Genomic DNA, 72089 nt, shown 5'->3' with positions numbered 1-72089 from the left:
CACTGCCTTAACCAACCTCTGCAGCAATTCCGCCGATATCGGCCTCCTCTTATCCTTGTCCCTCTTACTCTCCCTTGCCCATCCTTCCAACATCCTACTCGCCATTTCCCCCCCACTCGGCTGAAAACCCCAGAACCATTTCCCGTAGAAAACAATTCCTGCTAACTTCCCTGCTAAAGTCGCTCTTGACCAGCCCCTGTCCATACACCTCAGGAGTAAATTCACGACATCGTCCCTCCTCCGCTTTTCCGCATCCCATCTACCCTTCCAACTACACGCTCCCCCTCCAATAAAATCCTCCCAGGCCCTCCTGTATGACTCCTTAGACGCCCCGGCCAATGAACCCTCCACCAAAGCAAGCGCTCTCAGCTTCCTATCTTCCACAGCTCTTCCGGAATCTGCTGCCCCTCCTGATCTGCCTCTGGAGCCAATCCATGGAATCTCTGCCATTGAAGACGAGATAATGCATCAGCGATGCCATTATCCTTCCCTGACACATGTGTTGCCTTAAACACCACATTCCATTCCATGCAGCGCAGCACAAACTCTCGCATGAGTCTTGCCACCCTCTGATCCCTTGCTGATTCCCTCTTTACCACATGGACCACGCATTCATTGTCAACATTGAAATTCACCTTCCTATCCTGCAAATCCTTCCCCCACAACTCCAATGCCACCAGCAATGGGAAACACTCCTCCTCCTTCAACCACAGATCTGGCCATTTCTCCGCACACCATTTTCCCCCCCAAAATACTCCGAAACCTCCTGCTCCTGCTGCGTCAGAAAATATCTGTACTTCCCATGTCACCAGGTCTCCCTGCAACCACATTGACACCCCGTTAAATTCTCCAAAAAACGCAGCCAAATTCTGCAGTCCTCCCTCACTGCCCCCGATACTCTTATCCGATGATGTGGGCACTTTGCTCCCGCCATAGCCCTCGCCATGTTCCTACAAAACGTCAGTCCTGGGGCCACCACCCTGCATGCAAAATTCAAATGCCCTGCCAATCTCTGCATGTCAACCAGCGTCATTTTCTTGGCCCCCACCGCTCTCTCCAGCAGCACCACCAGTTTGCTCACCTTGTCGTGCGGCAAGCGTGAGGTCATGGCCACTGAATCCAGTTCAATTCCCAGAAATGTCAAAACCACTGCAGGCCCTTCTGTTTTGTCTTCCGCTAATGGCACACCCAACTCCTCCATTATCTCCTGAAACAACTTTAGCATTCCCTTGCACTCCCCCTCTCTTTCTGCCCCACTAATGAACAGAAAATCATCCAGATAGTGCAGCACACTCTCCCAACCCGAGTTAAATGAAAAAACCCACTGTAAGAAGGAGCTGAATCGTTCAAACAGCGCACAGGAAATTGCGCACCCCATTGGCAAGGCTTTGTCTATGTATATGCGGTCCTCAAACTGCAAACCTAACAACCAAAAATCCTCCGGGTGCACCAGCAATAACCTGAAAGCCGCCTTGATGTCACACTTGGCCATGAAGGCCCCTCGCCCTTCTTTCCTTACCAGCTCCACTGCCTGGTCAACACTTACATATACAACCCCACATTCTTCCGGGGCAATGAAATCATTGACTGACATGCCCTCCGGCCATGACAAATGGTGTATTAATCTAAACACCCCCGGAGCTTTCTTGGGCACCACCCCCACTGGGGATATAACGAAGTCACCCGGCAGGTCATCAAATGGCCCTACAATCCTTCCCGCCGCTATTTCTTTGTTCAATTTTTGTCTTACCACTTCAAAATTTTCTTTGGCTGACTTCAGATTTTCAGCACACCGGCGCACCCTTGGGCCCTGGTACCCCAATCTGAAACCTTGACTAAACCCCTCACTCAAAATTTTCACCCCTTCCCTGTCTGGATAAAATTGCAACCATTTCTGCAGCACCCCCACTTTAATTGGCGTAGAAGCTTTTCCCCACAACCCCTCTACCTGAACCTCTCCCCCTCCCCATGTCTCCCTGTTGGAAACACTGAGTAAGAGGGTGCTTTCCCCCACACTTGCTACACTCATGCCTGAACCTACACAGGATCCTTGTGCAGCCGTCCTTATTAAACGCCCAACATACTGCTGAGGACTGCCCTCTGCCTCCTCCCCGCGCCCCCTCATGGGCGGGGTGACCAAGAAAGGGCCGGAAAAGCACCGGCAGCCCACTTGCTGTGTGCAATGTCGGGGCAGGCCTCGTTGGGGCCATCCATTGCAGCCAAAGATCCATGTCTATCTCCCCCCAAGCCGCCTGGCTGTCTTCCGCCATTCTCGCTCTGAATTCCTCATCATACCTTACCCAGGCAAAGCCCCCAAAACTTGTGAAAGCCTTCCTAATTACGTCCATATATTTAAGCAGGGCCACACAACGCTCCGGGAATTTTTCACAATAAACACTGGCATAAATGATAAATGCTGACGTCCAATTCTCAATAGTCACCGGGACCCTTGGGCGCAAAGCCAATTCCCTCTCTTCTTCTTTAGACCCCTCCTTAGCTCTGACTTCCCTATGGAGCAATTTAAAAACATCTACAAATTCCCCCGCCTGAATCTTCTCCCTGGTTGCTGCCATCAAGTGCGCCCCCAACTGTTTTGTTATCCCCATGTATGGCATTTATTTCTCTTTTCCTTTCATTTCCAACTCCTTTTCTTTCCCAGCTTGCCCCTCGAGCACCAATGGCTCCACCAACTTGCCCGTTTGGACCTCCACTGAGCATATGCCCTTCTCAACCCCCAAGGCTCCAATGGCCTGTACCCCAACGTCTTTCCTTATCCCTTGCAATCCAGACCCTTCATTTCCTGTCCCCCCTCTTGTGACCCCTCTCTGCCATGCAGATGACCATTCCCTTTCCCGCTCACCTCTTTCCACGCCTGCCACCTGCGGTCTGGCGTCCACACCGATGCTCCTCATCTCTTTCCTTAGAGGGCTCCCACTGCGGTGACAAAACATGTCAGCAGACTCACCCAGCCAACAGTTCCCCTGCCCTCTTGCCCCCCAACCACCCTGCACCTGCCTTTCCAGATCCCACCACCAACTTCTTCTCTCCTCCCCCCTTTCCATTACCGCCCTATAACCTTCCACCTCCCATTGCCCCACATAATCCTCCAAACCAACTTCATCCCCCCTCAAATACCATTGTGGATGCGAGCTCGTGCCCCAGTCGAGTTGATTTTCCTCTTGCGAGCACGGGGTGTCCGTCCCGCCACTCCTTTGACGTCTTCTCAGCGGGGCCGCGGAAACCCCTGCCTGGTCCTCTTCTCTTGGGCGAGGCGTTCCGACCTCCACCCTGGAGTCCTCATTGCTAGGGGCCGTGCTGCACCCTCTAGGCTCTCCATGCGCTGACCGAGGAGGGGCCGCTCTCAAACCCTCTACCTCCACCTGACCAGCGGGGGCTGCGCAGCGCCCTCCGCCCTCACTCCTCCTACCCGGGGGGGGCGTTCCATTGATGGGGACCTCTCTCTCCTTCTCCCACCTGCACTCTTCTGCAGGTATTTACCCCCTCTTCCCCTCTGCCCTGCCACCCCCTTCTGCGCCCCATCACTGGCCCGCTGTGGTTCCCTTGAGCCACCTCCTTTTGAGCACTCCCAGCTTCCCTAGGGCTATCATTCACTCCCTCCCTCGATGGCTGCCCACCCGAAATCATTTCTCCCCCGGACGCCCTCCTGTCTATCTCCCTCCTCATCTTCCTGCCCCTGGATTCCCACACCGCCCCTCTCCCCGCCGCGGGGGTGCAAGCCACCAATGCCGCGAGAGCCCCATCAGCTTCAGCTCTGCGCTGCGGCCTACTCCCACTTATCTCCCCCTCACCCGTGACCTCTCCACCAGTGACCTCCCCCACTGCCCCCTCCAACTGGGCCCTAGATGCCCTACTAATTATTTCCAAGGTCTCCCTCAGAGCCTTAGCATCAACCAGACCCTTCTTGCTGGCTCCCTGCCCCACCATTGTGCACCACTAATCTGGATTGTGCACTAAACTTATGCCCCTGCCGCTAATTAGCTAAGCCCCCAAGCCAGAAAGTATCCGTGGTGAAAATCTTAGAAAATTGGTACACCCAGGACAAAGAACTGCCCCCTAGGCCAAAACTAATATCCTTGATAAACAAAAAATACCTATACACCCAAGGTATAAGATTAATAAATAACTAATCCCTTGACAAAGCACAATTTTTTAAAAAAATTTTTTAAATTAACCCCCTACCTAATAAATCACCACTTTTACCTTAAACAGCCCCTTACAGCACCTAAACTGCTGTGGGAGAAAATTACACCTTAAAACCCCAAGCTAATGGCCCAAAACTAACTTAATGACACTGCCCCCTGGCGGATTGAAAGCCTCACCGCACTTGGTGCCAAAAATCTATTTAATTCCCCTAAAAACTCACCTGCCCTGTGGACCCCTTCTTTAATTCAAATTGTCCCCCAACAGCGCCAAGAAACCCAAAAACTGAGCTCCCGGGCTCCAAATTATGTAACAGAAAGCCGTGGGATACACCGCCCTCTGGCGGCTTGCCGTGCGCACCGCACTGACCTACTCTGCAATAGAACGCGGGCTCTTTAAGGATCCCGCACTGCCCCCTTTGTCAGGAGACAGCCACCGTGCCCTCACGCTAGTAACGCTCACAGGCACACGGAGGGAAAACTCCAATTCCTCCCACCCTAGATCCTGTTAAACCACCGGGGGACCCTGCAATGCCCGCCCTGCCCACTCTTCCCAAAAATTAAACGCGGGCACGCAAAGCGGTAAAACGGAATCTCCCACCCGCAGAAGCGAGGACCCGGGACTGAGAAGGGCTCCTGCTCCACACAACTACTGCCCCCCGAACTCGCTAAAGAGGACAGAAAAAACCCCTGCACCCCCAGACGGGCTACCCCAATGAAGAAAAGACAAAAAACACTGGTAAGGGGGGGTACCTTATGTACGGTACCCCTGGCTAAAATCCCTTATTTAAACAAGAAAATAAAATGCAAAATGTCACAATTTCCTAACGTGCTATGCCTAACCTCTCCCACTACTACTAACCAATCCACCTCACCTATGCTACCTCAAAGCACCAAACAGCTAACAGGGAAGGCTCGGGAGCAGGCAACAGGACTTGACAATCGCCAAGTCCAACCGTCACCTGCCTCCCGAACCTTCCCTGGCCCCTTAAATACCCCGGGGAGGCGCTCTGCCCCCCACGGCCACTCGCTGGCAGTGTGCAGCGCCAAAAACCTCCCCGGGGAAACGCTTTGCGTTCCCCCCGGCGCCCCCCCTCTCTTCAAGAAACTTGTGTACAAGAAGACTTGAAAACGCGCAGAGATCAGAATGGAAATTCCAAACTCCGAATGGACACGAAGTTACAAAGTAACAAACACAGCAAGTCATGTGACCATAGCAGGCAGCTCACGTGCCCACACTCGAGGCGCCACCTTCGGCACACCAATAGCCTTCACCTGGCAACCATCATGTACGTCATTTCACCAAAATGCCAGGGGTAATGGAAGTGATATCACATGACCATTGACCTCTGATGACATCACAGGAAGTGATGCCATTTGGCCCATCCCAAAGTGACATCACAGGAAGCAATGGAACACGACCCCTTGACCAACCAGGAAGTGGCATCACATAGCATTGTTCCTAAGTAAACTATGAAAAATATGGTTACAATATCACTGTAATGTGATAAACATTTAATACAAGAATGAATCACCACATGTATCGGCAGAAAAAAACATGCTATGACTGCAACTTGCAAAAAGCAAAATACCTAGTGCGAAATGGATGCTTATTCTACTCTAAATGCTTTTTGGAGGATTTTGTCTGCATTGTGAATTTGAGGTGTTTAAGAACAGACTAAATCAGTGACTTGTTCCCTGAAGTGTGCCTGAAATAAACCTTCTAGAATTCCAGAAAGACAACTTATGTGTTATTCCTATTCGTTCTTATTTAGTGTCACTGCTCAAAGTGTGGAACCCTCTGTTTTTTTTAAGAAGCTTAAACAAGAAAGCCGACCACTCCAGAAACAGAGCCACATGGCGCTGGCCACAGCCCAATTTGTAAAAGAAAAAGAAGAAAACTGTTATTTTTTTGGGGGTAGCAAGGGAGAACACAGCCAGGGGTAGCAAGGGAGACCTCAGGGGTTGCAAGTGTGACCTTTGGCGACCCCTAAATGACGTCCCTGGCAACCACACACAGCAGCTCTTCAGTCTGTTGCTGTGAGTCGCACAGCACCCCAGCCTTGAACAGCCCAGTTCTCAAATCACCCTCTAGTGCCACCTAGCACCGGGCACATGTCTGCTCATATTCCTTTATTTTACAGTGCTGCAAAGTTTTACATTTTTATTTACATTGTGATAGTTTTTTTGGTCAATTAACATCTGCAGCACTTATGTATATACTGATGACAATACATCTAAACAAATAAAATAAAAATACAGTATTTGTCAGGAACCAGGAACCTGCTCAAAAGTCTCCAATTATTATCGAGTTGTTTGATATAGCGCAGCTATCACTGGGGATCCAGTTTGTGAGCACTTTGGACCTTTGGACAAATGATTTCATATATGAAGAAGGCGCAGCACACCTCAATAAGGAGTGGAGGGTAAGTTTATTGCATGAAAACCCGCTGAACAACCTTCTAGTATCAACCATCTCCACCAACTGACACCCCCCCTCCCAACATTCCATATTGCATGGTGACAGCCCCACGTTCTATTGGCATGTGTAGCAGCTACTACACATCTCCCCCCCCAAAAAAAAATATTTGAAATGAACGAAAGAAGTAAACATGCTAAACAATGAAGAAACAAGGAAGAAACTGCCACATGAACTCATGCAAGAAAAGTGAAACTGTAAACCATGAATGCAAACTGAAGGAATACGATACACACAAATATGAACTCTCCCAAAAGCCCCCCAAATACCTAGAATTGACAAAAGTTAAAAATAAAAGCAGAACCTAATTAAAGCAGAACCCATAGAATGCCACATGACATTTAAGTTCTCCCTATACCTTAAACATTAAGTCATTGAAGTTATCCGAAACACACAACTGTCACTTAAACTCAAAACAAAATCTGAATACCCAACCAAATTCACCTAGCCCTTCATCCACACTGGTTCTCTTCTCCTTCTCACCACACCATCACTGACACAATCCCTGCTAACCCACACAGCAGCAGATCCCTCTCCACCACCGTTGACACCAACTCCTACCCCACCATCGTCTCCTAAAACATCCTCCAACTCCACACGCTTTCCCCAAAAGCCCAATCCCAACACCCACACCATCCACTGCCACCACCCGATACAGATTCCAAAATCAGCCCATGATCCACCCTGACAGCATTTCCCAAACACTCAAGGGCCCTCATTACGATCCTGGCGGAAAGTGACTGACCTGACCGCCATAGCGTAAATAGCGTTTCCGCCATCGCACGACGGAGCAAAGTGCGGCCAATTCCGACCCATCGGGCACGAGCACTACGCCATCGCGGAAGTGCAAAGTCCGCGATGGCGGAAATGTCCCCAAAACGCGCCTCACCGCCGTCGTACGGCGCCCTAGGTGCAATTCCGCCACCCATCTTAGCGGTCACCGTAATGAGCGGCAACCGGAAAGTACGGTGACCGTAAACATACGGAAACGGAAGTAAAAACATGGGCCCGGAACGGGAAACAGCACGCCGTACACCTATAAAATCAGAATCCCAACACAACCATTAAAAATACTACCCTGAGACACATCCCAACCCGTCATCCACCCCAGTGAAAGCAATAGAAATGGGAAAAGTAGCGAAAAAAGCGTGCGACCGCAAGCGGCAGGTCCACTTCTCCCGTGAGGAACTCACCGTGCTTACAGAGACCCTCCAGGAGAATGCTGCCGTCGTCTTCTCCACGCAAATGACCAGGACGGCACTTGCGAACAAGAAGGCCATATGGGCCCTGGTGGCACAGCGGGTAAGTGCGGTGGGGACCGCACCCCGCAACCCACTGCAATGCAGAAAGCGATGGGACGACCTGCGGATACGCGTACGGAGCATACTATCCGCCAATCGCAACATTGCCACAGCTACCGGGGGAGGATCGGAATCACCCATCAAGTTGACCCCCTGGGAAGAAATCTGTGCCTCCACCATTGGAATGGAGAGTATAGAGGGAGTCGGAGGGATGGAGAAAGGAGTGCAGACATCCGAAGAATCAGGTAGGTGGGCCAACTAATACAATGCCAAATCCACAATGTCCAATCATGTGAAGTACCATGTGTCCACATAGTGCAACAGTAACACATGTCCAGGAGAACGTCCACATACATTGGCCTGACAGCGCACTTTAAAACTCACATTAAATACATAAATAATTAAAAACCCTAAAAACACCCTCTACACGTGCAGCAGGCACACCCTAACTGCAGGCTGCAAAACAACTGCATCCTCAATCCACACAAAAATGAAACCACCTCCAAGGCCCCGACCCAAATCACCCTCAGGTACCACCCCAATGCATGTGATACATTGCCATTCCAATTTCCACAGACCCATAAATAACGCTCGCCCTCCTTTACTCCACCACAGGGTCCGATTCAAATGACGAGCTTCAGGACACCCCTACCAGCACACCTGCAAAGAGGGCCAAGACCAACGGCCAAAGACCCTCCACCTCAGCTGCACGCATCAAGACACGGCAGCAGCACAAATCAAGTGGCAGCACACAGGAGGGAACATCAACAGGCACCCCAGCAGCCAGCATGCCCACAACAGCACCACCACAGGTCCCCCCAATGGATGCCACAGAAGGCACTGCCTCTGGTGGCAGCAGCACCATAGGTGACACCCCATTAATGGCAGCATGCTCCGACACAGAAGACGGGGATGTCGAAGTAAGATCCATCCATGACCTGTCTCAATCCCCCTGTTTGTTTCATCCCGTACACCATGAGGATACCACGCAGGGGCACCCACAAGACGACGACTGGCCATCCCCCACAAGCCCTGTGGCAAGGCAACATGAGGTGACCAGCCCCTCTGTGACACCACCGCAAATGGCCATGGCACAGCAGAGGCAACAGTCCCTCGACCAGGTGATCGTGCAACAGCAGCAACTGGCCACGCTCCTCAAGGACCATGCTGATGAATGTGGGGGTACTAAGGCAGCCATAGAAACATCAACTGAGACGCTTAGGGCAGAAATGGAGAGAAGCACCGAGAGCCTGAGAGTACAAATGGAGAGAAGCACCGAGAGCCTGAGGGGGGAACTGCATGCGACGTCCAAAGACGTATGTGCTGAACTTGCCGCTGTGCGCCGTGTGCTCACTGAGCTCTCACAAACCCTTAGGGACATGCATGGACGTGAGCAGGCAGAGACATCATCCGTTGCAAGTTCCGTCCAGGGCAGCCCCCAACGTAGATCTGGGAGGAACCTGCGCTCCACAGGCAGGGGTGCCCCTGATACCCGGAGAGGGGGCTTGCAATAGCGTCTGCCCACTGACAATGAGCATCTGCGGACACTGGTGTTCGGGGGGGAGGTAGGAGGGTGGAGGGGGTGTGTTGGGCTTACTTGGGTGGCGGGTCGATGGGGTGTGTAACATAATTTCACATATGCTATAAACATTTCACAATCATCCAATGAGATGTGTGGACATTGATCTTTGTGTACGAGGCCTTTATAGGCGTACAGTCCACATTGTGCATGTTCCCGACACACACAGTGCCACAAGTCCCGTGTCCATGTATCAGCCACCAGGCGTGAGTGCTAGAAGCATGAATCTATGATACTCTGACGAATTTCATAGGCCTCCTGTGCCTCGCGGACTCCTTGAGGTGCTGCCACATCCCCAGCCTCATCATGACCATCTTCAGGTGCTTGCAGTTCTGCGTCAGGGGGCATGGGCACATTTCTACGTACGCACATGTTGTGTAGCATGACACATGCCATCACTATCTTTGCAACCTTCTCATGGCGGTACAGGAGTGCCCCGCCAGACCTGCTGAGGCAGCGGAAACGAGCCTTCAGTAGGCCGAATGCCTGTTCTATGACTACACGGGTACGTGAGTGGGCATGGTTGTAGTCCTCCTCATGCTGGTTCTGTGGGTTCCGGAGTGGTGTAAGGAGCCATCTCTTCAGTGGATACCCGGCATCACCTGTATATGGACAATAAAGGATGTTTGTGGAATGACATTGCTACGTACGCACCCCCCCCCTTCCTGCCAGGTCATTGCCGCATCACATACCCCACATTATCATGCATGGAATGAGACTCACCGAGTAGCCAGGATCTGTTCCCTGCGTGTCGCTCCATGTAGCGTGGTATTGTAGAGTTCCTCAAGACCATAGAATCATGGGTTGATCCAGGAAATCGTGCATAACAATGTGTAATGATCCTGTTGGAGTCACACACCATTTGTACGTTAAGAGAATGAAATTGTTTTCGGTTGCGGTACTGGGCCTCCATGGCATGTGGGACGACCAGTTCCACATGGGTGCAGTCGATGGCACCAATGCAACCCGGTATGCCGCCAAGTGCATGGAATCCCACTTTTGTGTTCGTAATTTCCTGCTCCGAGCGTGGTAGAGAGATGTAGTCGTCTGCGTGCTTCAGGAGGGCATCGAGCACTTGCAATAGTGTCCGTGAGAACAGTGGCTGTGAAATGCCATGCAACTGTCCGACTGTGTGCTGGTAGGTGCCTGTGGCCAGGAAGTGGAGTACAGACACCACCTTCAGTAGGGGTGGGATGGCGGTTGGGCTATCTATCATGCAGACAAGGTCAGCCTGTGTCATGTCCACAATGGCGGTTATGGTGTCCCGGTCCAAACGGTAGAGGGTGTGGATCTGCTCATCCGTGAGGTTGAACGGATGTGCTCGGAGGCGTGGGATTGCGGGCTGCCTGCGTGGTGGTAGTGGCTGTGCTGGCGGGCCTTGCTGGCCCTGCCTTGCCCTCCTCCTCCTCCTGCGTCTCCTCTGTGCGGCCGGTTGTTGTAGTAGTTGGTGTTCGTCTTCTTCTTGAAGTTGGAGTACTTGCAGTGCTATCAGGTCCCCAAAGGCCAAGATCGCTAGTCCTGCCGGTAGCATTTTGGAGTGGGTGTGGTTGTGGGAGGGGGTTGGGTGTGCAATTTATGTGTTTTCAGGCTGTATGGCCTCCACCTGTGGTGATTCATTCCACCTGTGCCAGCTGCAATCCCCTTTGGGCGAGCACCGTACCGAGGTTCACTGACGGGCGGGGCGTCCCATTTGTGAGTGAAGCCAGTTGCCATTTACACACACTGCCGCACTACATGGATGAATTTGTGATTTCATGCGGTCACAGATGCCTTTTCGACGTGATGTTGCAAATGAGGAATTCGAAGGACAGCGCTTTCGGTTTTCAGCTAGCGGCGAGGAGACGCCCACAGGTCTGACTGCAAATATAACGTTCTATTGTTTAATGTCCTTGGGACAGGGGCCATGGCGAGTATGCTATGATTGATATGGATAGTATGGGATGCGCAATAGCGTAGTGGACAAAAAGGCAGGACGTTCCCAAATACATGTTACTTCACAACACTAGAATTCCGGGCTGGAGAACAGTGGATTTTGCAGACTGCATTACGCACAGACTCAATGGAAGTTTCAAATGTGATGTGAGTAAATAATCAGGCGTTTTCATACCGGGATGAGGGAATGATGTATGGATGCATGGACAGATGATTTGATGGAGAGTTTGCCATGTACAGGGCTTTTTGGAATCTATCCACCTCCCCTGCGCTATGTCATGCAGAGCTGCCATAGTGGGACCATCGTCTTTCTGCCCTTGTTGAACCCTCCCTGTCTCGACGCGCCTTCAGGCACTTGTGTCTATGCACGTTACTAATCCCATCTGATGGATTCTGTCTTCACAGACGCATGCACACAAACACTCGTTTGTAATGCTGTTTTCACCTCGATTTTCATGGTTGTGATTCGCAAGTGATTTTTGGGTGGGTATATTCCTTTTGAGTGGGCTAGCATGCATATGGCTGTAGATTTAGTGTGATCATTGAAGTGAGTTATACAATTGTAGTTCTGATGCCCATACTATTCTTTTTCTTTTCATTTGGGTGACAGGTATCTCCTCCCCTTTTGCCGCTGCCATCTGTACGCCACTCCTGCAGATGGCTTTTACTCCCGACACCTGCTGCTTCGTGTCAATCAGTGGAGCACCATTATGATCTTATGGGACGATCGCCAATTGGCCACATGCCCTTACGCAGTGCTAGTGGCTAGGAGCAACATATCGTCCTTTCTGCTGGACTAGTGCCTACCTGATGGGACGGCCCTGCGGTTCTAGGCGCTTCCGTGTTGCCTTTTTGGACGTGAATGTAGCCCCTGTGTACCATGATGGAACAGGGCGTCACACAAGCAGAAGCTGGTCATTTCTTGCGGATGCAGCCCACAATACTGGAATGTATTTAGGAGTTCATGACCTAATGGCTGTATGGCCCTTGGTGGTTTTGTGGTGCATTAAATGTCTATTCTGTTTTTGTTTCTCTCATTTTTCTGCTCATGTTGCTGTACTTGGACCTTCAAATGCCTGTGCTGCATCAGTGCGGCAATGGTGCCATGGCAGATATGGATGCCCACTCACAAGGCACTTGGAGCCCCTGGATTCATTTGTTTGTTGGCATGCATGGGTGACTTGTTCATTTCACTGGTTGCATAGTGTGACTTCATTGCACCTACGAGGAGTTGTGCAATGTGGGCAGGGAGTGGTGTACAGGCACTCAGTAGGGCCGTTTACGGTTGATTCGCGATGCCGTACTTCTCACCATGGCGGAATGGTACTTTCCGCCATGCTTGATGGCGTTAGGTACATGTCCGCTAGGGTCGGAATTCGCGTACCGTTGCGCCATGGTGGTAATTACGGTTTGGCATGGCGCGCGTGCGCGTACTTGGTGCAGTTAGCGTTGGCGTTCGCTACGGTGTCGCTAATGGCATCGTACTTTACGGTGACGGGTCGTAATCGCACCGAGCGCTATTCGATGGCGGTATTGCATTTCCGCCATCGTTTTTCAATTTCCGCCAGGGTCGTAATGAGGGCCAAGGACTTTTCTGGCCTCAGAAAACTACGACTTTCCTTTAGCCGTATGCACACCCTTCTTCACACGCACCCGGGATCCGACCGTCACCTCCATATTCGCCTTAGTCCTAAAACCCAACTTGGCATCATAGTATCAATTGTTTCTCCTTTTCGCCTCCTTCATTCTTTCCTTCAATCTGATATCAAACTCCACCCTTTCATGGGCACTCCTTGTCACATCACTACCCTTAGTCATCCTGTTCACCCACACAGAATTAAGACCTGTGTTGGCCTCTCTACCTCTCATAATCCTAAACAGTGACACCTGAGTAACCCCATTGAGAGAAACTCTCACATTCCACAAATATGTCTGAACCGCCCCCTTTAATTCTCTATTCCATTCCTCACTGCTTGTTCAATCACTCCCACCAACACCCTGTTTGACCACTCAACCATACCGTTAGATTGTGGCCTACACAAAGACGAAAACTTCTATTTGAAGTCCCTCTTCCGTACATACTCCACTATCTCTGCACTTATGAATTGGGTACCATTATCACTCCACATCTCCACTGGAAAACCCTCCCTCCTGAACGATTGTTCCAGAAACTTTATTAGCTCACCACTGGAAATTTTTTTTCCCCAATTTACCTCCGGCCACCTTGAAAAATGATCTACCAGGACAATCAGAAACCTATGCTCCTTCCCAAACATTTCATACGGACCTAGAATGTCAATGGCCACCCTTGACCATGCCCCATCCGGCAAAAGCGGCAACACCAATTCTTGTTTGTGAGTTTTCAAAGCCTTATCACAATTGTGACATGCGCTACAATGCCTAATCAACCTCTTCACCATCACATCCATCGCTGGCCACCAAAATCTCTCCCTCAGTCTTCTTTTTGTGCACGTTGTGCCAGAATGCCCCTCATGCGCTTTGTCGATAAGCTTCTCCCTAAAACACATCAGCACTACCAAGACCCCACCTCTCAATAACACTTCACCTTCCAAAGTCAACAGGTCCCGAATTTCCCAGTATACCTTTAAATAATCAAAAAATTCCCTTTTGCATGGCCAACATTGTTTTGTCCATAACATTACTCTACCAAGCACAGGATCCTCTGCCAAACCCTCCTTCCACTCCTCTTTTGTATTCACCACAAGTGCATCCACAAAAACCTCCTCAAGGAACACTACCATACCTCTTCCTCCTGCCCAACTTCTAATTTCTCTGTCCCTTCCAAGGGTGCCCTTGACAGAAAATCAGCTACCCTGTCCAAACCTCCAGATACATACTCCACTTTAAAATCATATTCCTGCACCCTCATGCACAAACTAGCTATTCTGGGTGTGGCCCTCATCATTCCTTTCACAGACAGAACCTCCACCAAAGGCTTATGATCTGTTCTCGCCAAAAACCTCTCGCCTCACACATAGTTCCTGAAATGTTCTATTCCCCACACGCATGCCAGTAATTCCCTCTCCATCACTGAATATCTACTTTCACATTCTGTAACAGCCCTAGAAGCATGGCACATTGTTCTCTCCTCTCTCCAACTCCTTGGGAAAGAACCGTTCCTAGCCCCTTCACACTGGCATCTACCGTAATGGTGCACTCATCCTCCGTTCTGAACCCTCCCAAATTCCGTGAATCACAAATCTAATATTTTATAGCCTCCAAAGCCCTTTGACACTCCTCCTGCCAAACAAATTCCACTCCCTTCTTCAAAAGTATACAAATGGGTTCTGTACCTACACCAAAATTCTTAACAAACTTGTAAAATTCAGTCCTAAAAATCCCTCACTTCAACCTTATTATTGGTTACTGGTGCTTCTCTCACTGCTGTCATGGCATCCACCTTGGGCCGATATCCCTTCCCACTCAGTACATGTCCTAGATACTCAACCTCTTCCACTCTGATATGACATTTACTCAGCTCTATCGACAGCCCTCTATCTCTGAGCCTGCTCAATACTTCAAACAAACTTTTATCATGTTCCAAAGCATTTTCCTATCTATCAAAATGTCATTTTAGTATACTAATGTACCTTCAATCCCCTTAAGTATCTTACTCATCACCCTTTGAAATAATGCTGCAGTGGATGCTAGTCTGAATTGCATACTATGGAAGCAAAACAAACCAAAATGTGTGGTAAATGTCATCAAACATTGACACTTCTCTGTCAATGGAAACTGGTGATACGCTGCCGACAAGTCTAAACTCGTAAACACCACTGCTTCTCCCATGTTGCTCAAAATTTCTGTGATCACCGACAATGGAAACTTGTCCACAAGAATGTTCTTATTGACATCCCTAAGATCCACACACATCCTGATCTTCCCATTCTTTATCCGCGCCACTACAATTGGACTGACCCATTCCACCGCCTCTACTCTCTTAATGATACCTCCTTCCAGGAGCCTTTTCGAGTTCTTTTTCCACCTCTCCCCTGATGGAAAGAAGGATGTGTCTTAACTTGTGAGCAACTGCTTTCACATCCGAATTCAAAACAATCTTGTGAGCAAACCCATGTAGACATCCCACCTTGCTGGTGAACACTTCTCAAAAGCGCTCTTCCTCAGTAGCAGTACCATACACTAACAAAACCGGCTCATCACTCCTGGGGTCCAACCTGAGGTCCAAAGCTGCCTGATCACACCAACCCAATATGTCCACACCCTTCGTTGTAACATATATATTGACCACCACCAGTCTTCCTTTGTACTGCATCACAGATTGGAACATCCCCTTCATCGTGATCCTTGAGCCTTCAAATCCACTTGTATCTTTGATGTTATATCTCTTGAGCACTTCACATAATCCTGCTTGCTGCAGCTTTTCCCTTCTGCTCTCTGACAATATTGTGTAAGGTGAACAACTGTACACCATTACCTTAACTTGGATACCATCTATCCCGATCTTACAGCTCGGTCACCTCATTTGGGAATAGTCCTCTTTATTCTCTTGCACCATCACAACTCGCTCTTCCTCATCCAAGCTGTTTTCTTCATCATCTTCCCGAACAGAGGAATTATTTTTCTTCCTTCTGCACATCACTGCAAAATGCCACTTGAGTCCGCAATTCGTGCACTTTTGATTAATAGCAGGACCGATGTTTTAACTGGCAAATTGTCCAAAACAGCCACATTTGAAACACTTCCCCCTATCGACATCCGAAGGTGGTAGCAATCCCTTTTTTTCTCCACCTTTACCTCACGTTCTCATTTTGGTTCTTCCTTCTTCACATTACCCTTTTTTACTTCTCTTGGTAATGACATTCACCAGGCACTGTTATTCTCCCAAATCACATTTCCCTGCCTCTGATAGGTCACTCTTCTTCTTCTCCTTTATGGCACGGGAACACAACAAGGTATTCTCCACATTTTTTGCAATCGCAATGGCTTCTTCAAGAGTGGGATTGCCAAGCATCCATAGGCGTTCCTCGATAACAGTATTGTTTGTGTGGATAACGATCTGGTCCTTTATCAACTCATCAGCGCCCATCCTTGCGGTGACTCACAAGTACTAGCCAACATCCTTAGCGCACTAACATACTCCTCTACTGATTCGAGCTCCTGCTGTTTACGAGTGTAGAAGTTAAAAACAATTTATTGCTGTGTTTCTCTTAGGTGCACAAAATATATCTAACTGTAGAAGGGCTATTTGATATTCATTCATATCATCCCCTATTTGGGCATCAGTCACCAACGGCAAATCTCCGTACTTCTTCTGCCCTTCTTGCCCTAAGGAATGCAGCAACAACATTCTCTTCTTTACTGGAATCACCCCTTCATATTCAGTGGCACCCAGGTTGTTCATCCAGTATTCTTTCCACTTATTCTATGGTATACGTAGCGTACCTGGACTTGATAAGAATGTTTTCTGGAGGATGTACAGTCACCGACATCTCCCCAATGTTATTCTTCGAGAGATTCCTTCAGCGTTCTTCTAAACTACTTTCTCCACTGTCCGTTGCTCCCCCTGCCCTCCCCCAGCACCTGTCCACTAGTGCAGACCAGCTAGGAGCAAACATCTTGAAAAATAAAATCTCTTTTTTTTTGTTGTCGAAACCACTCAGACGAAGAAGATCAAACCGGAGCAATGATGATCTCCATTCACTGTTTATTCCAGGTTTCCAGGACAACCAAAATGGCCCCCTCACGTTGCTCGATCCTCACTAGGCCTTTCCTCTAGCCCACGAGCACTCTAGTTCCTTGTACGCACTGCCAGGGATGAGGCCCTACCGCAACCAAAATTGCTGTGTCACGCTTTCTGGCACTCGTGGGTCCTTTCCTCTAACCCACAAGCACTCTGCCACATCAATCCCTACTCACAGGCCGCCCCGGCGTCTTTGATACTACAGGCCTCACCTCACACAGCTGCACTGCACGTCGGGATGGGCCTTCCTTCAGGACACTCCTACCGGTGCTCGCCACAGGGTTTCAGCAGCTGCTGATGCTGTTGCTCATTCTGCAGGCCCTCGCTGCACCTCACAGCCCACCGGAACCATCCACTATCCTCGTCGCCAATTTGAAGAAGGCACAGCACACCTGAATAATGATTGGGGGGTACGTTTATTGTATGAAAACCGCGCAGCAAAACCTCCAAGTATCAACCCTCTCCAGCGACCGACAACCACCACAACATTTCACATCCCATGGTGACAACCTCATGTTCTATTGGAATGTGTAGCAGCTACTACAATATATCAACATGGGGGAATGGGGGTGTGGAGTAAACCAGAATAGCAGGATATTTTGGCCCTGCCATTTCGTCGCAGGGCGATTAGCTGCAGATGTTTCACCGCAGGAGCCGGTTTGGTGCGACGAGTTCGGTGTGGTCAGTTCGGCACTATTTCCATTCCCATTTGTAATTTTAACATTGCAATAAAAATAGAACATTTAAAATAAACAATGAAGGCCATCTTGAACCCTGGTATGCAGGGCTAGGAGATTGCACAGTTAACCAGAAGGCCATCGAGATCTCATCCATGTTAGCTGCACCAATTACCTATAGATATCATAATCAGTGTAAATAATGGATCATGAGACCTACGTTCATATAAGTGGGTGGTGCATGTGAAAATGAAAAGATCTTGATAGACTAGTGGTTAGATCTCCCATAGACAGCATTAATTCTGTATTTTTGTTTTTTTTTAAGTAATGCTGTGCTGAAACTTGCTGGCGGCAAAAGATCCAGGCTGGACTACTGTAACAGCCTGTTGACCAGTAATACCTCCGCCAATATACAAGCACTTCAAGTCACACACAATAATGCTGTACGCACCATCTTTAAGGAATCTCGCCGCACCCACATCTCCTCTTTCAGGAAAAAGCTACACTGCCTTCCTGTAAGACAAAGAATAACACACAAAGCACTTACTTTAGCACACAAATGTGTGTCTCTTTCAAGTCCTGTATATCTATCAGATCGTATCAAGATCAAGCCTAATAATAGAAATCTTCGTTCTACTATAGCTACGGCACTTGTCTAGTCGGATCTAAACTCTGTCTCTGCTTCTCTTCCTCTGGCCTGCTTCATGTTTTGTGCATCCCCTCTCTGTTCTGTGTGTGCCCTGAGGCCTGCGGGCATGCGGCACGTTACAAGAATGAAAAAAACAAATAAATAAATAAAATACTCAAACCCATAAACTTGACTTGCCATCAACCAGTGTATAGTCATCAAAGGCGTCCCTTTTTTCTCTTATTTCCTTCTGTTAATCTACTCCTGACCTAATGGATTTGTTGACTCAATGAGCAGGATTTACCCCTCCGCTGGGTGCTCTTCGCAGACCCCTCCATGGCGTCCACTGCAGCACAGCTCTCTTACCTTTTCAATATCAGCAATAATGCTTATCAATGTATAAATAATGCATTCACACTGAATCCACAAACCTGGGGCTAAACAGAGGCCCACAGACACTATTGCACCCCCAGGGCAGCATGCATTATTTGTTAGGAATGCAATCGATGTCATTCTTTCTTCTGGAGGATGTCTCTCTGGCATTTTCAGAATCTCTACATCAATGATGTCCCCCCATAGAGGGCCCGCTAGCCAGGGGAAGACTGTTTGTGCCCCAACTAGAGTCCGCTATGAAAGGGCACATTTCTGGAATAATTAAACTAATGAACGTAAGGCCCTTTGGGTAGCGTGCATGCAGTGGACGGGAAGCAGAGTAACTCTTGCACCAAATAATCGAACTAACTCATGAAGATGGCAAGGGTTTCTGTTTTACTTTCAATTGTCTAAAACAGGGTGTTACAACGGACATCAACGGAAATTCGCATGAGCTCTCAATGAAAATCTCATAAAAACATTCTTATATACTACAAATGTGTCATACGTGACGTCATACGTGGCAAATAAGAAAAACCTACAAGTTGTGATATGTTCAAGGGGAACAGCTAAGTATACTTTCTATAAGGGGTTAGGTTGTGATTGGATATCAACTGTCAGGTAGACAACTTATGCCCACCTCTAGGGCAAGTCATCGTCAACTCTATTAGGTACACACTATATCACTGGCTCTCAAACTATAAGGCCCTTCGTTATAAAGCCCTCTACAATTGGTTGGCACGCTCGTGCCAGTCTGGAATATTCGGTTCACTTAGCAGCACGTAAATACAACCCACGGTGCCAGGAAGTGGACTTGACTGTACCTCCTCACCCAATTACCCCATCATCTCTCATTACCCATGGCTTCTGCCATGAAGATTGGCTTTGAACTTGGCCTTGCAAAGTATCCTTGTCTCTGGGAATATAAGGGAGTGCAGGCTGTCACTATTGTTGTTCTTGAACTCTTCGCCCTATTTCCATCCTTGGCTCACATGACAGGAGACCACGATTTGGTCTATTTTGCCGCATTTAATTGTCTTATATTAATAAACTTCACACTCACGGTGTTCTTTCTTTGCACCTTAACAAGGGATGATTCAGCTTCTCACGTTCACCGCCTTGAAGAATAGATAACCAGTCTTGGCTGCTTCAGCCTTGACACCAGGCCAGACAGCCCTTACAGACTCTTCCACGCTCTCAGCTAATTCTTTGCTGCGACACAGCTTTCGGCCCTTCTCTCCATGGGTTAGAACTTACTAAATTCATGACATCGATGTCCAGTTGTCAGCTTTGCCTTCAGTCTATTCACTACTCATAGCCAGCGTCTAAGATTACTTGATCTACTTGCATTACAGCACCTGTACAGTCATTGAACGGCTTGCATTTTCTGCAGTGCTTCTCACACATGCAATCTTCTTTTTTGCATATGAAAGTTTACTCGATCCTCAACTTGGTCATCAGTTTCTATGCAGTCCATACATTCTCTTCTTTAGCCAGTCTTCTCTGTGCACCACGCTCGTCTTTCCTGATGTCATCAGCTCCTCTTTCTCTCATTTTCATATTCCTTCGGGTAGCTCCTCCGCCAAATTGTCATCTCTTCGGGCATACATTTGATGGGGATTTCTCAGTGAATATATTTTCTCGAATATTCGCCGTGGAATAGTCTCAATTGCTGGCATCAAGCATGGCACAACTTCATGATTCCAACATAGAGATTTTGGAGGATAGGACTTCCTGTAGAGGCAATTAGCTGCTCCTCTACACTAACATCACGGTCTACGGTGTATTTGGATTTCCAATTATGTTTCAATTATTCTGCCAAAAAGTAAGGTTTGTGTAATATCTCGGATATAAGATACAATTGTCAAATACCCACTTTCTCCATGGTAGCTTGCTGCTACATGGCACAGGAGTGGTCAAGATGGCATCACGCCCCTCTCCTCACCCAGTTGCAGGTTTGTGTAAGCCATAATGTGTGTTTGTGTCATTGGAAAGCTCGAGTGCAGGCCACCCTCCGGTGCCGCCTGCCGCCACCCTCCCTGCTTTGTACACCAGCTTCTCCAACATGCTTTCTGACCAATCCCACAGCCAGGCCCGCTCCGGTGCTCTGTTATTGTAGCGCCACATACAGCTAAACACAGTGCTGCTGTACTTCTAGGAGCTGGCGCCTCTGTATATAGAAAGTCTAAATAAATAATTATCATAACAAATGAATTTTCAAACAAGTGCACGCAACAGTGTGTGTTAGGGACAGAATGGTAATCTTTGAGGGGTGCATTGCTTTTTCCTGCTCCAATCTTACAATACTCATAATTGTGGCCAGGACAAGGGTTGGTATGGAGAACACTACAGCCCTAACATCTCCATGAAGTCATCGGTGAAGTCACTCCAACTAGATTTTGGAGGTTCTCACATATCTCACAAGTGTAGAAGATTTCTGATGAACACAAATCGCAACATTGCCATAGAGCTGTTGTGAGCAAATGTGATTGTCCTCATCTCAAATGGACGTAAACTTTGGGACAAAAAGTACACTATGATATATTCAGTTAGGCCTTAAACTCGGGTGAACTAGTTCGGAGATATCTCAACCTATCCGGATTTCGAGAGCCTCGCGGTCCTGTAATTTTAATTTACTAGGTTCCTCCTAAAAAGTTCAAGGTACACCCAGAGTATTCATTTAAGGCCCTGTGAGTGAGGCCAGGCTGCTGGCACCCCCAAAGGGCCATTAAAGCAGTTTTCACTTCTGTGGGTGAAAATTAGGAAAGCCATCTCGTCCAATGGGGAACTCAGTAGCACATAGGATGGCTTTTGGGGTGGAAATGGCTTGCTTTCTCCCAGTCGACAGTGCCCTATCAATAATCTCGTGCCACTGATCCTCTGCATGGGTGCCCAGCGGGTATTCACATATCACTTTTTGTAAAGTTCTCCCGACACTGTTTGACAGCATATCAATTCTAATAGTAGTACCCGGCGAGCGACAATGAGCTTGTAACGGCGAGCTCATTGGCCCTCAGCGAGTCATTACCAGCCCGACACATCCTTTTCAAGGAGGCCCGTTCAATGTTCGAATGGCCACCATGGAAAGTGAGAAGGAACTACATGTCCCTTTGCTCAGGCCTGTAACTAAGGGCGCCGGGCATTACCTGAAGCTGTAATGGCCCCCCAGCCGGGGGCTTATTACTAAAATGATCCCTTTCAGAGTCACCATATCTCAGTATGTTCATAATCGCCTTAGCTCTGAAAGACGTAGTCTGAGAACTCAACATGAAATACGTTATAAAGTATAGAAAATAGGATGTTCATGTTCCACTGTCAGAGTCAGAAATTTGTTGCAAATACTTTGGCTGTTCACGAGGCTACAGAAAGAGAGGAAGGACTGATCTGTGTTTTATCTCGCCTACCATCTGGCCCTAGGTGGCATGTGGGTTGTGTTCATCTTGTGCTCAAGTAAATACAAACTTTTTGATATCTCAGTCTTGCTGTAGAAAATGTACGCCCTTGACTCCAAAATGGCGTCTCACTGCACCTCAAACTCATACCATCTATTTATCGATTCAGAAAAGAACTCGAGAGAGCCCTCAGCAGGTTGAAAGATGCTACTGTTACTACCATTCTCCCGACTAGCGCTAACTCGTGGAGCAACATGTACACACAAGAAAAAAAGGCATCTCAGAGGCTGTCATTATGAGTGTCTCATTGTGATTATGCTTTGAGAACTTCCTGTGCTGTAATATCAAAATGCGGACAATACCAGAAACTTGCATGCGATAATGGGAAAAGACGGTCACTTCCTGAAGGAACACTGTTATCTCATGTAAGTGGAATAGGAAGTGGCACGGCGGCCATTTTGAAAAACAGAATCCATTAAAAATATAAGGCATTAGTATTCCAGCAAAAATATTCAGTCAAGGCAGTACCGCAGATGACACGGGAGCTGCCGATGTTGATGGAATAGAGAGAAAAGTTAACCGGACAGAGCAGGAGGTCGAGATCATTGTCGACATAATGGCAAAGGTGCCACACTAATGTTTGGCCAACTCTTGAGCAACACACCTGCCTTGAAGGGCGGCCACCTCTGGGAAGTCATCTGTGATAGGCCGTTGCTTTCTCCACGCACACCTGCACTGTCTAGTAGTGTAGGAATCAGTGTAATGACCACCAGTGGCAGGTTGGACTCTTGAGGCCCAGCAATTATCAGGAGTCCATGCCTCCTGGAGGCGCGTCGTTCGACTGCTTGTCCTAAATGCCAAGAGACAGCGATGCCTCTGTCCTGGACGTGGTGGGCATCAAGGGTGTTGCCAGCCAGAAGGGCAGGCAAGGAACACCATGAGCAGGCCGTGACTGCATTTTCCCACACTAACTCTAATAACTTATCAGAGGTCATGCCATCTGCAGGGCCATACAGTAATTGCAGCCCTAAACTGGAAATGCATGCCCAACGCAACCACACCTGTTGATTATTCCATTCTGGGACATTCCCTAAACAGTCAATGAAAGGAAAACTGCAATTCCCAGAATGCCCACTAAAACATGGCACCTCTGCATGCATGCATGGCAAATGCATCCCTTGCAAATGAAGAAGCATGCCATTGTCTACACCTGAATTCCTGTGCCAGGCTCAGCTGTTTTGCTGTGGCCAGTGCAGACCGTCCTTATGGCCCCTCTTCATAAACCTCTTTGAGCACCAAAGTAAGTGGTGCCAGAACAAGAAGGAACCAACTGAGACAAAACAAAGCAAACTGCATTGGCAATGCCAACAGTTTTTGCTTTTGTGTAAAGCTTGAGAAATGCATTTGCCAGGCAGTGCCCTACTGGCATTAACCCGCCATCAATGGTAGCCGCTGCAAAATGGAGCGAGTATCTGAGGATATAACAGCAGTGCCTGGCAAATACCTAATACTTACACACAAGCCACAACTGTTGGCTTTGCCAATGTTTGTTTTTAACAGGAGTTCAGTTAAGGAAGAGTGCTTATAAATCCAGTGGTTGAAGGTAGACTTGGTTAAGAGATTTCTAGGGAGGGAAAATAGATCTGGGCAATGCGTTTGTCTTGGAAGCAAGACAACGCAGGGCAACAAAGGTTTGAATCCTGATCACGCGCTTAGAAACCACTCGTTGGTATTAAGCGTGTTATAAAAGAACAATTAACACCCATAGGACATTTACAGCTCTCATTGAGTCTGATAAACTCTCAACATTGTAAGACACTTCGCACATAAAGTTTGATGGTATGACTTGAAAAAGCAATATCAAAAAGATCGCAGGAGGATGTGCTTTGGGCGCGGAGGGGCAGGAAGTGAGGAATAACCAGGACCATTGGCAGTCAATGGGTGGGCAAATAACCAAAGAACACCTAGAAGCTGTGCCACCTCATATTTCATTTCTCCCCTGTACTATAATGGTTTATAGGTGGCCTAATAGCCACAAATAAAAATGAGCAAGGGATACACTTTCCAAAGCCTACTTACTGCTTACCATGGTAAGCCCTTCTTGTACGCTATGGCACGCAAACCCCAGATACGTCACCCTCTTTTACTTGTATATCATCACTTGACGTCAATCTCAACACAAGCTTCAGGTCATTGCGATAAATGCCTGGAAAATGGTTCACACCAGTAATGAGCTGTCGTGTTGTGCACAAGGTGCTGCCCCACATAATCTTTGTCCACAATTCACAACATAGTGGCAAGAAAAGGGGCATGTACACTCGACACGCAGGGTCAAGCACTCTCTTGGCGCGCCACACTGAAAGGCCTTCAACTTGCAGGCTGGCATGCTCAGGAGAACTGTGCATGCATGTACAATAACAAACTGTTTGCAATGTGCATGGCGTAGTGTCTCACGTGACAGCGATGTCTGTTCAGCACCCGGAGAGGGATCTCCGTCCACGACATCTTCAGCAGCAACCCCTGCTGCTCTGTAAAGCAAGTTCCAGAGCATCATTTAGTCCCATGATGTACCTTGCATCAAGGATACCAATCCTGCGGGAGACACCTAGGGTGGGCATGGATTAATAGCGGGACGGGCCAATAGTGATGGCACTAGAGCCCACTGGGGCCCCTGGTGTCGACTTGACTAATGGGCTACTGCTCTGGCTCATGCAAACCCCTATCATTTATGGTGCGAGAACATCAGGTGGCTGTGGACCTCATCAGTAGTTGCAGGTTGTGTAGTGCTGTGCATCTTATGGAAGGAGAGCACAACATCTACTCTCCAATCCTCCTGGCTGCCCCGCTCTCCTCCCAGGCATCCAGCCTCTGTGTGGCAGAGGTCCACATGACCAGGTCGCCTACCCCTGTAGCCTCCCAGGATGCCCTGGGCAAGAGAGGACGGGATGCTCCTCCTTCATCTAGCATCACCGGAGGGTTTCTTTTGTGGCTTGCCTTGGGAGGAGTGGCTTTTATGATAATGCTGGGGTTGGGAGAGGCTTCATGGCAGAATTTGTGAGGCTGTTGAGGTCCCTTTATGACAGTGTTGGGGTTAGGTGTTTGCGTTTTTATCTCCGGTGGTGGGCATGGTTGGCCTTTGGCATCCCTGTCTTCTGTCTCATCCACCTACTTGCTGCACTGCATGCTGCTGCAATATACACCTCACCCTACTTCGAGGCATCAGACGACGCCATACTTCAATATGTTACTTTACTTATTTTGTTTTGTTATTTTTCTGTCATTTTATGTTCATTCGTTATTAAATGATTCGTGATAAAGACGCAGCCTGGTGAAAGTGCGTGGCTATTCAGTAATGCAGTAGTGACACTAGTGACACGCCCACCTGCCAGCCCTGGTGACACACGTGCAGAGTTCTGAACTGGGACCTCTCAGGCAGATGTAGCCTGCTCGCCCAAGGCCTGGCTTTGTTCTCTGGAGATTGTAGGCCCTCATTCACGACTCATAAATAATACCTACAATTAACAGAATGGAAACAATGGCTAGGACAAGGGGGGGCTGCACCCACCGGTCACGGCACATCTTAATGCCACTGTCGTCACATGACACATGCCCTGTTATTGACAGCATATCTTTACATGCATATCACAACTCTGGACTACTACTCATGTCTTATAGCTGAGTGCTGAGTACCCATTGCTTCCTTGCCCGCTCTGGCATGACCGACAGGCAGCAGCCAATGGGGGGCACGGCAGTGGGTACATAAGGACACTCAACCCTATGGGAGAAGGTTACAAGTCTTTACAACGAATCATTTCATAGCGAACGAACATATAATGAAAGAAAAATAACGACAAAAAGAACTAAATTGTTTTTTGAACAATTTTGGGAGGTCCACCCCCCAAACCCCTGTTTCCCCCGGCTACAAACCCCAGCCCAACCATTTGCCCACATGATTAAACCATTTACCCCACCCCCAGATATATTTTTGCTATTTTTTCATTATTTATTTCTCGTTATAAATTCATTCGTGATTATTATTTTTTTTAGAAAGACTGTAACCCCATGAAGATGAGTAGGCTCTATTCCACAGGATCATGGAGTCATGAGTGGACCAGGGAAAATTAGATCAAAAATGTCCGATGACCAAGATGGCATTACAAGTTATCTGCATGTTCAATGTGTCCTGCGTTTTTCAGTATCGGAAAATGTGTTTGCCTTTGGCGAGGTAGAGAATATATGGGTGCAGTCCATTGTAGCCCATTATATTGGGAAATCCAGATGTGCTGGGAAGCTGCCTTCATTCCACTGATGTTCTGCTGCTCAGTGGGAAAGCATGGTGTTTATCACCTGGGTCAATACCCATGAGAATTATATCATATGATATGGTTTGGTATTTATAACGCGCCTGTACACAAGTGTTTCTAGGCGTCTGGGATATTACATGTGCTATCCACTTACATGTGCTATGCATTTAATGTGCCCATGGCAGAAAGGTAGAGCACAGACAGGCCTTGCAAATGATTAAAAATCTCACTAGACCTGCAGGGCGAGTTCCTTAGTTTACATACTCGACCTTAGAGAAATACACTCATTCCATGGTGGCGGGTGAACAAATATTTCCCAGTGCTTCCTGTAAAATGGGCGAAGTGCTGCCACAGTGTAGCAGTCGGCAGAGGAGGAGTTCGGGCTGCTCAGAGCACTGGTGATTTTGGGCAGTGTTGTATATCACCTTGGGCGCCCTCTCAACTGAACCCGCGGTGGCGCAGACGTAAACGCCCACAGGTGCGCGCAGCATGAGCACAGTACTGCCAAAGGGCCTCATTACACGGTAGGCGCTATGGATTTAATATTACCGGTAACAGAATACCGGTAACGTTAAATCCCCATGCGGATTACGACCCGGCTCACTGCTATTAGCGGCACCGCTAAGTACGGTGCCACTAATAGCGGGCAGGCCGCATGCACGCGACCCTCCATCCCTTAAATTACGCCATGCCGCTATTAGCACAGCATCACAAGGCTAGTGGACATGCCAATAGCGGCATGGTAAAGCCCCCCAAAACCCTTACCGCCATGGTGCTAATACCGGCATCGCGAACCACCCGTTAAGAGAACTGAGCAGTGTTCCCACCTGCCACAGGTGGACACAATCAGCACAGGTGGAGGCAATGGAGACTGTGGCAGCTCAAAAGGAGCACAACACACCCCTTCCAACACCCCTTCCCACACCGAGATGGTTCCAATACTGGCAGGCCTGGAGGACCTCATTGCAGCGCAGCTGCAACAACAACAGGCAGCACAAAGGAGACGCAGGAGGAGGAGGAGGAGGAGGGCAAGACAGGCACAGCAAGCACCACCACGGCACCTAATCATACCACAGAGACACCCACCAATCCCCAGGATCAGAGCCAGTCCATTCAACCTAACCCCTGAGCAGATACACACCCTGTACCGTCTGGACCGGGTTACCATCACCAGCATCGTGGACCTGATACACAACGACATTGTGAGCCTCATAGACATCAGAACTGCCCTCCCCCCGCTACTGAAGGTGGTGAGTGTGCTCCACTTCCTGGCCACAGGCACCTACTAGCATACAGTGGGACAGATGCATGGCATCTCACAACCAGTATTCTCCCGCACGCTGAACCAGGTACTCGATGCCCTCCTAAAGCATGCACCTGAACACATATACATGCCACGGACTGGCCAGGATATTGCAAACACAAAAGTTGGCTTCTATTCACTGGCAGGCATCTCAAGTTGCATCGGGGCCATCGACTGTACCCATGTGGAATTGGTGGTCCCACATCACAATGAAGTAGTTTACCGAAACAGGAAGCAATTCCACTCCATCAATGTCCAAATGGTATGTGACGCCAACAAGATAATCACACATTGCTGTGCCCGATTTCCCGGATCAACCCATGATTCCATGGTCCTGCGGAACTCAACTATCCCACGGTACATGGAGCGACAAAACACACAACGTTCGTGGCTACTTGGTGAGTAGCAGGGCAAGCACATGGCAGTGTGATTGGGGGGGGATACATACTCCAACTGGGTGTGATTGGGGGGGGGAGATACATACCAGAAATGGGTGTAGCTTGTCGGCTGTCAGCAAAATGCACATACAGATGTACACCAATGCCCATCTGGGAAGGCGGCAACGTACTTGAGATGAACCGAATTGCAAGTATAAGCTACACAACACAGATGACATTCCAGGTCTAGTAACATTAAACATCCATCCACATACACATTGCACAACATTCATGGCCACAAAATACAAACATTTCACACATGCCATCAAGATAGTCATCCTGAATTAGTCCAGCACAACATCAATATTGCAATGTGCCCTATAATGCATGCACAGGGATCACCACTAGCCATAGCATTTCCCCACGCACCTATAGCACCACTGAAGTAATGCCTCTCTGCATGGCAACATCAATGTTGGAATGGCAGTACACCAGCAGTGTTGAACCAAATCTCCCTGGGCCCAGGGACACCGAAGACCTCGCCTCACCCAGGACATGTCAATTACTGTTGAAGGCATCAATGTGGCATGTCTACTTGCAGGGTCAACCTCCCCCTTGCACGTTGCTGTCACACAGACCATCTGCATGTATGCTGTGAATTGTGTACTTGAATCACAATGCAATGTCAATTTGTGTGATATGAACAGGATGCTCTTGAGGTGAACAGTAACAGGACCCCGTTCATTCCCCATACAGGTGATGCGGGCTATCCCCTGAAGACCTGGCTCCTCACACCTGTACGGAACCCACAAAACAGGCACGAGGAGGAATACAATTGTGCACATACCCGTCCCCGCATCGTGATCGAGCAGACTTTTGGCCTTTTGAAGTCACGGTTTAGGTGCATTAGCAGGTCTGGGGGCGCTCTCCTGTATGGACATGAGAAGGTGGCCAAGATCACCATGGCATGTGTCATGCTGCACAATATGTGTATCAGACGGAATGTGCCACTGCCCCCTGAGGTTGAAATAGAAGCACCTGATGAGGATGATGATGGTGATGAGGACAGAGGTGAAGGGGATGCACGTCTTGCAAGAGGGGATGGGCAGGAGGGACGTGCTGTGAGACAGCATCTGATCAACCAAATATTCTGAGTAACATGTTTTCGTACTGTCACATGGATATGGGTAGTGATGCACTGGTGTATGTTTGGAAGCACGCAATGGACCCTGTCGCCAATAAAGTACACATACACAATGAAGATGTCCAAGCCTGTGTTTTGATCAGAAACCAGTGTATTGAGTAACGGAAAGGTGAAAAAGTGCAAGTCCCCAAACATCCCACCACCCTTCCCCCCACCCCCCACAACAGACCCATAACACCCTTCCCCCCACAAGAGACCCATAAAACCCTTCCCCCCACCCCCATAACAGACCCATAACACCCTTCCCCCCACCACCAACAGACCCATAACACCCTTCCCCCACCCCCCACAATAGACCCATAACACCCTTCCCCCAGCCCCCACAACAGACCCATAACACCCTTCCCCCCACCCCCCACAACAGACCCATAACACCCTTCCCCCCACCCCCAACAACAGACCCATAACACCCTTCCCCCCACTCTCCACAACAGACCCATAACACCCTTCCCCCACCCCCCACAACAGACCCATAACACCCTTCCCCTCACCCCCCACAACAGTCCCTCATGTGTCTGCCATGTTTGCGTTGGTCCATGCACGCAGAGAAATCTCCATTGACTCCCTATTTGCCATTGTCTGTAGCAGCATTTGGAGGATGGGCAGACGTGCGCCTGGTGGTGCGTGTTGAGCGCCGGAGGGGGCTTGTCTGTCTAGAGCTGGAAGATGACGATGGGGCAAACTGGCCTGGTTGTGAGAAGTGGCGGTCCATTGTGTCGGCCATGCGAGTAAGGACCTCCCTGAGCCTGGATATCTCGTTACACAGCCTGTCAGTGTTTGCGTCCATCCTCACAGTGGAGTGCCTCGCCATCTCCACAATATCCTCCCTGAGATGGGCAGCCTCCTCAACATGCTGGGCAACCAGCACAGTCAGTTCGTGTTGATGCTGCAGGATGGTGGTCAGTTGGAGGGCAGTGCTGGGTGATGTTGTACTGGATGCTGTGCCCTCAGATGCATCCATTGCAGCAGGTGAAGGTAACATGGGGGACATTATGGCTGGATTGTTGTCCTCAACAGTCACATCAGACCCAGGTGTCTGGAATGGTGCTGGCTCTGAGGTTCTAGGGGGGCTTGGGGTGTGCATCTCCTTTGGCCCACTAGGGTGTCCTCAGGATCAGATAGGGGGGCAGTGGCGGCTGCCTCACCAGTGGTGCTTGCCGCAGCTGATGGTGGGCCCTCAGTGGCTGGCATTGGTGCCATTGGGTTCACCAACGGTGGTGGGGCTGCAGTTTCTGGTGCAGCTACTACTACCCTGGCAGTGGCACTCTGACGATGTTTCCCGCTCGTCAGGTGTGACCTTCCCCCCTTGCCCCTGGATGCTGTTGGGGTGTCCTCCCGCTCCTGTGCCCTTGGCCTCTTACTCGTAGCTGGTGCCTGGGATGCATCAGCGGCATCCTCACCATCTGTATGTGAGCCTGTCAGGGACGAGAAGGGGGATGGCATTGGTTGCGTTTCAACGTACTTAATGCAGATTACATAAATGATGCAGTTGTGGCCATTGGGACTTAGTAGTTGTGGATGCAGGTGATGTGCCAGTTCAGTGCCTCATCCATGCATGGTTGTGTTTGGAACTTGTCTCTGGTGATGTGTGCATGTGTGTGTGTTTGGGTCTGACACTGACATGGTGAGGGATGGATGCATGTGTGGATGTGTGTCCATGCATGAGAGGAGTCTGTGCTCACATATGGGGGAACAGTACATTCACATCGCATCCTGTCATGTGTACACTCACCTCCATCCGAAGTGGTACCAACGCCATGCTCCATGGTGCCTACTCCCTCAATTGATTCCACAGCAATCAGGTTTCCACAGGTCACCTCCCATTCTTTTAGTCTGATTGGTGAACCAGCTCCACCTGCACTGGCAATGCGGTGGTTTTCCGCAAGGATGCCCCTCACCCGCAGTCTGAGGTCGTCCCACCTCTTCCTGCACTCACGCACCGTGCGGGTGCTGGTGCTCACTGCACTGACTTTGACTGCAACTTGCTCCCAGATGGCTTTTTTTTGGAATAGTGTAGACCGCCGCATGTCATTGGCAAAAACAACCTCTGCATTCTCAGCCAGGGTCTGTGTCAGCATATTCAATTCCTCTGCTGTAAATTTCTCCTTGCGCTGCCTGTCAGTACTTTTTTTAGTGCCTTGGGCATTATGCAGGTGTCCCGGATGATTTTGAACTGCAAACGACTCAAAACAGGTCCAGGGGGCAGAGGATGGCAATGGATTGTGTTTTTAAAGATGGGCGCCATGCTCTTTCCCGTTACTGTGCGATGACGCTATTTCCGGTTCCGCAATTTAACGGTCACCGCTATTTGCGGTGACCGCTATTTGCATGCAGCAGGAGGGCGGATGTGCTATCTGCACTTTCGTCGAGGGCGGTAGGTGTCTTTTTTGGGTCTTTACCGCCATGGCGGTAGGGGGTTTACCGGCATGGCACTATGCTCGTGTCCGCGTACTCGTAATGGTGCGTTATTAGCGCACTCTTGCGAGGACGGACACGTTGATAGCGTCATGCCGGTATTTTGGAATTTTTAACGCACAACGTGTAATGAGGCCCAAAGTGTAGCAGTCTGCAGACCGCAGTCAGCAGTGAAAGCTGGTCAGAGTCCGTGATGCCAGACTGTGAGGGTAAGTGGGCTGACATCTATACAAAGGTGGGTCGAAGTAGCCGTGATAAGAATGTTGTAAGCATGGCATATAACCTGACAAAGAAAAAAGGTGCTAAAAAAGAGGGGATGTGAGTAAAACTAAAAGTACAGTGAACCCAGTTAATAATGAAGGGAGGATCCCAGCCTTCTTTGAGCCCAGGTTCTGCAAAACACCGAGTGATGACAGGTGCGCAACGCAATTGAGCTGGCCGGGCTTTAGCCCCGCCCGAAATCTGAGCTGAGGGGCAGGGCTTTTTGTTACTGAAAGAGGGGAGACAAGACTTTCAGAAAACCGGCAGCTTTAAAGTGTGCATGCAGAAACATTTATTTGCACAAACAAAGCAAAACTTTAAAGCTGCTCATTTCAGGAAAGGCTTCCATCACTGCACTGCCTTACAAAAATGAAATGCACACATCACCCCCCTCCCCACGGATGCAAGCAAACATATAACGACGTTATGTGTTCTTTCACATCCAAGGGGAAGGGCTGATGTGCTCACTTGCTTTTTCTTAGGCAGAGAGATGAGGGAAGCCTTTTCTAAAACTAGCAGTGTGAAAGGGTGTTGCTTGTTAGCTCATTATGTATGTATGCATGTGTGCAAGGAGTGTGTATGTAATGTGTGTATGAATGAGTGTGTGTGAATGAGTGTATGAGGTATGGGGGACTGGATGCACACGTAAATGAGCGAGTGTATAGTCAATGGGATGTTTAAATGAGTAAGTGAGTGTGTAATTGTGTGTGTGTGTATATATATATATATATATGTGCTCATATATGTGTAATGATGGACCGATGAGCTGATTCAGGTGTGTGAGGCCGGGAGGTGGGGAGATGTGGCTGGTAGGAGTGGCATGGGTGGGTAAAGGGGGATAGGCTATATGGGCTCCCCGCCAGACAATCCTTGGTGTAGAACAGAGGGGGCGGAGCCTCTTAGTTTGACCCCGCCATGTTTCTATAGTGGCCCAGCCGATAACCAGTTAGCCCCCCCAAAATGTAGCTTTTGTTGCACTCCTGGCTGATGATAAGGACAATCGAAATGCTGAAATTAATTCAGGTCAAGAAATAAAAAAGTCGTCGGTGATCGATAACTTGCTGCTCAAATTATGTTACAGCTTGCAAAGGAAAGCTACTACGATAAACTGTGGAGATCAAAATAACTCATTTCCAGTGCCTCACATTCATTTGATATGTATGGCTCCAGAAATGAAGTGCATTATCTATCTAAGTGGGTTGCCTCCCCCAACTTAATATATGAAAGTTTGGAGGATGGGGACATGGCTAGCACTCTGACACATACATTTAATGAGGGCAAGAGTGAGTCTAGAGATCCCTCGTAAGCTATCACAGCCATGTTAAAAACCGTAGTGAGGGCTTGTCTGGGAATGCAAAGAATCCAACGGAACCACTTTGCAACATTATTCAAGAAAAACCTTGATACGTTTTCTTTAGGTTTTTCTTCAATAACATACACTATAATTTTTGAATTCAAAGATTGAATTCAAAGATGTACTGTCATTGTTGGGCAAACACAACAGTGAATCTTTAGTCAAGCGACAAGGGAATTTAGAACTAGGAAACTCGCCAAGAAACGGAGTGATTGTTTGGAAATTCATTAACAATATTAGATTATTTGTTCATCAATCAGAACAGTGGGAACTGGGTCCAAAATATGCTTATTCAAGAAGTGATCATGATATACCGTGCTTCAAGCGCAAAGCTGATCCTAATGGAGCCGCTAAATTGGTGAACGGAGAGATAAACACTGCAGAGCAGGCAACTAGAATACGATACACACCAAAAAATGATAATGTTAAAACTGATATAATATTGTTTCGTCCTCATTGTATATGTTGGCCTATGCCCAGTCGCTTTGCGAGGAAATCCGTATTGCAAGGTCGTGACTTTAAAGTTAATCAAGCCTCCATTTTAGGTTAAAGCAGCCATTTTAGTTTATCGTACAAAGTCACCCTGTGGCCTAAAATGGCCGTCTTGTGTTCCCTTGTTCTTGCTTTAACCTCTGCAACCTCCGAAGGAGAGTTAATGTCCAACCTGCCTCAGGCTACATGTTAGGGTCATGTAGACCTTGTCCTTTGTTGACCTCAGAGTCAGGGATTACTTGAATTGGCGATGTTAACCTACAAGTATACAAGAACAATAACGCTATCCAAATACGACATGCGAGATGTTTGTTTGACCTATATTAAAGCAATGTGTAACAAGTTTAAAGTAAAACTTAGAGAATAATAATGTTTGTTAGTGAATGTATTAAAAGAAGTAAACCGCATGCACGAGATATGTAAATTAGGAACAAACCTGGCGCGACCCTAGTCCAGTACATGAGTAACTTGAAAGAGGCTGGACATCGTTATAACAAACTGTATAAATACGCTGATGTCCAGCTAGCAAATCCTGCTCACTGCTCATATTGAACCCTGCTGGTGGTCTCTGTGATGTATTGACGGCCAAATAGCTATTTGTGTACTTTTTTTGTAACTGTTCAGTTTTTGTAATAAAGATTCTGGGAATCTTTACAAGCCTGTGTCGGTGTATTTTCATTTTGCATGGTGTAAAAGCCTTAATATTGTATTTTTCTGATTCCACAATAAGTGCTTTCAATATAAACTTGGTGAAGACAAAGAGTGGAAGGAAAGTACCCCTTATGAATTTGAGGGATGGCTAACAGATAGTATAGCTGCCTAGAACAGGAATGGCACGCAAAACTGTAAACCTATAAAGCTGGGACATATTATGACTTGATAGAGTGGAGAAAAAAATGGGAGCTGAGAAATTGGTTATTTATAGCGTGCTTAATACCCAGAGGTTTCTAAGCGCGGACCTGGGGATCGAACCTGTGTTGCTCCAGGTCATCTTGCTTCCAAGGCGAGCACTTTGCCTCTGTTCTATCCTCCCAAGACGAGCTCAGGAGTTAGGGATCATTAAACGTCTGACATGTAATTTATGTTAATTGACTCAAAACTCATAAATATACACTAAAGACAGAAAAGTGGCCCAGGCTCCCAACAATTCTAGCAAAAAAGATTCACATGAATTCTGTCAACCTGTGAATGAAAACTCGCCCTCTACAAAAATGCTCATGAATATTATCACTGAAGATCAGTGGATAGCTTACATAAAGGAACGAACACCTCAAATCAACGAGAGGATTGAGACTCAATTTGATGAACGATACAACTTGAGTAAGTATGATGTTGACGACATCGAGAGTATAGTTAGGGGATTAAAAAATATGGGCGTTCCTTGTCCGGATGAACTAACAAATATGCTCTTAAAAGAACACCCTACTATCTAGACTAAGTTTTTATACCAATACGTTCGTAGCATAGCAAGAAAGAATACAATTCCCGAGTCTTGGAAAACATCCTTGCTGGTCCAAGTTTACAAGGCTTGACATAGATAAGACCCTAAAAAGGTTCAGCCCCTGACCCTGTTGTACGTGTCGACCAAGGTTTTTTCAAAACTGTTATTAAAAGAACTGAGGGAGTGAGCTATTAGAAAGAACCTGCTGGACGTATGCCAAACATGGCTTCAGAAAACATTGCTCAACAATCCATAATGTGTTGATCTTGGAAACCTTAACATCACGAGCGAAGCTGGGTGGGAGCCCAGCTCTCTGTGTTGGATTTATTGACTTCAGCTGGGCTTTCAACAGAGTCAGAAGATGCATCTTTTGGGGCAAATTGTCAATATAGGGAATCAACACAGCCCTGTTAAACATGATAATCCAGCGACATCAAAACACACAGGCTAGAGTTCGGTTGGATGGCGATTGGGCCTTCACAGAACCTATAGATAGTAACGTGGGCCTAAAACAGTGGCGTGTGCTGGCACTGTGGTTATTCAACCTTTATACTGCCGATATGAAAGGAGCCCTCGATAGAACTAGGAGCTTTCCCGCTAAATAGGAAGAAAAGCGGCTGAACACGCTAGCCTACGTTGATGACGTGGTTCCATGTGTTAAAATGCCTTCAGAAATATCGCCATACAAAAATATCGCCATATTTTTGCGGCAATATTAAGCTATGGAACCTGCGGGGGACACCCCCGCAACCCCCATATTTTTTAAAAGGGAGCGGGGGACACCCCCGCAACTCCCAGTCGAATTTAGCCCATAAATTATCCCCAGCAATAATGGGGATAATATTACCTGATACCAATGACATAACGATATTAGACCACACGTGGGTGGGTCTGCTCTGATCCTTAACAGTACTTAGCGAATATGCCAGATCAAATGACCTGATAATGAATCACAATAAAACAAAAAAATTGTATTTTGGCACTAAAAAGAAAAATCTTAGAGATGTTATAACTATTGATTTTAATAAGATCACAAGGGTGTGCATTACTGATAAAAAGACCAACACGGATCTTTATGAGCATTTGAAAATAAGAGCATTAAGAAAGTTGGGGGCAGTGGTAAACGTCCTGGGTTCAAACGTGTGCTACACTATGATTGGTTCAATATTGGTTTACAAGCAAGTAATATATAGCTTAGAGGTATTTAACAACTTCGATCCATGTGAAATGGTACGTTTGGAGGGTGCCATTTTAAGGAGAATACTGAAAATCGCTAACAACATACCAGTAAGCACATTGCGACTTGAGCTAGGACTAACTTCCTTGTATACCATTTGGAAGGTAAATAGAGGTAGTCTCGATATCAAAATAGTCAAACAACGTGGCATACCCATTTATGAGTTATTGGGAAGTGTACTGAACAAAAAGGAAACAGGGAGGTTAAGAGACCTAGGAAACAAGTGTAGACTTTTCTTTGAGACTATTGACTGGATCGCTAATTGGGACTTTATGCAAGCGTCTGCGCTCAAATGCCAAGGTGTGGGACTTCTGCAAATGTTTAGAAGCTCAGAGAAAATATAAACTGTTCTGGGACTAATTGAGAGAACATGCTCTCTGAGTGAGACGCAACCTTACTTGAAGAAGTTCCAGATCCCAAAAATAAGAAGGGATTTCATGATGCTCCGGTTTACTCTCCTGCCGTGTCTGGCAGTGATTGGTCCAATAATTAATATTCCACTGGACCAGAGGTACTGCAGGTTATGCAAACAGATGAACAAGAAACTATAAGACCTCTCCTTCTGTCTTACCCTTACACTGAATGAAAAAGAGAAGCTATTCTGGGAAGATTTGTCATTTCTACAGGGTAGAGGAAGACAGACATGTTCTGGGGGAGAGGGGAGTAGATGCTTATTGGGTAATCTGCAGTCTTTAACTGACTGTGGCTGTAGTCAGTCTCTGGAGTGAAGTTGACCCTTTTTTACCCGAGGCGAGAAGTGAAGTGAGCTAAGGGGTGACTACGAGGGTATCCTCAAAGAGCTAAAGGAGTCTTTCGAATTTACTGTTGGTTATATGTATGATTTCATAGGATTGGTTACAATACGGTGCATACTGTGTGAAATTAAGTAATGTGTAAGTGTGAATAACTTTTTTTATGTAACAATTTTAACAAGAATAGTGTGGAAAGTTCAGTATTAACTATAGCACACTTTATAAATAAAAAAGTAAAATGGTCACCACAAGCACACTTCATATTTGGTGCAATATTGACACCCAAAGGCCAGCCATTTACGGCGAAACTTTTATCAGGCATTTACTGCAAACACATTTTGTTTGCATTAAAATATGTTTCAAAAACCTACATACTCGCCAGTCAGGTCGAGTATCCTGCAAATGGCACTCACCCTTCATAAAATCTCCTCCCCAATGCAAACGGGCTAGTAGATTTTGCGAGCCCTGACAGAGTAGCGCTTCAGAATAAGTGGTATTGCTGTCCTTACGAGAATTGCATTCCCTATCAGGCCCTTGTTCACAAGGGACACGATTGTGCCTCAATCAACACAATACAAGGTTCAAATTAATTGTCTCATCCCCCCAACTTTAGGCCTTCTCTCTTTCTACCCAAGTAACATTTTCATCTGCAGTATTGGATCGTTCATAGATTCACATGCTGTGAATATTCCACGGCGTCAGGCTGGGAATCCTCAGTTACGTTATGTTACACTGCTTAAAGCAAAGAATGTTACATTGTGTGGGCTGTTACCCTCCTTATGGGTGCTTTTAGTCCCATCAAATAGGAAATTGAGTATTTAGACCCTCCACCTCCTCTCCTCAGATTCTCACCATGTGTTATGCTGATGGGAGTCCTTGAGGTTTCTCCTCTGACAAAATAATTACTACAGTTGAAAAACAGAGCATTTCTATGTTTCCAACATCTACAGAGGGAGTTTCTACGTTTTCTATATCTACAGGCAGTTAGGTTGAAATGGAGAGTAAAAAGAACGTGTTATTTAAGGCCTGTGCCTCCTGTGGCTTTAAAAATGTCTTTGAGGGAGACAGACATACCGACTGTATCTACTGCTTGTACTCAAACCACATGGTAGATCAGTGTGACATTTGCAAGGGCTTTAGCTCAAAGACCCTTAAAGACAGAAATAGGTGCCTTGTCTATTGGCTCAATGAGGGAAATTACCCTGCTGAGTCGAATTACCCCTCTGATTCAGAGTCAACCAGGAGTATGGCCACACCCAAGGAGAAGAGACCGCTCTCTAAGGAAAGAGCGAGATCAGAAGCAAGGCCACATAAGAAATAAAAACACCACGAGAAACATAGCAAAGAGGAGAAAAGCAGTGGTCTCCATCCCAATTTTGGATCACGTATGGGGAGATGGACTAAAAATGATGAGACATCCGTTGAAAGAGCCTGCTGTAAAGGGCAGTTTACACAAAAGGTTTAACCCACCGGACTCAATGCCAAAGTGGCTCACATCACAAACACCCCCAGAATCTGTTGTTTCAGCGGCAGCTGGTAGAAAGGCAGATCTGACAAACAGAAGTGTGCAGTCCCCCCGGAGAATGAGGGTCAGAAGCAGGATGCCTTTGGAAAGAAGGCACTAGCGATAGACGCTGCCACAGTCAAGGCACCAAATTCCCTTGCCATCATTGCATGATACGACCGACAGATGTGGCTTAGACTGGCCCCCATACTAGAACATCTGCCAGAAGAGAAAAGGAAAGAGGCGGAAGCCATCCTCAAGGAAGGGGAGGAGACATGGAATCACAGCATTGCTGTAGACCTGGCATAGACAGGTTTTAAACAGATTGGCGTGGTGTTGAGACGCAAGGGTTGGCTCAGATGCACATACTATAGACCATAAGTGCATCACAATGTGGTCGACATGCCCCTTGAAGGAGATAAACTCTTTGGACCTAAAATAGATGAGGACCTCAAGGCCATGAAGGCAGACATGGATACAGTGTGCTCCCTCACATCAATACAAAGCCGGAGGTCCTTTCGACTCTTCATGGGGGGCCTCGGGAAGACCAGGATCTTTCGTCTCCACTAGAGGAGGTAGATCATACACCAAAGGTTCGTCATATCACTCACAGGGTTACAGGAGAACCTAACAAGGATATCAGAGGTCAAAAGATTTCAGGCAAACCCGGAGTCGTGTACAAGCTCCAAGGTAAGCAGCAACAATGACTGAACCCCAAGACGAAAGCAGGTGGGGGGAATTGTGTCAAAGTATGTTAAAAACTGGCAACATGTGACATCGGACAAATGGGCACTGGAAGCAATAACCCATGGACATCTACTGGATTTTATAAAGCTTCCCCCCGAAATTCCTCACCCACCTGTACACATAAAGGCATTATTATTACAAGACGTTAAACGCATATTATCAAAGAGGGCCATAGAGAAAGTACCAAGGTGATACAGGGGTCAAGGGGTGCGAAAATCAGACGGCAAAGGGCACACCATTTTTGATCTGTTCGTAAAGAAGCAAAACTTTACCATGGTGATACTACAAAGGTGATAAAAGCAGTGCAGCCCCACGATTATCTTGCATCCCTAGACCTCCAGGGTGCATACTTCCATATACTTCCATATGCTGATTCAACCCAGGCACAGGAAGTATCTTTGTTTCTTGGTACAAGGTGCCCATTACCAATTTCGAGTGTTGCTGTTTGGCCTCAAATCAGCCCCTGAAACGTTTTACAAAGTGTCTCACACTACTAGCCTCAAGCCTGCAAAGGGATGGCCACCACGTCTATCCCTATTTAGATGACTTGCTTGGAAGGGCACCAACGATAGCCAAGGCGCAAGAATTCACGTTGCAGATGGTGGAGTGGTTCCAAGACCTCGGCTTCTTGAGGCAGTGCAATTCTGCAGTTGTTTCCCACTGTACGTTGTTGTCAAAAATATAGACATATGTTCCAGAATTCATCTGTCATAGAATCCCTGCTCTGGCCACAGCTCCCCTTGTCTCAGTCACCCACTGTTTATGATATTTTTCAATTCTGTCACGGTACAAAGGCTGGGCCTTGCACATGTATTCTATGGGCGTTTCTCCTCCCATAATTGTTTTGGTCACAGCCTTGCTGTTGCTACGCCTGTGATAATGAACTACACACAGTTCTATATGTTGTCAAAAAAACACATTCAATATCCCTCGTCCATTAGTCAAAGAACTTCAAAAAATGTTCCTTTCATTCCCCACCCACTTCTTTTGCTTTCAGTCTCCCACCTCACACAAACGACACTCTCCACACACACCACAAATCACACAACGCCCACCTGGGCCTCCATCCTACACAATAAAAACCACAAATAAAACAAGCAAAAATAACAACCACTAGTATTCTCAAACCCTCTAATTATGTGGGGCTCCTATGTATTTCCTTTTCTCTTTGTTGTACAGTATGAGTGGCGGCACTTTCTCCCCTCAATTGGGGAGGCCCCCTACTATTCAGTGTTCCTTTTCTTAATATTCTCCTTAAAATGTTAATAAAACAAAAAACAAAACAAGCCACATACACGCCACACTCCCCATTTCAATCTCTGCGTGTTCACATTGTTCACACTTTCCCATACAGCTATGCCCTACTTGTTCTCTCTTGCAAGGCTATACTCACATGCATACGTTCATCCAGACTCCTCCATCACGGGGTTCCAACAACACTGGCCTGCGCTTCTCCTCGGAGCCGCACCCCGCTCCAAAGAGCAGACAGGAATTCTGCAAAGATGGCTGCTGTACAGCCACTCAGGGATATGTGTTTTGGGACTGGTCGCTGTAAGTGGTTGCGGCCCTTCCGGAGAGGCTGCCTGGACACCTCTGCAGGTACGAGGGGTGCTGGGATCACATTAGAGTCACCAAAGGAAGGCATTCACGCCAGAACAAATACAACCCGCTAGGGAAAAAAGGCCAAGAGATTCTTGCAAGGATTACAAGTTTTAATTACACAAAAAATAAGCAGGCCAGCAACGAAAGCTGCTGCACGAGAATGTTCTGCTTAAAAGTAGTACAAGCAGAATATTATAAGGAAGCACATTGTCACTGGTAACTTTACATAATAAAGTAAAAACCTGCGTGGCTGGTTGGTGAGATCATATACATGGGTGGCCTGCTCCATAGGGGATGCCCGTGGTCGGCATTCTGTTTCTGCCGACGCGTGTGACTGCCTGTTCGTAGAGTGAAGGTAAGCCGGAGAGAGCTCTGGTCTTTGAATGCTTGTTTCTTCAACGGGTCACGGTTAAACGTAGACTCGTGAATGCGGATACGTAGCTAGAAAGCCATAAGCCACAGTGTTTCTGATGTGTGATAAGACATTTTGCGATTTGGTTGCATGCAAATTTTGAACAAAACGCCATGAGGGACGCATCCTTTAATACACAGAACTTTTGTTCTTTTATGTACTCGCATCACACCCTAGCCCACGGATACTTTCGTACATATTGTGATTAACACTAAGCAGAGACATCACAATACAAAACGTTACTTGCACTTAATATAGGACATTTTGGCATGAATGCTATCTTTTAGAATGAGAACCGAATCAACATTTTTTGTTATACCAATACCTGAAATTACACTTACTTGATTACAGATTCTGTTTGTTGGGGATCTTACCCCGTTACTACTACAGTGACAATAGTCTTTTGGATTGGTCTCATACTACTACGGGTAAGCATAATCATTGCGTACAGCTTTGGGCAATACGCTGACCGTTCGCCTATATTGGCTCAATTATTATCAACTTTAGTAATTACTAACTTTTCGGTTTTCTCTCCTTTGTGTTGTCTCTTCACTGTTTTATTTTGTTGGTTGATTTTTGAAACAATGTACATATTTGATGTGCCTTTCTATACCCTTGTATCCTCCCTTTAACCAACCCTTGTTTTTCTGTCTTTTTATCAATACTTTGATGTGATAATCTGTATTGTGGCATGATGGAATAATGTCTTTGTAATAATTCTTTTAACCTTACCACGGCATTTATGCTGATATCACAACTTTCTGTAAATTAAATGTGATTTAATTATGGCAAACAATATCACATGCATATGTTGATGTGCTGTGCAATACTATGTAGCCCAGATTTGAGAAAGACTTAGCATAGCCGAAACATGTTATCGTTTATGGGCTTTTTTTGTTTTTGAATGTGTGACAATGCAACACAATTAAACGAACATATATTTTGATGGCGCTGAGTCCTGGAATCTCTTTTGCTTTACGCTATTGGTGCCAGCCCTGTCTGTCCGTCTTCCAAAATGTGGGGTTAGCTGGGCTCATCGTCTCCACGGAATGAAGGTCACTTTCCTCATTAGTTACTATTGATAGACAATGCTATTCTATCATATGGCGTGCACCTGGGATGGTCGGGACTGGCACGGGGGAGGCTTACGATCCTGGTGACCCACACATTCTTCTCTCATTCCATATCGCAGCCTCCGCACCCAAGGTTTCCACACTCGCTTTGGACTATAATTTTTTCCACCCTGTACCTCATATTGCAAAGTGTGTCATTATGAAATAGAGTGGAATGGTTGTGTTCTTTTAGATCTTTTATGACCACTGGGTTTATGGTTGGAGGTCTGGGGGTCACTTTGGGGTTTTGTCCTAGGGGAGTTGTGGGTGTCATAACTCCTGGTAGGCTGGGTGGGGGTTGGAGGTCTGCTATTGGCCTGGCTGTGATAAACGAGCACGGTGAAGCGCCTGGTGCTGTCTCACGGCCTTCTAGGGTGCATTCCTTCTTGGGATAGCAACCATTTGCAACACTTATAGAACAAAGAGAAGTTTCTATGGGAATTAGCAGCGCAGGTACCTCTACCATCAGTGCTTGGGCTTGTTCAGGTTTCTTTGTTGGGCCTGTGTTTACCGCGCGGCCAGGCGGGCCGAATGTTTCTACCATCACTAAGTGCTTACTTGTATGCTCACACTAAGCCGATAGATCTGTATTTCATGTAATATTCTGGTCATGCAGGGTGTCTTAGCACGCCCCCTTCCCCCTGGTACATTACAAGTGTATATCTGCGATCCGCCTAACTCTAAAGTGCTTAGGGGAGTGGGAGAGGTTAATTTCCTTCCCAACACCAAGAAGGAAACGCTCTGTCCAAACAGGGCATTGATTTCTAGATGAATTTGATCTGTCATTTCCTTCTGCCATGTGGCAACAGGGAAACCGATAGTGGCTCTGCCCCATGCTCATTCCACAAGGATCACGGCAGCCTCAGTGGCGTTGTGGGCGGGTGTCTCCATCACAGACATTTGGCAAGCAGATAAATGGTCAGTGTCACACACGTTTACAAGGCACTACTGCTTGGAGAGGCAGCAGGCAGCAGACATTCAGACAGGGAGAGCAGTCCTGCAGCGTCTTTTTCAGTAAGGAAGGCGTTTTACCTTTTGCAGCCACCAATACTTCATACTGCTATGAAGTCAATTCACAGCACGTGAATCTAAGAAAGAGCCAATGCTGGAGAAGGAATACGTTAATTACTTGTAACTCCTGTTCTCCAGCATTGGTATCTTTTCTAGATTCACATGCGTCCATCTTCTACCCCTGCAAGGAAAATCCTTACAGGTCGGGACGGCATGACGGGTAAGAATCTGAGGAGGAGGAGGAGGAGGTTGTAACGACTGGATGTCCCATTGGTTGGGACCAAAAGCACCCATAAAGAGGGTGACAGCTTACACAATAAAAAATGAATTGCTTTAGGCAATGCAAACAGAAGGTAACAGAGGATTCCCATCCCGACGGCGGGAATATTTATACATCGTGTGAATCCATGAAAGATCCCAATGCTGGAGAACAGGAGTTACAGGTAAGCAACAGACTCCTTCCTCTTCACCTCTGACCCCAAGTGGCTTCCTTGTAGCTGTGCTTGGAGATCTTCTAAAGGCAGATATCAAGCTCTTGCAGCTGGCATGCACACCTGGAAGTGATGTTTAACTCGCGCTGTGCCATGTCATAGGCTCTCCCTATGAGTCCATTCACCTATAGGATATAGGGACATTGCTTGTTTGTTGAGTGCTGTTCTCAGCTCCTAATTGGACAGATTCCCTTTTGTGCTTGGCAGTGTTAGAAGTCCTTTCCTGTCATTGCTCTGTCTGCTTGCATTATAGACAGCGCTGCAGAGCCAATGCTGTACTGTGTGTGATGGTGGGTATTCTGCCAAGATTTAAGCGTGACGCATACTGTTCACTGCCCATGTGACTGTGTCCACTCCTGCCAATTGCAAGGCCTCCACAGCCACGGTCCACGCGCCTTTACCCACTGCTTGCACGTGAGTTTCCAATGTCCTAAAGGCAGCTGCCAATGGGCTCCTGCGTCTGCGCCCAAAAGCCTGTCCATCTGCGCGAGCCTCTGGCAGGAAGTTTCCAATTAATTGCCTCGAGTTGATCGATGTCTTCTGCATGTTCATCTCCCCCTGGGATGCCCGCCAAAAAGCAGGTTATAAATGGCTTTAATAACCGCGACAGAGCATCCATTACTCTGACTCCCCCAAAAAGACAGGGGCCAATGTTTGAAGCGCCCTCCTCCTCTTCGCAGAGCAGGGGGGTTTCATGTAAAGGACGCCCCGCAGTGCCTCTGCGCGTGTGGGAAGTGTGCACTCTCCGCGGATGCTGCGCGGGAGTCCTCGCCTGCCAGCGTGCGTGCTTGAGTTCAGTGCTGTGAAGCACGCACCTTGCTACTGGGGAGCAGAGCCTCGCTGGGGGTGCACGAGCGGTCTGTAAATCGAGGTTTGGCGGGAATAGAGAGAGGAGCTGGGGCAGGTGAAGGCCTCTAGGAGGAAGAAACAGTGATGGATGATGTGTTTGTTGACCACGTGTATTCCGAGTTCTGTGCTATGATACCCGAGGGGTCCGCGCGCTGCAACAAATGCACAGATAAATAACCCCGCCTGTTGAAGGCTGCACCGAAAAAGGCTGCTTTGTTTAGGGCCCCTTTTCAACAGGCGGGATTGTGCTAATTTCGGGGTGTTTCATCCGTCAAACACCTCTGGGATCCGCTCCTACACCCGCCCCACCTTAATCCATCAGGAGTTTCACCTCCCAAACCCCCTTTCGCTCCCACGCACACTCCCTTCCCCTTCATAAATATTGAACGCCTTACACCTATAGCGTGCATGCACGCGCACAGGCGCGTGCGCGCGCTGCCTTCTTGCCTCTTCCGGGCCACACCTGTCAGCACCTGGGCGGGGCTTGGCATACTTACTGGCGGGCTTAGGTATTCTGGCGTTGTTGCTCACGATCAATACTGTTTCGTCTGCGCTGGGTTTTTGGGGAACCATAGGAGTTACTTGATGTTGCATTGGCCTGTTTCTAGTGGTGGTGTGGCTTTATTTATTTGTACATTTGTAAAACGCGCAAAGCCCAAAGGCAACTAAGTTGGTTACACTTCACTACACCCCCAACATCACCATAACCTACTACGTTTATTGTTACATATGCAAGTGTATATCATAACTTGATGTGCTTGTGTAATGTCTATTTTATTTAATTTATTTGAATTTTTAAAGCGCTCACACAGCCCACGGGCATCGAGGCGCTGTTACAGGAATCGTTTTTTTTTCAGTAGCGTTATTGTTTTTATTTTTTTTTTCCTTAGTTGTGTATTTATAATGCGCTTAAATACCCAGAGGTTTCTAAGCGCAGACCCGGGGATTGAACCTGTGTTGCTTCGTGTCGTCTTTCTTCCAAGGGGAACACGCTGCTGCTGAGCTATCCTCCCGTGGCGTGGTTCCGTTCCAATGTCACTCTCTAAAAAATAAAAGTAAAAAAATTAAAAGTTGGTTACACTTGGTTACAGTTCCAAAAGACAAAAAATACAATTACATGTCATCTAGGCGCTGGCGCTTAAGAAGTTGGTTACACTTGATTATGGTTCCAAAAGACAGAATTACATTTACAAGACGGTGAGGTCATAAATTGCTCATTCAAACGCATACATTCAAGAGAAAATGTGAAGCCTTGGTTCAGCCCGTTTCTTGTTTGTCAAGGTAGAAGTAGATTGTCAGTGTTGGCGCAAAGGGTAGCGTGGCGGGGTGACTCTGCAAGGAGGTCTGATAAAAAATGTACGGTGTTTAGGTTTTTTCTGAAGGACCAGTAGGACGTGTCATTCCATAAGTTGTGTGGGGAGTGCGTTCCAAATTTTAGGTGCAATCACTGGAAAGCTTGCACCTCCTACTTTCTGTTTTCTGTGTTTAGGTACGGTGAGCAAGTTAGTGTAGAAAGACCGGGTGGGTCTGTTGGATTGACTTTTAAAGATCAAATTGCTTAGGTAAGAGGGCGCTTAGAGATACATTTATGTGTGAGTGGAAGGATTTTAAATTTGATTCTGTCAGCGACTGGGAGCCAAGGGATGTTCCTCCTAGTTGATGAAATGTGATTGTTGAGGAGCAGATTCAGTGCTGCTCTGATAGCGCTACATTGTACAGTTTGTCATTTTTTAAATAAATAAATAATGATTTGCAGTATTCGATCCTGGTGAGTACAGGGCTCTGGCCAGGGTGATGGAGTTGTGCAGGGAAACTAGCTCTAATCATATTAGCTGTGTAGGCAGCAAAGGAGACTATGGCGTCAGCCTATCTTTTTAAGTTGAGGGAGGAGCCAATGTAGACCCCAAAAGTTTTCATTTCGTTAGCAACCATAATAGTGTTGCCATCGATGTTGAAAGATTTATACTCTTGTGAGAGATTGCTTAGTTGAGTTTTGTTTCCAGTTACTAACAGCTCGGTCTTATCGTCATTAAGACACAATTCATTAAGGGCCATCCAGGCTTGGATTGCCTAAGGTTTTCAAGTCTGTGTCATAACATCCAGTAATTGGGAAGAGGATTCGTGATTATCATCATAATTTGTATATGTGATACCCATTTTGTCAAGCTTACGAATAATAGCTAAGTAAATGCATTGTATAGTGTCAGCGACACACAAGATCCTTGTGGAACACCACAGGTTACAGTGATCGGAGGGGCTGCTGAAATATCCGAAAAGACCCTCATGGTCCGGTTAGAGAGAAAGGATTTGGTCCATTTGATGGCTTCAAGAGAGAAGTGGGCGGCAATGTCAAGGTGTTGACACAGGATATCATGATTGACCAAATCAAAAGGTCTAGTAGAAGGAGGATGCAAATGTTGCCCTTGTCTATACATTGGTCCATTTGGGTTTTCCAGTCTCGTAAGGCTGTTTCATTTCCATGGCCTGGTCTAAATCCTGATGGTCTTAGACCCAGAAGATTATTACATTCCAAGAATCTTTGGATCTGAAAATAGGCTGCATGGTCCAAGATTTTTTAGTAAGAATGGTACAGTGGTGATAGGGCGGAAGTTAGTGGGGATGTTGGGGTCTAGAGTGGGGATGTTGGGGTCTAGAGCAGGTTTTTTCAGTAAGGGTAGGACCCGAGCTTTTTTTTAATCTTCCGGGACAGAGTTGGTAGAAAAGGAGCTATTAATGAGGCTAGTGATGAAAGGTGCAAGTTCCGTTGCACATTCTTTTACCAAGGTTGCGGGGCAGGTGTCACCCTTGCATCTAGAAGGCTTTAGGCCTTTGATAATATTGATTGTGCCTGAGATGAGCAAAGGTGTGAAGGTACATTTATTGATCTTGCGGTGTTCCGTTGAAGGAAGTGGCACTGAGCAAGATAAATTGAGATTAAGTTTGGATTTTTTGGGGCTATTTTTTGTGGTGTTAGAGAGACTTTGTCAGCTAAGGCTTTTTGGATATTGGCACACCATTGTTCATGTTTGATAGTGTGGTCTGGAGTGGGAGCTGGTGATGCTAAATTGCAGAGAATTGCGAATAATTCTCTGGTATTGGATTGAGCCTTTGAGATTCTTTGGTTATAGACTTCACTTTCAGGGACGTCATTTAGGGGTCGCCATAGGTCGCAACTGCGACCTCTGAGGTCACCCTTGCGACCTCTAGAAAAAAAGAGACAAAAAAAAAGTTCTTTTTTTTTGTAATGCAAGCTCATGGGCTGTGGCCAGCCCCATGTGGCTCTTTAGTACTGGAGTGGCTGGCTTTCTTGCTAAAGCCCCTTTAAAAAAAAGAAGAAAAATAAGAACAGGAGTGCCACAAGTCTAACACTTTCAGCACTGACCCTAAATAAGAAAGATTAGGAATACCAAATAATGTGTCTTTCTGGAATTCTATACAATAATTGATAGACTCATTAAAGGTGTATTTCAGGCACACTTCAGGGGGTGAGTCACTGATTTAGTCTGCTCTTAAATGCCTCAATTCAGCCTTTTATCCTTCTGAGGTTGATAAATGAGTACCAACACAGGTTGGGTGATATTGGGTGTATATTTTTTCTATATAAAGCTCTTCAGCGTAAGTGCTATATAATAACACATTATCATTTCGTCATGGACGGCTGCTTGCATTCACAATAATTTGGTAATATGGGCCTATAGACACTCGTCTTAACGATACATATGGCGATCCATTCTTGTATGAAATGTACATCACATTATAGTGATATTTTAACCCTATTTGTTGTAGTGTACAATGCTATGTGATAGCACTTCTTGTTTTGTCAACAGGTGAAAGGTCACATGCCATCGCATCCCGCAATATCACTTCCTGTGATGTCACCAGGGGGTCAAGGGTCGTGTGATGTCACTTCCGCTACCCCAGGCCTTTTGGTGAAATGACGTCCCTGTTCACTTTTAGCATTATTGATTTCTTTTTCATAGATGTCTGCTTGGATCTGGAAGTGGGCTTTGTTCGTGGGAGTTGGAGACCTAAGCCAGATGTTCTCTGTGGATCTTTTCTTTGTAAGCATAGTGAGGAGTTTGGGGGTGAACCAGGAGTTAATGTATGTGGTGGGTTCGGCTTTCCTAATTTTGAGTAGGGCTACTGTTTCAATGGCAGCAAGCATAATTTTATTGTAGTTGCTGACCAATATCGAGGGTTCAATGTCAGAATGCAGCAGATCCGGTATGAGTGTTAGGAGTGGTAGCATGTTGTCTCGGTTCATGTTTTTCGGGATTCTAGTTGGTAGCACTGGGGCTGTTGTAGGGTGTTTGGCTTTTCTAGTGGTGATAGTAGTAGTGAAAATGATAATGTTGTGATCCGCCAATGGTGTAGGGGTGTTAGAGAGGATGTCAGTGATGCAGTTGGCGTCTGCAATCCAATCGAAGATATGTTCTTTTTGATGCGTGGGTGAGCAGATTCTTTGGGTATGATATATATTTTATTTATATCGCGCTTGTACACAAGTGTTTCAGAGCGCGACCAAGCAAAGGGAGGGGAACAGGGGAGAACAAAAATAGCAATCTTACTAGGCCCAGTGACATTAAGAACGTGCAAGTGCATGGGAAAGGGAAAGGGGGAAAGTGCGTGAAAGGGGAGAAGTGGAAAAATGCAGACAGAGGACAAGACAGAAAGCCTTGGGCTTTCATAGAGTTGGCTAGGAGGTCTGCCTGGGTGTCCAGTCGGTCATTAAGAGCTAAGTTGAAATTGACCATGACGATGACTTTGACTTTGGAGAGAGGTTTCATATTATGTGCCAGAAGAAATGTAATGTCATCTTCAAATGTAGACAAGGCGCCGCGGGGAATATAGATAATATGTAGGGTGAGCATGCAGGTGTGCGTGAGGGTGATTTTTAACGTAATGATTTTGCCTGCAGTGAAAGGGAATTCAGTCGCGATTCTTATGTTCCTTAGCTATTATGGCTATTCCACCTGCTTTCGATTTTATTCTATCCTTCCTAAATATAGAGTGCCCCTCAGGGATGGCTAGTGAGAGGAGAGGGCCTGAAGCAGTGTCGAGCCATGTTGCGGTGACTGCGATGAAGTCAAGGTCATTGGTTTTAATAACATCGGCAATGTCCAGCGCCTGGACAGTGATGGATCTGGCGTTGATAAGTGCTCCTCTTAATGCAGTATCATTGGTTGTGGCTGGGACCTGCGGGATGGAGTGAGCTTCAGAGAGGAGGTCATCTTCTACTGTATGTGCCATTGTATGATTTGAGGTAGAGGTGAGAGGTTCTTTGGCGCTGGGTGGATTAGCATTAAAGGGTGAGGTAATCGCTACACTAGGGAGACAGTAAGCCTTAAGCTTTTTTTGGTCATGGATGCCTAATATTTGTGACTTGTTGGGCTGCATGTAGGAACGTGAAGAAAGTCTGAGTTTTCCCAACAGGGCGTGAGGCAGGTGGTGAAGTACTAAGTTGAGGGACGGGTAACACCGTTTTTTGTATAGCGCAAGCAAGTGGCGGTTGGGCTATACTGGTCTGTGACTATCTCTGAACTAGCCGAGTGGATAGGCGATGTGATCTTGTTTGAAGGCCTGGAGGCAGAGAAGATGGTAGGCATTGGTGGACCTTTGTGAGGTGACAAGGCTTTGTCAAATCCTTTGTGGGGACGGGTTTTTAGGTGTGGAGTGGGTATCTGGGAATGGAGCTGTAGAATTGAGGAAGGGGGTGGGGCAAGGGATGGGGTGGTGGCGGTCACACCGTAGGTGGGCTAGTCCAATTCCCAGTTGGATAAAGACTCCTGCTGAGCATGGCATATCCATTCCAGTTAAGGTGTCCATGGGAAGAATAGGGCGAGGGCACTTCTCCTGATGAAAGGTAGATAGGGCTAATGTTTATAATATTCGATATATTAGCATTAAAATGGGACCTGTGAGGCCATCATAGCAGGAATATTAGTAATTATAGCCATGAAGCATGTAGTAGGTAAACGTAGGAACATTAGATTCAGCGCTGTGTTCGGTGCTGTAGTCGGGGGGACTAGATGAAAAAGGCTCAATACAAAACTTCGAATTCAGAAGAGTAACTGGTGCTGCCCCAGACGCCTTTCAGGCCTAGCTGCTCTCCCTGGAGGTTTTGAAAAGAGCTGCACAGGGGGCCGCAGGCAGTGGACCGATGCCCACTAAGGTGGCAGAGACTAGCCCCTGGATAACATGACCAGGGCATGTTCAGAAGAAAAGACATTCTGCATTCCTGTCATCGAGCTGGGGTTCGCCCCTCTAGTGAAGGACTCGGGTGAGGAGCAGGGGTGCCAGGGTACTGCTTCAGCCGGGCGAGCTGATCAGGTCTGTGATGTGTTCCAGAAGTCCGGATCAGGCAGGCAGGGTTCATAAACAGACCTGCACTAATTCTTCGGGCAGTGGCTGATTGTGCAGCACAGCACTGCACGACAGACCACCTTCACACAAGAAGCTCCCATACATTGATGTAACGCTACTTGGGTGCGTCGGGTGGTCGAGACCTTCCTCGTTCACATCTGGTAGCACCCACTGCCATGTGTTGGCACGACTGATGTTGGTCCGCGGCGCCGCGCAGGTGTGCAAAGTGCTCATTGACGCAGTGCCCACCCTACAAGCCCCTCACTAGTTCTTACAGCTCAACCAATGACCTCAGATTACAATTGTTGGAATTTTAAATTGCCATGTCTCAATCGCTTATTCGTGATCGATCCCTGGTCATAAAGATAAAGGCAAAGCACGTGCTTATCCTTTTCTTGACATTAAAATGCGAGAACTATCTAATGTAATTTCCAAAACTGGCATTTTAGGCCACTTGACACATTCTGAATGGAAGTGACATATAACAGAACAGCAGATGTGTTGTGTTGTATTGTGTTATGGACCTCACACGGGATGCTCTTTGGTGAAAGATGGAGGGGTTCCCCGCTAATTTACTTGTTGGCCTTGTACTTCTCTAGTCCTCATTCTGCGCACGGACGGCCTATCTTCTGGGGGTCGCCTGAGGAATACATCCAAAGAGAAACTTGCACTCTGCGCCCCCAGACTTTCCTTTAATCCCAGGACCCCGTTGAAGGAATGCAGCTCCCGTGCACGTCTTTAATTAAACTTCCACACAATACTTTTTTTGTTGGCGAATTCAATTAAGTTTTAATTTTAGTAATCAAAAAACCACTGGTGCTTTCAATACTCTGGTTTTAAATTAAACATGTGACATGACATTCCAATTAAAAAGTCCAAGAGCCGCATTGTAGCATAAAAGTCTATTAAGGCGGCTAATCACTTGAACCCAGCGACCCTACAAATGCCAGCGCCGTTTGGATGAGCGCGTGTTATCCTGCTTAACAAACCTTAAGTACATGTGTTAACATGTTTGCAGAAGCTGTGTTCTGGAAGGTTCTCTTGCCCTACTATTTAATGTAATCGCAAACCTATAGCGTATTTGCCATCATGGGCACCCTGTTACAATATTTTGCGCGAATTTCATTAGACTGCAATCAACTGATACCAAACATTGGTATTTTCACCTCACGAGGAGTTTCCTCCAAAATAAACAATTCATCGGTCTCAAAATGTGTAAAAAAATGAACTTTTTATAAATGATTCTCTAAGTTTATCAGCACTTTGATACTTACGGGTTTGGGCGCTGCCAATAAAGACAATAAATACATTGCCCCCCGAAAGCGGAATTAATCCTCACTGTGGGCATCGGCTCGCACTAGGTCTGGTCTGCCTCCAGTGAGATCTGAGGAGGCCCAGCAAGGCCGAAACACGTGTCTGGGTTTGCTGTTGGTACTCTTGTTCAGAGGAGAATTGCCCAGCATTTCGGTGCTGGACTGCCCCAGGGCAGGACAAAGACTGATATGTTTGGGATATTTCTTCTCTGTGAAAGATAGTGAGCTAAAGACTCTGGGTAAGTCTCTCGTAACCAGGACTAATGTCTGGCAGAGGGACTCCCCAGGACCCCCCTTGTTATTTGCACATTTCAAGTAACTTTGGGTCTCACCCTAAGTTACTAGGGGAATCCAGACGCGGACCTCTTGCTCACTATTCTTAGAGAGGCACAGCTGCGCCCTACTGATGAGGTTCAACCAGACTGAAACACGTGTCTGGGCAACTGTTGGTACTCTTGTTCAGAGGAGAATTGCCCAGCATTTCGGTGCTGGACTGCCCCTAGGCAGGACAAAGACTGATATGTTTGGGATATTTCTCCTCTGTGAAAGATAGTGAGCTAAAGACTCTGGGTAAGGCTCTCGTAACCAGGACTAATGTCTGGCAAAGGGACTCCCAGGAACACCCTTGTTTTTTGCATATTTTAGTAACTTTGGGTCTCACCCTAAGTTAGTAGGGGAATCCAGACATGGACCCTTGCTCACTATTCTTAGAGAGGCACAGCTCCTCCCTACTGATGAGGTCCAACCAGACCGAAACACGTGTCTGCGATTGCTGTTGGTACTCTTGTTCAGAGGAGAATTGCCTGGCATTTCGGTGCTGGACTGCCCCAGGGCCGGACAAAGACTGATATGTTTTAGATATTTCTTCTCTGTGAAAGATAGTGAGCTAAAGACTCTGGGTAAGTCTCTCGTAACCAGGACTAATGTCTGTCAGAGAGACTCCCAGGACACCGCCCCCCCCCTTGTTATTTGCATATTCCGATGAGATCCAGACATATGGCACCACGTCTGACCACTCACCTCTTCATCCAGGGGTGATGTGGAACCCAAAACTGAATGCAAGTTGAAAGGTTTGAGGTCACTTTTGGCAGCCGGATTGCTTTGGCTGTATGATGTATAACTTAGTTGCCGGTGGTCGACGCTATACTGAGAGTTCAATTCCTAGTTTAGATGCAGGCCTCCTGTGCACCGCATCGCTTTACCCTGTTCTTATATTGAAAGGTCACACTTCATGCCGGCTCATTGTCTCTGAATCTTATCCATTTCCCGGCCTACACTTATAAGTCACTTGCTTCACCAGATGCTCCATGTGCTTGCCCCCTTTTGTATACCTTCTTCGCTTGGGCTCATGCCCCGCTTGCTTCTCTCATACTTGCCAACATGGCCCATTCCAATCTGTAGGTGGTTATCCAGTCCTGTTTTTTTCTTTGCATTCTCAGAGTTCCACTTTTCCTATTATAAATCTCAGACTACAAGACCCAGAATACAAAGAAAAAAACAGGATTGGATGAGCACTTCCAGATTGGAACGGGTCATGTTGGCAACTATGTTTTCTACTTCAATGCATACTGAAGAAAGACTCAGTTGCACACTTCCCTGTTACCCGCTGCTCCTCTCACTTTTTTTAAATTTCAGTCCGCGCAGTCTGCAGGGTTGTGAAAGAGAACTATGTGAAGGAATCCTACTGCACGCTTTTTAAAAACATATCAGTCATCCAAAGATTCTAGATTTTTGGGATGCGTGCCGTTTGATATCTCACGAATTTCAGTATGATCCACGGATGGTGCCTGTTATGTTGTGTTATGTTGATTTATACCGCGCACCGCTATCACACCGGGGGCGTCTCCAGGCGCTCCATGCATGGGGATTCTGCGTGACAGTTTTCACACTTTGTATTACTAAAGATACACTACTGCCCAAAGCAAAAAAATGTGTCATCATATTCTTCTGTTCAATAAGAAAACATGCTCCTGGGCATTTAGTCACATTTTTCACATTGTTTAAAAATCCTGTTAATTGTGAGGTTTTAAGGGTGCAGAACCCCTTCGCTGCAGCTTGTTGCAGGAGGGGGTGCAAAACTATCCTGAAACTCGCTGGATTTCTTTGAAGGGACACATTTTGGCAGTGGAAATTGCAAAGTTGCATTATTGCGGTTTCCACACCAACCCTATACTTAGATATTTGCATTAGAGATCGGTTCCTTGATATCCTGTGTCTACTTTAGCGTCCCTTACGACAAGTTACCCAATTCTTACACGCCATTTATTCCTCCTATGTTCCTTGTCTACATGTTGATTTGCTTAAACACATATGTTGCATTTTGGTTGTTGGTGATACACAATGTACAATGTGTAGGGTTTTAGTGCGGATTGCGACCCATGCCGGGACGCAGCGGAGGGCAGCTGCCGTGGTGGATGGTAGCGGACACCAAGCCACTAATGCTCAGGTCCTTCAGCTAGCAGTGGGAGCAAAGCTTCCTGGGGGTCTTTGGGGGATACAGGCTTTAGCTTAAATGCAGGCAGGGGGATAACTTGTTGTTTGATCATTGTGTACATTTGGAAATATTCCATAGCATCTTCTGAGATCGCAACTCTGCCCCATTGATATTTGTGCTCTCGATAGTGACCGGCAAGAAACAAAAAAGGATCGGGCAACTGGAAGGTCTGTTTCACCCACCAGTATTCAAGCAAAATCCAATTAATCTTATTATTGCCCTCGACTTGCAGGGTAAGTTCCTTAGTTTACATACTCATCCTAAGAGAAATGCACTCGCCCGATGGTGACACGTGACAAAATATGCACTAGTGCTTTCTGTAAAACAGTGCATAACGCCTCCTTAAAATAGAAATGAGGTGTGTTAAAAACAAATTCCTTACCAATAACAAGTCAGTCTGCATCAAGGAAATTAACACGCTAAAGCAAAAACATAGACTCTGGTGGAGACCTAAGAAAATGCAGAAATATGTGCATAGCAAGCACGGTCTGTTGGCAAAGCTTGTAAGGAGAGACTCCCGAGGTATCTGGTGGACCTTGAACAATAAATACCAGCTGCAATCTCCACTTCAGACCTTGGGTGGGACAGAGGAAGACTAGGTGAGCTTTCTCACGGGTACGTTTTGTGGGGTTGGGGAGGCGCTCGGGGGGGAACCACTGGTAGCGTCCCCAAACCCCATCTGGAACATCAAATTTGAAAGAGAGGACTTGGAATTAATCCTCTCCAATCTTAATAACTCAAGGGCAAGTGGCCCAGACAGGATGACTAACAGGGTCCTGGAGAATAATCCTCCTTTCTGGGCTGACATCCTGGGCCACCTATTTGAGTAAATAGCTCGGTATGGCAAATTTCCTGACTCTTGGCACAGTTCGATTTTGATTCCCACCTTTAAAAGAGGTGACAGGGCATCCCCAGAGAGTTATCGTCCGATTTCGCTGATCGATACCTCTCCAAGATATTTGCCACTTTGGTGCTGCCGGAGTTGAGGTCTTGGGCAGAGGCCACCAATTGCCTACACCCACTCCAAACAGGTTTCAGGAGGGGAGTGGGAACCCTACAGAGCGGGCTAGTCCTTCATGACTGTCTCTCTGAGGTCAACGGTAGGGGGCTGACTAATCTGTATGTCTCAGCCATAGACCTCTCAGCAGCCTTCGATAACGTGGATCTACCACCTTTACGGAAGAAGGTGGTAAGTCGGGGTATCGACCCGGGCCTACTGGCCATGATGTAGATGTTATACTCCCATAATATTTGCAAAGTGAGGATAAACACCAGAGGAGACCTCTCCAGAGCCATCTCTGTTGCAAAGGGAGTGCAACATGGGTGTGTGGTTGCACCTACTCGCTTTAATATGAACCTAGCAGACTTGTGGGAGGAAGCCAAGACATGGGGAGGGATCGTTCCAAAGTGGGGCGATTTGTCAGTGGGCTGTATTGTCGATGCCGACGATGCAGTCCTGATTGACAACACGCCGGCATGTCTGTAGCACTGCTTGATTGGTTTCATGACTTATCTAAGAGCCATCTCACCTTAAATCCAGCAAAATCTGTGGTGATGATGGGTAGCGAGAGGAAAAAACAAATCAGCTACAGGTGGAAAATCAATGAGATGTGGATCAAGAGAGTGGAGTGTTTCCAGTACCTCGGCTTCCCAGTCTCTAATAAACACAGATGACAAATAGCAGAAGCAAAAATGGAAGAGAAAGTGGGGGCAAGGCTGTCTCTCGCCAAAGCAGTAAAAAGTAGGATACGTGAATTCTCCCTCCTGCCCCTAATTGAGTTCTACAGGGCCAAGATCTCGGTGATCGTCTTGTATGGAGCCGAGCTGACTCAGGGCATGAGTAGGATGGGGCGCCCAACCTCTGTTCCAGTGAGTTTAATCACCCTGGAACTGGGGTTGGTGCAATGCTTGGCACAAGTGATGAAGCACAGCCTCTCTCTGTTTTTTAAAATGGCTAGAGCCGAATGACCACAGATTGACCACTATCTGAACACCACCACAGGGAAGGGATTTAATCAATTTCTGCGCAAATTTAAGAAGAGGTGTGAGGCAGTTATGGAACAGCTGGACTTGAAGGGTCCGGTTTCTGACGACCTATTAAAATCTAGGGTAAAGAAATGGGATATCATAACAAACCTTCAAGACTTGGGACGCCTAAAAAGATATGCAGGACAGGACGCCTGGTATTTGCCCCTGAGAGAGCTCAGACTTAATTTCCTCCAGCCAAGCTCAGAGGTTGGATCCTCAAGTTTAGACTGGATTATCTGACAACCCTAGAAGTGGTGGGGCCTAAATTGGGGATCCCAGCGGAGCTAGGACGCTGCAGACTGTGTAGTGGGGAATTTGAGTCGCTGCAACATCTGGTAATGCATTCCCCCAGGATATTGAAGGAGAGGATTGAACTTTTACTCCCTTCACCAATTCCCCCGGCAAGTCTCATAGCACCTGTCCCTCACTCTGGCCCTGGTGAAGCTCCCGATTTCTATCTTCTCCAGTTTGGACGAGGTGATGGAAGGAGCCCTCTTGGAGGCAGAGCCACTGTTGGGCATGGGGTGGGCCCCCTATGCACAAATAGAGTTATGCCCCCGCTACCGGGGAGGGCATGATGAAAGGGAGGGTTGAGGTGTGCACGTGCAAAGGTTAATGTGAATAGTACTAGCGAGCAACACACACAGAAAGACTGGACTATGAGTGTGATAACTCGGGGATGATGATCTGGTGCACTTTTTTAATTGTAACAATAAGGAATTGTATTTGTGGCAGTATGTTATTTGCGTTTTGTGTTAGAAAATTATGTAAACGTACCTTGTGTACTGAAAACATTTTAAATTACTGCATAAGGTTTGTACCTAATTATTAAATGCCAATAAAGATATTGTTTTAAAAAAAAAGTGCATATCACCATAAGCACATTTCATATTTGGTTCAATGCTGTTACGCAAAGGCCAGCCTTGTACAGTAATATATTTTCCATTTACTGCAAACAAACTTTGCAGCAAATGTGAAACACAATTTCGCCAGACGCAAGCTTCATACAATCTCCTCGCCTATGTGAGTGGGCTAGTAGATTTTGCGTGCACTGTGATCCACCAGAACGCCTGGGGACCACTCCGGTGTAACATTAACATTATATTGTACGCAAATTACACATATCCATAGAAAAATGTACAAACATTTGTATTACATTTTGCTACAATATGAACATCATTTGACCTCCCGCAAGCCTCCATTTTACGAGAATTGTTTTACTTTCCTCACTGTTTAGAATTACTACTCTCTGTTGCATGGCAGCAAAGATAGTGATAGCAGAATGTATTGAGTTTACATAGGAGAACCCCCTCCTATGTGTATATCAAGAAGACTTCTTGTCTCGTATGATTTGTTTCTCTAAAAAGAATGGTTTACAGGGAGTCATTGTTCCGGAAGCTTGGCAGCGACAGCTCACCTGTGCTCGAATGATCCGCTTGAGTTGAGGGTGGATGGATTTCTCTGGGGGCGACCGTGCTCTTGCGGTCGGAAACCGTAGTGCGGAGAGAGCAACTCGAAATAGCAGCAGCGTGTTGATATCTTTCTCCTCTTAGTGCCTGAAGCTTGAAGATAACCTGCGTCTCTCACTAGGACACACTACTTCACATCAGAAATTCTCTAATCCAACCGAAATGTAGGGTTTTCTGGAGAATTTACCGGTAGCGTAATTTGAAGGGAAACCTATTCTCCTTATCTGGTATATAATGTTCCTGGTTGCAGAAAGTGTGGTAAGATGCCACCTACTCCAGAAGTAGGATTACCAGCCGGCGCTGTCCATTCACTCCACTCGATATTATGCCTGGTAAAGGTACCACCAGTAGATGCTACTTTCCCTCTGGTTTTGATTGTTTTATGGGCAGCGTTCCCAGTTTCAGCAGCAACAAGAAGCAGCAGAGAAGGGTGACCATCTTTCTCCTAATATAAAATGAACTGTTAGGTAGCTTTAAATGGCCAGCACTAGAATCAGCTGCCACCGAGTGTAGGTTGCGTACGGTCGCCTGATCCACTGGTAAAGACCGAGAAGCGCTATTTGGTACTGCGTGCCTGTCATTACGTGATACAAATGCCCAAAATCCCAGTAACAATCCTCAAATATTCTGCTTACTCACCCTTAAACAAGGAACAATATACTACATACCTCTACCGCAACAAAACGTAAGATCATCACAAACCACAACCAACTACAAACCACACCGAACAGGAAACCAGCCAACCACACATACTGCACACACACCCACACAACAAGCACAACCTAACAACACAAACCAGCACACAGTGACTGGTTGGTCCGAACTAACGCTCTCAAGGGCACATCAAGGCCCTTGTGCTTTTCCCTCTCAATCCCATTAACAAGGCTCCTGCAACCCTCCTTCCTTTTCAGGTCCACCAGAGCGCAAGGAGATCATTCAAGTGGCAGCAGCGTGCGGTACAAGACCAAATAACATAACATAACATTACCCTGACAACCCGCAGATCGATTCTGGGAGGCAGTAATATTTACCCACGGCGCTGTTACAGATAATGAGCATAGGAGGGAAATACTAGGTTTTACAATTAGTGGTAAACAACAAAGGTGCTGCAGCCATAGACCCAACTGGCACATTGCAGGCAGGATAACTAGACCACTTTCTGCCAGCAGTCCTCTCCAGTCGGGGTGAGCATTTCTACACTCTACGCGTTCAGAAGGCTTTTCCTTTTGGGAAGCAAGTCAACTTTCGTTAATTTTGCCCTCAGGAACTTGGAAAAAGAGCCGAATTTTGCACACAACATTTTGCACCTAAGAACAAGACATACAGTGCATTTAAGAAACACGACTGAGAAAAAAAGAGAGGAGGTTTGAGAGCTTGGCCTGACATGCACCCATATTACCACAACACATTCTTCCCCGGCCCCCGTCTTATGCCATCTCTTTCCTGCTTCCCCACCCTCGTATCTTACCCGCTCTCATTTTCCTTCCTCCAGCAGACTCAGGCCTGGATACCCCTTGCTGGGGGCCACAGGACACCAGCCTATAGACACTAGCCTAGGTGCTCTAATACCATTACGTCCTCAGCAGAATCAGGCCTGGATACCCTGTGCTGGGGGCCACAGTACACCAGCCTATAGACAAGCCTAGGGGCTCTAATACCATTATGTCCTCAGCGGACTCAGGCCTGGATACCCCATGCTGGGGGCCACAGTACACCAGCCTATAGACACTAGCCTAGGTGCTCTAATACCATTACGTCCTCCAGCAGACTCAAGCCTGGATACCCTGTGCTGGGGGCCACGGGACACCAGCCTATAGACACTAGCCTAGGTGCTCTAATACCATTACGTCCTCCAGCAGACTCAGGCCTGGATTCCCTGTGCTGGGGGCCACAGTACACCAGCCTATAGACACTAGCCTAGGTGCTCTAATACCATTACGTCCTCCAGCAGACTCAGGCCTGGATACCCTGTGCTGGGGGCCACAGTACACCAGCCTATAGACACACCTAGGTGCTCTAATACCATTACGTCCTCCAGCAGACTCAGGCCTGGATACCCTGTGCTGGGGGCCACAGTACACAAGCCTATAGACACAAGCCTAGGTGCTCTAATACCATTACGTCCTCCAGCAGACTCAGGCCTGGATACCCCGTGCTGGGGGCCACAGGACACCAGCCTATAGACATGCCTTGGTGCTCTAATACCATTACGTCCTCCAGCAGACTCAGGCCTGGATACCCTGTGCTGGGGGCCACAGTGCACCAGCCTATAGACACTAGCCTAGGTGCTCTAATACCATTACGTCCTCCAGCAGACTCAGGCCTGGATACCCTGTGCTGGGGGCCACAGTACACCAGCCTATAGACACTAGCCTAGGTGCTCTAATACCATTACGTCCTCCAGCAGACTCAGGCCTGGATACCCCGTGCTGGGGCCACAGTACACCAGCCTATAGACACTAGCCTAGGTGCTCTAATACCATTACGTCCTCCAGCAGACTCAAGCCTGGATACCCTGTGCTGGGGGCCACGGGACACCAGCCTATAGATACTAGCCTAGGTGTTCTAATAACATTACGCCCTCCAGCAGACTCAGGCCTGGATATCCCGTGCTGGGGGCCACGGGACACAAGCCTATAGACACTAGCCTAGGTGCTCTAATGCCAGTACGTCCTCCAGCAGACTCAGGCCTGGGTACCCCGTGCTGGGGGCCACGGGACACCAGCCCATAGACACTAGCCTAGGTGCTCTAATGCCAGTACGTCCTCCAGCAGACTCAGGCCTGGGTACCCCGTGCTGGGGGCCACGGGACACCAGCCCATAGACACTAGCCTAGGTGCGCTAATGCCAGTACGTCCTCCAGCAGACTCAGGCCTGGGTACCCCGTGCTGGGGGCCACGGGACACCAGCCCATAGACACTAGCCTAGGTGCTCTAATGCCAGTACGTCCTCCAGCAGACTCAGGCCTGGGTACCCCGTGCTGGGGGCCACGGGACACCAGCCCATAGACACTAGCCTAGGTGCTCTAATACCATTACGTCCTCCAGCAGACTCAGGCCTGGATACCCCGTGCTGGGGGCCACGGGACACCAGCGTATAGGCAATAGCCTAGGTGCTCTAATACCATTAGGCCCTCCACAGACTCAGGCCTGGATACCCCGTGCTGGGGGCCACGGGACACCAGCCTATAGACACTAGCCTAGGTGCTCTAATAACATTACTCCCTCCAGCAGACTCAGGCCTCGATACCCCGTGCTGAGGGCCACGGGACACCAGCCTATAGACACTAGCCTAGGTGCTCTAATGCCATTACGTCCTACAGCAGACTCAGGCCTGGATACCCCGTGCTAGGGGCCACAGTACACCAGCCTATAGACACTAGCCTAGGTGCTCTAATACCATTACGTCCTCCAGCAGACTCAGGTCTGGATACCCCGTGCTGGGGGCCACGGGACACCAGCCTATAGACACTAGCCTGGATGCTCTAATACCATTTTGTCCTCCAGCAGACCCAGGCCTGGATACCCTGTGCTGGGGGCCACGGGACACCAGCCTATAGACTCTAGCCTAGGTGCTCTAATACCATTACGTCCTCCAGCAGACTCAGGCCTGGATACCCCGTGCTGGGGGCCACGGGACACCAGCCTATAGACACTAGCCTAGGTGCTCTAATACCATTACGTCCTCCAGCAGACTCAGGCCTGGATACCCCGTGCTGAGGGCCACAGTACACCAGCCTATAGACACTAGCCTAGGTGCTCTAATACCATTACGTCATCCAGCAGACTCAGGCCTGGATACCCTGTGCTGGGGGCCACGGCACACCAGCCTATAGACACGCCTAGGTGCTCTAATACCATTACGTCCTCCAGTAGACTCAGGCCTGGATACCCTGTGCTGGGGGCCACGGCACACCAGCCTATAGACACTAGACTAGGTGCTCTAATACCATTACGTCCTCCAGCAGACTCAGGCCTGGATACCCTGTGCTGGGGGCCACGGGACACCAGCCTATAGACATGCCTTTGTGCTCTAATACCATTACGTCCTCCAGCAGACTCAGGCCTGGATACCCCATGCTGGGGGCCACGGGACACCAGCCTATAGACAGTAGCCTAGGTGCTCTAATACCATTACGTCCTCCAGCAGACTCAGGCCTGGATACCCCATGCTGGGGGCCACGGGACACCAGCCTATGGACTCTAGCCTAGGTGCTCTAATACCATTACGTCCTCCAGCAGACTCAGGCCTGGATACCCCGTGCTGGGGGCCACGGGACTCCAGCCTATAGACACTAGCCTAGGTGCTCTAATACCATTATCCCCTTCAGCAGACTCAGGCCTGGATACCCCGTGCTGGGGGCCACAGTACACCAGTCAATAGACACTAGCCTAAGTGCTCTAATACCATTACGTCGTCCAGCAGACTCAGGCCTGGATACCCCATGCTGGGGGCCACAGTACACCAGCCTATAGACACTAGCCTAGGTGCTCTAATACCATTACGTCCTCCAGCAGACTCACGCCTGGATACCCTGTGCTGGGGGCCAAGGGACACCAGCCTATAGACACTAGCCTAGGTGCTCTAATACCATTACGTCCTCCAGCAGACTCAGGCCTGGATACCCTGTGCTGGGGGCCACGGGACACCAGCCTATAGACACTAGCCTAGGTGTTCTAATACCATTCCACCCTCCAGCAGACTCAGGCCTGGATACCCCGTGCCGGGGGCCACAGGACACCAGCCTATAGACACTAGCCTAGGTGTTCTAATACCATTCCGCCCTCCAGCGGACTCAGGCCTGGATACCCCATGCTGGGGGCCACAGTACACCAGCCTATAGACACTAGCCTAGGAGCTCTAATACCATTACGTCCTCCAGCAGACTCAGGCTTGGATACCCTGTGCTGGGGCCACGGGACACCAGCCTATAGACACTAGCCTAGGTGCTCTAATACCATTACGTCCTCCAGCAGACTCAGGCCTGGATACCCCATGCTGGGGGCCACGGGACACCAGCCTATAGACACTAACCTAGGTGCTCTAATACCATTACGTCCTCCAGCAGACTCAGGCCTGGATACCCTGTGCTGGGGGCCACGGGACACCAGCCTATAGGCAAGCCTAGGTGCTCTAATACCATTACGTCCTCCAGCAGACTAAGGCTTGGATACCCTGTGCTGGGGGCCACAGTACACAAGCCTATAGCCACTAGCCTAGGTGCTCTAATACCATTACGTCCTCCAGCAGACTCAGGCCTGGATATCCCATGCTGGGGGCCACGGGACACCAGCCTATAGACACTAGCCTAGGTGCTCTAATACCATTACGTCCTCCAGCAGACTCAGGCCTGGATACCCTGTGCTGGGGGGCCACGGGACACCAGCCTATAGACACTAGCCTAGGTGCTCTAATACAATTACGTCCTCCAGCAGACTCAGGCCTGGATACCCTGTGCTGGGGCCACAGTACACCAGCCTATAGACACTAGCCTAGGTGCTCTAATACCATTACGTCCTCCAGCAGACTCAGGCCTGGATACCCTGTGCTGGGGGCCACGGGACACCAGCCTATAGGCAAGCCTAGATGCTCTAATAGCATTGCATCCTCCAGCAGACTCAGGCCTGGATACCCTGTGCTGGGGGCCACGGGACACCAGCCTATAGACACTAGCCGAGGTGCTCTATTACCATTACATCCTCCAGCAGACTCAGGCCTGGATACCCTGTGCTGGGGGCCACAGTACACCAGCCTATAGACAAGCCTAGGTGCTCTAATACCATTACGTCCTCCAGCAGACTCAGGCCTGTATACCCTGTGCTGGGGGCCACAGTACACCAGCCTATAGACACTAGCCTAGGTGCTCTAATACCATTACGTCCTCCAGCAGACTCAGGCCTGGATACCCCGTGCTGGGGCCACAGTACACCAGCCTATAGACACTAGCCTAGGTGCTCTAATACCATTACGTCCTCCAGCAGACTCAAGCCTGGATACCCCATGCTGGGGGCCACAGTACACCAGCCTATAGACACTAGCCTAGGTGCTCTAATACCATTACGTCCTCCAGCAGACTCAGGCCTGGATACCCTGTGCTGGTGGCCAAGGGACACCAGCCTATAGACACTAGCCTAGGTGCTCTAATACCATTACGTCCTCCAGCAGACTCAGGCCTGGATACCCTGTGCTGGGGGCCACGGGACACCAGCCTATAGACACTAGCCTAGGTGTTCTAATACCATTCCACCCTCCAGCAGACTCAGGCCTGGATACCCCGTGCTGGGGGCCACAGCACACCAGCCTATAGACACTAGCCTAGGTGTTCTAATACCATTCCGCCCTCCAGCAGACTCAGGCCTGGATACCCCATGCTGGGGGCCACAGTACACCAGCCTATAGACACTAGCCTAGGAGCTCTAATACCATTACGTCCTCCAGCAGACTCAGGCTTGGATACCCTGTGCTGGGGGCCACGGGACACCAGCCTATAGACACTAGCCTAGGTGCTCTAATACCATTACATCCTCCAGCAGACTCAGGCCTGGATACCCCATGCTGGGGGCCACGGGACACCAGCCTTTAGGCAAGCCTAGGTGCTCCAATAGCATTACGTCCTCCAGCAGACTCAGGCCTGGATACCCTGTGCTGGGGGCCACAGTACACAAGCCTATAGACACTAGCCTAGGTGCTAATATCATTACGTCCTCCAGCAGACTCAGGCCTGGATATCCCATGCTGGGGGCCACGGGACACCAGCCTATAGACACTAGCCTAGGTGCTCTAATACCATTACGTCCTCCAGCAGACTCAGGCCTGGATACCCTGTGCTGGGGGGCCACGGGACACCAGCCTATAGACACTAGCCTAGGTGCTCTAATACCATTACGTCCTCCAGCAGACTCAGGCCTGGATACCCTGTGCTGGGGCCACAGTACACCAGCCTATAGACACTAGCCTAGGTTCTCTAATACCATTACGTCCTCCAGCAGACTCAGGCCTGGATACCCTGTGCTGGGGGCCACGGGACACCAGCCTATAGGCAAGCCTAGATGCTCTAATAGCATTGCATCCTCCAGCAGACTCAGGCCTGGATACCCTGTGCTGGGGGCCACGGGACACCAGCCTATAGACACTAGCCGAGGTGCTCTATTACCATTACATCCTCCAGCAGACTCAGGCCTGGATACCCTGTGCTGGGGGCCACAGTACACCAGCCTATAGACAAGCCTAGGTGCTCTAATACCATTATGTCCTCCAGCAGACTCAGGCCTGTATACCCTGTGCTGGGGGCCACAGTACACCAGCCTATAGACATTAGCCTAGGTGCTCTAATACCATTACGTCCTCCAGCAGACTCAGGCCTGGATACCCCATGCTGGGGCCACAGTACACCAGCCTATAGACACTAGCCTAGGTGCTCTAATACCATTACGTCCTCCAGCAGACTCAAGCCTGGATACCCTGTGCTAGGGGCCACAGGACACCAGCCTATAGACACGCCTTGGTGCTCTAATACCATTACGTCCTCCAGCAGACTCAGGCCTGGATACCCCGTGCTGGGGGCCACGGGACACCAGCCTATAGGCGCTAGCCTAGGTGCTCTAATACCATTACGCCCTCCACAGACTCAGGCCTGGATACCCTGTGCTGGGGGCCACGGGACACCAGCCTATAGATACTAGCCTTGGTGTTCTAATAACATTACGCCCTCCAGCAGACTCAGGCCTGGATACCCCGTGCTGGGGGCCACGGGACACAAGCCTATAGACACTAGCCTAGGTGCTCTAATACCATTACGTCCTCCAGCAGACTCAGGCCTGGATACCCTGTGCTGGGGGCCACAGTACACCAGCCTATAGACAAGCCTAGGTGCTCTAATACCATTATGTCCTCCAGCAGACTCAGGCCTGTATACCCTGTGCTGGGGGCCACAGTACACCAGCCTATAGACATTAGCCTAGGTGCTCTAATACCATTACGTCCTCCAGCAGACTCAGGCCTGGATACCCCGTGCTGGGGCCACAGTACACCAGCCTATAGACACTAGCCTAGGTGCTCTAATACCATTACGTCCTCCAGCAGACTCAAGCCTGGATACCCTGTGCTAGGGGCCACAGGACACCAGCCTATAGACACGCCTTGGTGCTCTAATACCATTACGTCCTCCAGCAGACTCAGGCCTGGATACCCCGTGCTGGGGGCCACGGGACACCAGCCTATAGGCGCTAGCCTAGGTGCTCTAATACCATTACGCCCTCCACAGACTCAGGCCTGGATACCCCGTGCTGGGGGCCACGGGACACCAGCCTATAGATACTAGCCTTGGTGTTCTAATAACATTACGCCCTCCAGCAGACTCAGGCCTGGATACCCCGTGCTGGGGGCCATGGGACACAAGCCTATAGACACTAGCCTAGGTGCTCTAATACCATTACGTCCTCCAGCAGACTCAAGCCTGGATATCCTGTGCTGGGGGCCACGGGACACCAGCCTATAGACACTAGCCTAGGTGCTCTAATACCATTACGTCCTCCAGCAGACTCAGGCCTCGATTCCCTGTGCTGGGGGCCACAGTACACCAGCCTATAGACACTAGCCTAGGTGCTCTTATACCATTACGTCCTCCAGCAGACTCAGGCCTGGATACCCTGTGCTGGGGGCCCAGCCTATAGACACGCCTAGGTGCTCTAATACCATTACGTCCTCCAGAAGACTCAGGCCTGGATACCCTGTGCTGGGGGCCACAATACACAAGCCTATAGACACTAGCCTAGGTGCTCTAATACCATTACGTCCTCCAGCAGACTCAGGCCTGGATACCCCGTGCTGGGGCCACAGTACACCAGCCTATAGACACTAGCCTAGATGCTCTAATACCATTACGTCCTCCAGCAGACTCAAGCCTGGATACCCCGTGCTGGGGGCTACAGGACACCAGCCTATAGACACGCCTTGGTGCTCTAATACCATTACGTCCTCCAGCAGACTCAGGCCTGGATACCCTGTGCTGGGGGCCACAGTACACCAGCCTATAGACACTAGCCTAGGTGCTCTAATACCATTACGTCCTCCAGCAGACTCAGGCCTGGATACCCTGTGCTGGGGGCCACAGTACACCAGCCTATAGACACTAGCCTAGGTGCTCTAATACCATTACGTCCTCCAGCCGACTCAGGCCTGATTACCCCGTGCTGGGGCCACAGTACACCAGCCTATAGACACTAGCCTAGGTGCTCTAATACCATTACGTCCTCCAGCGGACTCAAGCCTGGATACCCCGTGCTGGGGGCCACGGGACACAAGCCTATAGACACTAGCCTAGGTGCTCTAATACCATTACGTCCTCCAGCAGACTCAGGCCTGGATACCCCGTGCTGGGGGCCACGGGACACCAGCCTATAGACACTAGCCTAGGTGCTCTAATGCCAGTACGTCCTCCAGCAGACTCAGGCCTGGGTACCCCGTGCTGGTGGCCACGGGACACCAGCCCATAGACACTAGCCTAGGTGCTCTAATATCATTACGTCCTGCAGCAGACTCAGGCCTGGATACCTCGTGCTGGGGGCCACGGGACACCAGCGTATAGGCACTAGCCTAGGTGCTCTAATACCATTACGCCCTCCACAGACTCAGGCCTGGATACCCCGTGCTGGGGGCCACAGGACACCAGCCTATAGACACTAGCCTAGGTGCTCTAATAACATTACACCCTCCAGCAGACTCAGGCCTGGATACCCCGTGCTGAGGGCCACGGGACACCAGCCTATAGACACTAGCCTAGGTGCTATAATGCCATTACGTCCTCCAGCAGACTCAGGCCTGGATACCCCGTGCTAGGGGCCACAGTATACCAGCCTATAGACACTAGCCTAGGTGCTCTAATACCATTACGTCCTCCAGCAGACTCAGGCCTGGATACCCTGTGCTGGGGTCCACGGGACACCAGCCTATAGACACTAGCCTAGGTGCTCTAATACCATTACGTCCTCCAGCAGACTCAGGCCTGGATACCCCATGCTGGGGGCCACGGGACACCAGCCTATAGACACTAGCCTAGGTGCTCTAATACCATTACGTCCTCCAGCAGACTCAGGCCTGGATACCCTGTGCTGGGGGCCACGGGACACCAGCCTATAGACACTAGCTTAGGTGCTCTAATACCATTACATCCTCCAGCAGACTCAGGCCTGGATACCCCGTGTTGGTGGCCACGGGACACCAGCCTATAGACACTAGCCTAGGTGTTCTAATACCATTCCGCCCTCCAGCAGACTCAGGCCTGGATACCCCATGCTTGTGGCCACAGTACACCAGCCTATAGACACTAGCCTAGGTGCTCTAAAACCATTACGTCCTCCAGCAGACTCAGGCTTGGATACCCCGTGCTGGGGGCCACGGGACACCAGCCTATAGACACTAGCCTAGGTCCTCTAATACCATTACGTCCTCCAGCAGACTCAGGCCTGGATACCCCATGCTGGGGGCCACGGGACACCAGCCTATAGACACTAACCTAGGTGCTCTAATACCATTACGCCCTCCAGCAGACTCAGGCCTGGATACCCTGTGCTGGGGGCCACGGGACACCAGCCTATAGGCAAGCCTAGGTGCTCTAATACCATTACGTCCTCCAGCAGACTCAGGCCTGGATACCCTGTGCTGGGGGCCACGGAACACCAGCCTATAGACACTAGCCTAGGTGCTCTAATACCATTACGTCCTCCAGCAGACTCAGGCCTGGATACCCTGTGCTGGGGGCCACGGGACACCAGCCTATAGACACTAGCTTAGGTGCTCTAATACCATTACATCCTCCAGCAGACTCAGGCCTGCATACCCCGTGTTGGTGGCCACGGGACACCAGCCTATAGACACTAGCCTAGGTGTTCTAATACCATTCCGCCCTCCAGCAGACTCAGGCCTGGATACCCCATGCTTGTGGCCACAGTACACCAGCCTATAGACACTAGCCTAGGTGCTCTAAAACCATTACGTCCTCCAGCAGACTCAGGCTTGGATACCCCGTGCTGGGGGCCACGGGACACCAGCCTATAGACACTAGCCTAGGTCCTCTAATACCATTACGTCCTCCAGCAGACTCAGGCCTGGATACCCCATGCTGGGGGCCACGGGACACCAGCCTATAGACACTAACCTAGGTGCTCTAATACCATTACGCCCTCCAGCAGACTCAGGCCTGGATACCCTGTGCTGGGGGCCACGTGACACCAGCCTATAGGCAAGCCTAGGTGCTCTAATACCATTACGTCCTCCAGCAGACTCAGGCCTGGATACCCTGTGCTGGGGGCCACAGTACACAAGCCTATAAACACTAGCCTAGGTGCTCTAATACCATTACGTCCTCCAGCAGACTCAGGCCTGGATATCCCATGCTGGGGTCCACGGGACACCAGCCTATAGACACTAGCCTAGGTGCTCTAATACCATTACATCCTCTGGCAGACTCAGGCCTGGATACCCTGTGCTGGGGGGCCACGGGACACCAGCCTATAGACACTAGCCTAGGTGCTCTAATACCATTACGTCCTCCAGCAGACTCAGGCCTGGATACCCTGTGCTGGGGGCCACGGTGTGGAAACAGAAAAATTGATATGAGGCCGGGAAGCCCAAAGGAAACACACCAAAACAGGTTACAAAGGACATACAAAGCGCTTTATTCAAAGATACAACAATTACCAAAAGTCAATTGACAAACGGATAGCTATTCGGTCCTCAGAGTAACAGAACGAACTATCAACGGTAGTTCGCCGTGTTAGTGTGAGAGACCGTACATTGGGATACTCAGGTTTTTATACTTTTTATCCAGCTCTGGCCAACCCCCTTGCGGGTTAACCATTCTTGGAACCAGGCCTAGAGTTCGTTGCCAGGTCAATCCCATAATGTATGCATTTGATCAGTTCCGCTGATACAGTTGTTCATTTACACATAGGTCAGGGATAGGACAAGGTCTCAGTTCGCGACCCCAACAAGTGGCCTGCGGGCATATTACTTATTCATGTGTGCGGAGGTCACAACGGCCAGAATCCCACTCGAAATGTCATTCGGCCTCCATTTTGTTGTTCAGGGTGACTTCCACACTACAAGAGAACCTAAAATGGCGGCTAAATCCAAGATGGCGATTTACACAATACATTAAGGTCAAGAACTTGCCGCGGAATCTATTTACACGATGTTTTAGACAACTTGGCGTAGGCCAACATACATTCAAACAATGCGATAGGAGGTATAATATTATTTCGATTTCCACAGACCCTCCTTTTGGCCTATGCCAAGTGCTAAACATCATTCCTAATACTTTTGAAAATAACTCCATGTGTTATCATCCATAGATTCCGCATCATTGGGCCTCATTCCGAGTACGGCGCTAACCAATGGCGCTATTAACGCCTTGGTTGACGCCGTACCCGGACCGGCAGCGCCTTGGTGGATGGCGGAATCACCGCCCCATTCCAAGGTTGGCGGGGCGGTGATTCCCCATTCACCAAGGCTCTTCCCCATTCCCAAATGAGCCCCCATAGGGCTCAATGGGAATGGGGAAGATGCAAATAACGGTGACCGTTCATTACGGTCACCGTTATTGGCTTGCAGGCCCCTTTGCGCCCTCGACTTTAACACCTGCTCAAAGCAGGCGTTAAGGGCGAGGGCGCAGAGGGAACTCGGAGTATGGTGGTAAGGGAATACCGCCACCGGTCTCGTTACCGGTGGCCGCTATCCCTTACCGCCATACTCGGAATGAGGCCCATTGTCTGTAATGTCTATAGCCATGAGGTCGTTCATAGAAACCTCTTGTAACATGAATTCTTTAGATGCTGTATCTGGGGTATATATTTTATGCCCTATTGCGCTCACTGCTTGAGCACAACACCCCCCTATCATTCCACATATACTTGGGAGGCATTGAAAACAACAACAAAGGAATAACAGAATCCCTAAGATAACCAGAATAACGGAAAGCACCTTCCAACCCCAAGATCGCAAAGAATCCCAAAAGCAAGTACTAAGGTTCCAGTCTCCTACAGGGATATGGACTTCAGAACTGAGAGTATGCAAGTTCTGAATTGCTTTAAAAATTGTTGGTGAGGAGTCTGGTACGAAAACACAACAAGCGGACCCCACTAATTTGCATACGCCACCTCGTTCTGCCAAGATGACATCTAATGCCATCCGATTTTGAAGTGCTACCAATCTTATCGCCTTTTGCACTAAGGTCATATTGTAGAGTATGTCCGTGGTCCGGTTGGTCATTCTCTCCAGTACCCTTGCTAATGCCCTAATGTTCTCTGAGTTTGCT

The sequence above is a fragment of the Ambystoma mexicanum genome, chromosome 14 (assembly GCF_040938575.1).
Source record: "Ambystoma mexicanum isolate Mex_15411 chromosome 14, UKY_AmexF1_1, whole genome shotgun sequence".
NCBI lineage: Eukaryota > Metazoa > Chordata > Amphibia > Caudata > Ambystomatidae > Ambystoma > Ambystoma mexicanum.
The sequence above is the reverse complement of the archived record's forward strand: the minus strand, read 5'-3'. Positions refer to the sequence as shown.